The 72,089-nt window shown below is 44.0% G+C and overlaps 1 protein-coding gene across 2 annotated transcripts; it reads left to right on the top strand.

Annotated features, from left to right (window-relative positions):
- The first annotated feature begins 35,264 nt into the window (after positions 1-35,264).
- On the top strand, positions 35,265-58,297 carry Znf169 (zinc finger protein 169). 2 transcript variants are annotated; one of them, XM_057787613.1, is made up of 5 exons: positions 35,265-35,804; positions 39,446-39,531; positions 41,343-41,469; positions 41,868-41,963; positions 49,495-58,297. In XM_057787613.1, the coding sequence occupies exons 2-5, from the start codon at positions 39,499-39,501 to the stop codon at positions 51,450-51,452; spliced, it is 2,214 nt and encodes a 737-aa protein (XP_057643596.1). In that variant the 5' UTR covers positions 35,265-35,804; positions 39,446-39,498; the 3' UTR covers positions 51,453-58,297. The 2 variants fall into 2 exon arrangements, with proteins under 2 accessions (XP_057643596.1, XP_057643595.1); XM_057787612.1 differs by having other exon boundaries at positions 49,492-58,297.
- Positions 58,298-72,089: the final 13,792 nt, after the last annotated feature.

Here is a 72,089-nt window from a genome sequence, read left to right as displayed (position 1 = left end):
GGCTCTGTTTGGGAAGGTTCTGGAAACTTTAGGAAGTGGAGACTTGCTGGAAGTACGCCATTGGGGGAAGATTTTGAGATTTAAAGCTTGACACACACTCGTGTGTGTGTGTGTGTGTGTGTGCATGCCTATGATGTGTGAGTGTGTCTGCCTCTGTCTCTCATGATGAAGGAAGGCTTTACACTCACAGAGGAACAAACATAAGGAAGTATCATATTTCTCCTTAGAAACAATATAAACAAGAAGACAACAGAATAAAACTCATAAAAACACGAAGTGAAGAGGATCTCTACCTAGAATTCTATACTGCAATGAAGAGAACATTGAAAAAGGGAAGTGAAATAGACATTCCCAGATACACAAAGTAGAAAGAATCCATTGCTAGCGGAACAAGAATATCAAAAGTCATCCTTTGGCTGGAGGCGATCTGGATCTGCACAAAAGGTGAGGAGCACAAGCCTAGAAGGTAGGAGCAGAAGGATACAACTGTTTTCGTACGATTTAAATATTCAACGGATTGCTTAAAAATAACAGCACGTGGTAGAGTTTAGAAACTGTATGTATCCAAATGTATGATAATAGACAAGGACCCGGACGGGTGACATATCAATACACTACTCTAAGTCACACAGTTGACACGTCAGTACACTACTCTGTCACACGGGTGACACGTCAGTACACTACTCTGTCACACGGGTGACACGTCAGTACACTACTCTGTCACACGGGTGACACGTCAGTACACTACTCTAAGTCACACGGGTGACACGTCAGTACGCTACTCTGTCACACGGGTGACACGTCAGTACGCTACTCTGTCACACGGGTGACACGTCAGTACGCTACTCTGTCACACGGGTGACACGTCAGTACGCTACTCTAAGTCACACGGGTGACACGTCAGTACACTACTCTGTCACACGGGTGACACGTCAGTACACTACTCTGTCACACGGGTGACACGTCAGTACGCTACTCTAAGTCATAGGTTGTGTGGAAAGGTGTGGTGTCACCTGGTAGACTGGGGTGGATCAATGATGTATGTATATCTGGGCACAAGAAGACGAAAAAGAGTAGGATTTCCATTAATATAAATTCCTGAAACTGTGAAGTAACATCTAATTAGAGAAAGCACATGAGTGAATGCTGGGGGAGGGAAGGTTGGGAATGGGTAAAGGGGTGCTGGAGAGTCAGCTTAGCAATTAAGAGCTCTTGCTCTTGCGGAGGACCTGGTGTGGTAGTCTGAATGTAATTAGCCCCCGTAAGCTCATAGGGAGAGGCACTATCAGGAGGTGTGGATTTGTTGGAGTGGGTATGGCCTTTTCAGAGGAAGTGTGTCACTGTGGGGTGGCTTTGAGGTCTCTTTCACTTAAGCTTAGCCTGGTGTCACAAACCATTTCCTATCGCCTCTAAGATGTCAGACTCTCAGCTGGATGTCTTCTCCAGCACCATGTCTACCTGCACGCTGCTGCTGTGTCCCACCATGCTGATAACTGACCGAATCTCTGAACTGTAAGGGAGACATCCCAATTAAATGTTTTACTTTCTAAGAGTTGCTGCGGGCATGGAGTCTCTTCACAGCAACAGAAACCCTAACTATGACACCTGACTTAGTTCCCAGCACCCACACTGTGGCTCATAACTCCAGTTCCAGGAGATCTTACTCCTGTCTTCTGTTCTCCACGGGCCTCAGGCATGCATGTGGTACACATATGTACTTGTAGGCAAACACTCATACAATTTTTTAAAGGGCGTGGAGACATTTTTGGGAATGATAGATATGTGTATTGATAAGTTTGATTGTGGTGATGTTTTCAAAACATCAGATGAGGTTTGTTTTGTTTTGGTTTTTTAAGATAGGGTTTCTCTGTGTAACAGCCCTGACTGTCTTGGAACTCACTTTTGTAGATCAGGCTGGCCTCAAACTCACAGAGATCCGCCTGCCTCTGCCTCCCGAGTGCTGGGATTAAATGTGTGCACCACCACTGCCTGGCACAAATGAAATTTAAAATGACATGAGGTTTTACACATCAATTCTACTTCAAAGGGCAGCTTTAAGGACAGTTTAAAGGACGTGAAGAGTCAAGCTTACTGAACTTGAATAAGCACATATATATTATCAGTAAATGAAGTATAGCCAGCCTGCCTGCCTGCCTCCCTCCCTCCCCCTCCCTCTCCCTCCCTCCCTCCCTCCCTCCCTCCCTCCTTCCTTTCTTCCTTCCTTCCTTTCTTCCTTCCTTCCTTCCTTTGTAGGCCTAGCAGGTCATATATTTTATGACAGCAATGCAGTGTACCCATGAGCAAGACAGAATTCCTGCTCAAGACAATTTAAGCCCTTACTGTGTTCACCCTGAGTCCTGACATCAATGTAGATGCTGCCAAACCCACCTTTTTGCCCCATTGCTAGGGCTTCCCCTTGTCTCTGGCCTGACCACAGTGGTAGCTCCAATGGGGTCTACTCTGCTTCACTACAGAGCAGGAGCTGCCAGTTATCAAGTTAGACCTGATCTCCCCTTGCTCCCCACGCTGTGACAGAGTTTATACAGAACACCACAATATTCTTATTGTACTATTTTGAACTATGATTCAAATTCACATCAAATGAGATTGCCGTATGTTTGCAAGATAGTAGGGTGCATATACATTAACCTTCCTTTTTCTGCGCTTTGCTACCCATGGTTTCAACTGCAATCTGAAAATAGTGAAGGAAAAATTCCACTAACAGCTCCTAAGTTTTAAAGTAGGCATCATGCTGACACATTCCATACCACCCTGGACATGATTATCCCTTTGCCCGTGTGTACACTCTGTGTCCACGACCTACCTGTTAGCCCCTTTGGGGCATCTCAGCCATCACAGCAGACTGCTGTGGTACTGCAGTACTTCTGTCCGAGAAACCCTGATTTTACTCAGCGATGGCCCCACAAAAAGCTGCAAAGGACTTTCTTTAATTATCATTGCAAGCTAATTGCCCATTATTCCAAGAACAGTTAGGCATTTAGAGGGAGGCCCCCTCTCATAACTTGTGCTGTGATTGCCTTACTTTATTGTTGTTATTCTTAGTTTGCTTAATTTGCCATTGGTAAGTACACCTTACCAATAGTACACCTAGGGTTGGATACAATATCCGGTTTCAGGCTCTCCTGTGGGTGACAGAACATATATCCTTGCTGATAAATCGAAGAGCACATTGTTACAGAGGGCAAAGGGAGGAACTTGTTAAAGTGCTTACTGCACGCATGGCCCGGTGCCTGGGACTGCATATCCAGCATCTCACTTACTATTCTTCGGATCCAAGAATCCTTCTCCACAAGGCAAGAAACTGAAATGCAGGGCTCACTGCTGCTACAAGACAAGACCCCTGTGATTCTTCATGGCTTGCCATGACTGTACTTCCCCCTGCCTTTGCTGTCTATATCAGGGAAGGCCTGACCTTTCAACTTCAGGGATGAACTGCAGACCACGGGTCCAGTGAACAGGCAGGATGATGTTGACTATAGACAACCCAGAGTGGAAGATCTTGGTTTTGCTGTTATTTTCGGTTTGTTTTTAGACTATTACCTGGGGAGTATCCGAGGTCTCATCTTCTTCAAGATATTTGGGTAATTTCTTCTGTTATTCTTTCAATAAGGATCTGCATTTGGCTACAGCAGAAGTAGATGATGGTGTGTGTGTGTGTGTGTGTGTGTGTGTGGTGTTCTGACTTAATGTCTCCGGGTAGCAAGTGAAAGGAGGTTGGCTTGGGAGACCCAGACGCTCCCCACCCTGAGATCCACACAGGCAACTGGTCCCGGTTCTATGGGTGAACAGGAAGGGCAGGGGTCCACACTTATCCCAGGGGTACTACCAGCTTTGAGACGCATTCCTGGAAGCTCCATCCCAGGATGTCTGCATTGGCTTCTATTGCACCCCAACTGTAAAGGAAACAGGAAATGAATGTAATATTTTTAGCTACCCCAAAGAATCAGGGTTCCCTGGGTAGGACCGTTGACAAATAGATCCCGGGCAGATGGCCAGCAGTGCCTGTATGCCTTGGGCCTCCTGCTCTCTCCCGGGATATCTTTCCTAAGGAGAAACTCTCATTCCCTTCACCGGAAACAGGCTCGTCTGGAACTTTCTACAAGTCGACCACCGCCACACGTGCTGGACTGGAGACCCAGGCAGAATGGTTGCTTATGGCATCCATTGCAGGAGGACTGCCTCCGGAGAGGGGGAGCTGGAGCTCTCTGCCTTGGAGTGGCTCCAGCTGGCCTCCTCCAGGCTTCGCGCCAGCCCTACAGCACTTGAAGTGGCTGTGCTGAAACACTGGAACACAGAGCAGTTACTGCACAGGACACGGCTGACTTGAGGAGGCAATCGCGCCAAAGCCAAAGTGTCCATAGGAACAGACATCACTGACTAGGTCCAGTCAGAGTGTGTGTCGGACCCGGGGCCTGGCTCCGGGAGCCCTAGGCAGCAGCCTGGGGAGGGCAAGGGCGTGGGTGGACCGTGCAGCGCTGAAGGAAGTTCTGTGTCCCTCAGTGCCGGCTCCCTGCCAAAGTCCGAGGAAGCTGCCTGGTTTACCCGACCCACCTTCTGCCTCCTCTACTTCCTCTGCTAAGGTACCCTCTGAGCAGGAAAGTGGGTTTGGGGTCATGGAATCCATAGTGTAAAGTCCTGTTTGGGGCCCCAGAATGTCAACAACTTTGATTATTTTGGCTGCAATTAGAAAGTAGCTACATTTCAACTCCTGGGGGGCGGAGGGGGGGCGTTCTTTCCACGTCATGAGTTCTCTCTCCATAAGGGTCACCCAGATGGTAACTGATATCCAAGGCTTCCTCTTTTGTAGGGGAAACCTACTTAATTATGAAGAAGCTCCCTACTGCTTCTTCCTTCTTCTCTTTCTCCCTCCTCCGCTTCCTCCTCCTCCTCCTTCCTCTCTCTCTCTCTCTCTCTCTCTCTCTCTCTCTCTCTCTCTCTCTCTCTCTCTCTCTCTCTCTCTCTCTCCAAGACAGACTTTCAGGCTTTCTTTTCTTTGTGTACCCCTGGCTGACCTGGAACTAGGTCTGTAGACCAGGATGGACCTGAACCCACACACAGAGCTCCATCTGCCTCTGCTGAGATTAAAGGCACATGCCACCACACCCGGCATAGCTTTCTGTTTGTTAAGGAGACTTCAGCACCCTGAAAATGCTGGACCTGCTCGCATGGTCTGGTGGTGGTATAGATGAGTTCTTGGGCAACTCCACAGGATAGCAGGGGTGGGTGGGGCGTTCTTTTCACATTGTGAGTTCTCTCTCCATACGGGTCAGCTTACTGTACAAATTTTAACTCGATGGAGTGACAGACACAAAAATTACAATAGCCATGACTCCCCTAGAAAGGAAGCCTTTGGCTAGCGCTAGTGGCTTGCTCATTTCCCCATCACAATAATAACTTCAACATCGTTAGGTACAGTTTCATGAAAGACTTAGTTTATTTCTGGAACTAACTAGAAGAACTGAGCCTATTTCTATCTTTTAGGAGCAAACTCTGAGGTCAGTGAATTTAAATAACAGACCCAAGATCGCACAGTCATTTAAATGGTAAACTATATGCAAATTCACATCCGCCAGGCCTGGGCTTGAGTTTTAGGCTATCCCAGAATCTATCCCCTTAAAGAACACTGTCACGGTTCTTTAGAGGAGTTCATTCTTTAATTCCAGTCTGTCGATTTTTATTAAACACCTACCATGAAATTCAGTATTTGTGGAAGGCTTTGTGAACGCCGGTTATGTACAGGCATTGAATCACGTATCCCAGGATGGCCTTTAACTGAACAAGGACAGCTCGAATCCTGCCTCCACTTCCCAAGTGCTGGGATTAAAGATGTGCACCATCTAGTTCAGTTTATGGGGTGCAGATTTTACATATTGATCCACTTTCCTGCCTGCCAGGCAAGTACTCCACCAACTGAATTTTGGGAGCCCTATAATGCAAGAGTAAACCTGAGGTCTAAGGAAATCAGCAATATATCTAAAGCCACAGTTAGTAGACGGTGGAAATGTGGATTCTTAACCTTCTTATGGCCGGCCATCCTCCTCCTAACTCTCTTTCCATTGGGCATGGCTCACAGAAGTTCCAGGTAGTTCCTAGAGAGAGGGAAATGTGTTCCGACACTTATTGGGAAAACGGTGCTGTCGTCAATCCCAAAGACTGGAGGAGAAAGACTACTGACCCAGATCATCATAGCCAAATTAATTAAAGCAAGCTTTTTTATTCATGCACACCGACTGTCTCTCCCTAAAAGCAGGGTTCAAGAGGACAGCATTGGATGTGAGGAAGACAAGATTTTTATAGCTCAGGGGTAGGAGGATTTCCAGATGGGGGATTTGGTGGGCAAAAGAGGCAGGGTTACAGGAGCAGAACATAGCAAGGCGGTCATAACAAAGTAGTCACGACAGCCTTTTGAAGTAAATAATAACCGGATAACATCTCCTGTTAGCCAAGCCATGCGGTAACAGGGCCTTGCGAGCTGCCTAAGAAGATCCAGCTAGTTAGTCGGCATTCGCAGGGAAGCAGAACCATGATGCCCCCAACTGCTGACAGTTTAACTCACAGCACTGCTTTATTGGGTCCAAACTTTATCACAAGCCAGAGAGCATCGGCGTGTAAAGTGCATGTTCATTCTTGGCTCAAATGATTAGGAAGTCTAAGAAGTCCTACAATTTTCTTGAAAAAACAATTTTTTAAAAAAAAAAATTATTTGGTTAGTGTATGTGGAGGTGAGAGGACAACCCAGCAGGAATCGGCTCTCTTCCACCGCGCAGATTCTGGGGACGGAACTGAGTCATCAGCCTTGGAGCAAGTGCCTTGATCTGCTGAGCCATCTAGCTGGGCCAGTCCCACAGTTTTCCATGTGCAAGTTGGAAATGCTGGAAAGCTGCTGCTGGGCTAATCTGAGGGCCTGGGAGTCAGAAAGCAGAGAATTCAACCACCCCGTGTCCCCGGACTGCTTGGTTTATTCAAGCCCTGGATGGGTTAGACGAATTAGACTTGGCCAGCTCACATTGAGGAAGCCCATTTATTTGTTTTTCCTCAGTTTACCAATTTCAATGCTAATCTCATCTAGAAATGTCCTCACAAAAGTACCCAGAATATTATTTAAGAAGATATCTTGGTGCATGGTGTCTCCAACTGACACATTTAAATGAGCAATTATAGCCAGGAATAAGGAAGGACAGAGTCTAACCTATGAAGAGGCAAGCTGATCATCCTGAAGTCAGGTAATGAATGTAGGATCAAAGGGGAACAGAAGACACAAAGACAAAGGGAATTTTAACAACGGAAGGACTGAGGAAAGTGGCCACAGAAATGTCTAGAAGCATGTATGCTTTATTTTGATAGTTTTGGTTTCATAAGCTGATTTGTTTGTCTAGTTTGAGAAAGTTGGAGGGAAGTAGAGTGGGAACAGAGATGTCAAAGAATCCGGGACACAGGTCTGGCTACTCCAAAACCTCAGCTGCAGGAGTTTGTTCATCTTTGGTTTCAATATACACCTAATTCTTTCTGGACCCAGTGGTTGCTTCTCCATGGGCTATTCCTATTTATTTTATAGGTCCCGATTCCCATAGTCTGGAATGCCCCTCAGGAAATCGAGGGAAAGCCCTTCCTCCTAGGACAGAAACCAGAAACTTCACGCATTTTCACTCACATGGCTACATTTATGCAGTTTGAGTCTGTAATCACCTTCAAAGTAGGTTTCTGTTTACTACACAGACACAGAGAGAGAGAGGGGAGAGAGAGAGAGAGAGAGAGAGAGAGAGAGAGAGAGAGAGAGAGCGCCATATGTCTATGAAGGAAAGCCTACCGTGAGGAATCTAGTTTTGTCTAAAGATAAGTTTTTGCCATAGTTTTCTATATATTGTTTATAATGCTCTTTCTCACAGAACACCCCGAGAGTTGAAAGAAGCTCTTCCAAATCCTACCCATCCCACAAGCTCAAGTTCACTCCCTTCCTCTTGTTTCTTGTAGACCCAAACCCTCCATCTTAACTCCTTAGCCATTTACTTCGGAAGAACAGGACAGCTGACAGTCTTGAGTTCATAATATAAGCACAGCACTCAAGTCTACAGTGCGATGTCCCCTGGCTGTATTGTAGAGAAGCGCCACATTTTCTTTTCTTTTAAAACTGCACAAAGCTCCTAGAATCAACTAGTAAAAAACAGCTAAAGCACAGGTCTCGCGATTCTAAAGTCCTAGTCGGTAAAGTTTTAATAGGAATGGAGAAACACTTTTGCATTGATTTAAAAACAGGATAACTAAGGGCTGTTTTAAAAGTTTTCGTACAAGAAAAATCAATACATGGGATGGAAAAAAATAATAAAAGCGATAAAAGTTACACTCTAGGTGACATAACTCCTTATGTGACAGATGGGTGAGCCGAGGCACAGAGCAGCTTTAGCACCCGGCCTCCGGGCCGCTGAGAGGGAAGATTCTGGGGGACCCAACACGTGAAAACCGCCCTGGGCGCTCCAGCACCTCCCGCCTAGCTGCTGGGCGAGCGACCAGCGGCCATGTGATGTGGCTTGTCCGTCACCGCGGAGGGCGGGACCGAGAGGACGGTCCTCGCCATTCTCCCGGTTCTCCAGTAGGGAAAGAGGAGCCGTCACGGTGGGCGGGCTAGACCCGCCTTCTCCGCGGCGGCCGCCCAGTGCGGGGCGGGCTCAGCCACCACCCTCCAGTGGGGCGCGGGTGAGTCCCGACCGGCTGAGGCGAAAGGGCGAGGCGCACGTCAGTCAAGAGGCTCTGCCAATGGGCACACGCGCTGCTCGCGGCGCCCGCCCCCGCATCGGATTCCCGGCGCGCGCGTAGCCTTCCCTCCGGCCGCCGAGGCGGCGCCCGCTCGCGCTTCCATCCGGGTTCTCGCGCGCTGCTGTCCGGGCGCGGCGGTGGAGGGCCGCGGTGGGGAAAGGCCGGACCGTTCCCGCGGCGGCGGCAGGAGGCCTTCTCCGCGAGCCTGAGGTGGGTACCGCGGGCGAGAGGGCGAGCGTGGGGCCGTCGCCATTTTCCCGTCCTCCGACTCGCGGCCGCAGCGGGCGGGCGGGCGGACGGGCAGGAGGGAAGACTTGGGGGCTGGCACGCCGCACCCGGGGACCCGTGGGCTGCCCCGGCCGCCTCGGGCAGGCGGCTGTCCCCGGCGCTGGCGGCGCGCCGAGGCTGCGGAGCGCGGGGTGCGGGCGGGGGAGGGGTGCCGCGTGGCCGCTGGCCTGCCCCAGCCCCCTCCGCTTCCCGCCCAGCTCCTCGGCGACCGGGCGGGGGAGGGGGTCATTCTTCACATTCCTCACCTCGCCCCTCCCCCCGCCTCAATCAAACTTGCGGCGGGCGGAAGTCCCGCCCTCCGGCGCGCGCCGGTTGGCCGGGGCCGGCCTCCTGCTGTGGCGTGACTGGCTGCGGGCGGCGCCGTGCCCTGTGACGTCACTTCCGCCGTCAGGTTTGTGGGCCGGGGAGACCTTGGCTTTGGTGGTGGCGGTGGGGGGGTTGGGATGAAGGAAGGTAGGAAGTGCGGGGGGAGGGACGGGGCGGGAAGGCGCTGGCGGGGAGGGACGGAGAGCCAGCGCTGGCGGCTTGCCCCTGCTCTGCTCGCGCGCTCGCTCGCTCGGCCAACTGCGGCCTGCGGGGCCGGAGCAGCTGCTGGGGCTGGAGGTCCGCCGCGGCGGCCCGTCCTTGGCACGGGGGAGGGGAGCCGAGAGCGGGAGGAAACAGGATCCCCGGGAATGGGGTAGGAGATTTGCAGCTCGGTGGCACCGGAAACGAGTCTGGCCTTTTGGCCGAGTGGCTGCAAACTCTCGGGACCGGGTGCCTCTCGGAAGGCTGCGCGATAAACTTGCCGGCGCTCTTTCGTGGAGGCGGCGTGGTAACCTTTATGTCCTTGGCCAGCAGCGCCCTTCGGGGATCCAGCTTGTTAGGGTAGGGTCCGTGTCAGAGCTGGGCTGTGTATTGTGCTTCTGAAGTTTCTGTGTATCCTACCAAAGGGTGAGAGGGGGAAGGAAAACTTCAGAAACTGAGTTGAAAGTGGAAGGCGATAATGAGAGATTTCTTTAACTTTAGTGAAAAACGTCGCCGCCTTGGCACCCTGCTCTTGAAGTTAAAGAATATTCATTTTTGATTGCCTGACAATCTGTGATGAAAGTCGAGTGTCAAGTTAAAACAGTTTTATAAGAAAAAGCAGTTTAATCCAAAATTTTCTGCCTTCTGGCTTTTCTTTATATTCTGGTATCAGCCAAAGCAGTGACAGTTTGGAAAATTTGAATATTGTGAGTGTAACAATTAAAAATACAACTTGGAAATGTAAGAACTCTTTTAGAGGATAGAAGTCTTGCAAATTCGGTCAAGAATGAAAAATACATTTTAAAGTTCTGTAAATGGGGTATATCATTTTATTGTAGAAATTGATAAGCTTTGGTAGTCTTGTAACAGGCTGTGCCCTCCCTCAGTATAAATTGAAGTTTTGCAAAATTTGAGACTCAGTAATTTTGCAAGGTGGAAAAGTAGAGGAAAGCAAAACATGCAGTTATAAAGAACATGTCGAGTGGAGGCGGCACAGGCACACTCAGTTAATCCCAGCACTCGGGAGGCAGAGGAAAGCGGATCTCTGAATTTGAGGACAGCCAGGACTACACACAGAAACGCTGTCTTGGATCCCACGAAAAAGTGTAATTCACAGAGTGCACACAGTGTGAAGTATTAAGCAAATGGTCTTGGCTGGAGTTGTTACTCTATGGTAGAAAGCTTGTCTAGCATACCTGAATTAGTGGTTTGGGTTTCCAGTGCTAATAATAAATGCTCTTAATAGTTAAATGTATAGTTGGTCGTTGTGAATTGATTCCTTGAGGGTCCTGGGAGTGTCCCCAATAACCCTCCTTCACTGTCAAGGAAATTAAGGGGTGTAAACACAAATCCAGAGAGTGGAGACCCATCGCTCAGTGATGAAGACCTGACAGTGACCAAGTTTGAATCCCCAGGGACTCTCCCACGTGGTGGAAGGAGAGAACTGACTCAAACTAGTTATCCTTTGATCTACATTTGTACAGACACAACACAAAGTAATTGTGGGAAAAACTTCCCCACCCCCACTCCAGGCTTCTGTATAGCCCTGGCTGTCATGGAACTAGTTGTGTAGACCAGGGCGGCCTCTGCTTCCTGAGTGCTGGAATTGAAGGCGTGTGGCACCATACCACCCGGCTAAATTCTTTTTTTAAGAGAACACAAAGCTGGAAATGTAGCTCATTTGTTAGAGTGTTTGCCAGGTATGCCTGAAGCCTTGGGTTCCATCCCTGGAACTCTTGAGTTATGCGGGGTGGTACCTGCCTTGAATCCCAGCATTGGAAATTATAGCTACATAGAGGGTTCCAGCTCAGCCTGGGCTGTATAAGGCCCTGTTTCAAAATAAAGGGAGATGGGAAGACCATACCAGTTTTCCAAATTCTGTATTTAGTGTGTGGTGATCAGAATTGTCTTTTTTTAAGTGTAAAATATGAAATAATATGCTAATTCAGCTGTGTAATTTGTATATTTTTGCAAAGGACCATTTTTGTGAGTAACAAAAAAGTCAGTGTTTTCCTGAAGGGCACAGTTTCCCTATAGAATTGATCTCCAAGCAGTATTAGTGACAGCGCTCTATGGTCATATTCAGTAAAATTTGTACTTCTCACCTAAGTGTGCATGAGTTGGAAAGTGTGTTTACTACTCAAGGCTAGCATGTATTTCAATCATGTAATGACTTTTGATACCTTTAGAAACTTATTTACACTATGAACAATCTTTTTTCAGAATACTAAATGTCAAATTTTTTTTTGATTTTGGCCTCATGTTACTTCAGGACTAAAGTAATAAGGGACCTCCAGTCCTATAATGTGATTTTTGCTTCTATGGGTGTTCTATGCATTATGTAATCACTTAGTAGTGGACTTCATTAACTAAAGTTTTTTTGGTACTCAGTGAAATCTAGAGTATTTTTTTACATTTATAGCAGGAGTGTATTTTTAGGTACACTGTACCATTTTGAGCTGCTCAGGTTTCAGGTGTTTAGTATTGATAAATAGTTGTTTTTTAATAAAACAAATATGAGTTGTTTAGCTGCTTTTCAGAAGTCAGATTTTTCTGGCTGGATACAGCTGTGAAGATGCATGTTTTCGTCTGCAGATACAAGATAGAAAAGTAGCCGTTTGTTACTTTTTTTTCTTTTTTTGGTTTTTCGAGACAGGTTTTGGAGCCTGTCCTGGAACTAGCTCTTGTGGACCAGGCTCGTCTCGAACTCACAGAGATCCGCCTGCCTCTGCCTCCCGTTTGTTACTTTTGCTAGGAATGTTTTGAAACATTTTAGATAATTTGCCTTAAATTGGTAATATGGTGGATATGGTTGGGGAACATTTTAATTAGTTAACCTTTTCTATTTCACCTGGATATTTCATTAAAGTGATATACATTGAAGTCCGGTGAAGGAAGGACTGACATTACCTTATTTCTTTTTTATCTTTGTTCTTGAGACAGCTCTATGCATCCCTAGCTAGCCTGGAACTCTTGCCTCCGCTTCCCAAATGCTTGTATTAAAGGCGAATGCCACCAGGTCCAGACCCATATCTTGTTTTCTTTTGGCTTGTGTGAATGGCTAATGCCTAGAAAGGAACTTGGATTGAATGAATTGCCTGTTAAGAGTAATTTTAGCAAGTTGTGTAGTTTATACTGAATAATTGAATTTAGGTTAGAGGTTATGGTGGCCGTGCATGGGTTTTTGAATGTAGGGAGGGGAGGTAGAAGACCTAGAGTTGAGAATCTGTATAGAATGATAAATAAACTGAACAAGTCACCCAGGTTACGGTCACTTAACTGTTTGTACATGTGTGAGCTTTAGAGCAGTGTATTTAGGAATATGGAAATAGCATAGAACTTGCTTATAGTAGAGGATTTGACTTAATATTCCACATTATAGTAAAAATTTAAAAGGGAGCATTGAAAGTATTGAGGACTGACTTGGCATTGATTACCTTTTAAACAGTTTTCAGAATTTAGTTAGCTGTACTGATTTAATTTTTAAAAGAAGTGTCTTAAGTGTCCGTCGTATGTCTAAGAAAGGAAATGGTCCTTTGGGGAAATGTGACCTAGTAAATACTTTGCTATTAACATGAACTTCAGGGTTAGTGGAGTGTATTTCATAGGGTGATTGATAGAGATCTTGGAATTGGGTTAACTTTGACTAAAGAAACAGGAATCTAGAAAATGTAACCTTGTTGAGTGCTCAGATTACTTATTGCTAGAAATACTGAAAGTGCTTTATCAAAAGAAAACAAAAATACCATTGGAGAGTTTGTTAAGTAATGTTATAATATTGAGCAAGCACCAGCATTTCATTCATATTCAGTTGACTATTTGAGATAGAGAGAGGGAAGCTGTAAGTGGCTAGTGTTCTGACTGGGAATTGTGTACAAATAGGGGAGACTGGAGGAAACACTTCATTCTACTTGTAAGAAAGTTTACAAAGTAAACTTTATTTTGAGCTGCTTTGTAGACACAAAAATACTAAGAATCTAATTATTGCATACAAAGTTACTTTTCTGACTCATAGTGTCCAAGTGTTACATAGCTGTGAGTTGTCTTTATTTCTAAATGGAGTAAGATGGGTTTTCCAATTTGTTTCACTTTGTTTTAATTGAACATTGCTTCCCTTCAGCTTTTATTTTAGATTTTAGTTTCCATTGTTTGCCCTGATCACTTTCTAAATAGCAAACTGGCAACAGTTACTACCAAATCAATTGTAAAGCTAATTATATGCAGGAGTTTTGAGTGGTGGCTCACGCACCTTGTAGGCTCAGCACTGGATTTCTGGAGCAACAGGATTGTTGATGAATTTTGGGCCTAGGTTGGGCTGTAAAGTAAGACCTTGTCTCACACATAACAAAAAGGATACAAAAGTATTTCTTCCTGTTGGGTTGGGAAACAGAAGTAACTATAATGAATAGTGATTCTGTGTAGTAGATTCTGTGTCCCTTGTTTTCAATTTAAAATTACCTTCTAAAAATTAGGAAATTTTTAAAAAGTAACTTTTAGATTATGTGTTTTGAGTGTTTAACTCACATGTATTTCTGTGTGTCAGAGGTCAGAAGAGAACATTGAATCCCCTGGAACTGGAGTTATGAATGGTTGTGAGCCTCTGTGGATGCTGTGAATTAAACCTTAGCTGCTAAATCATCTCTCCATTTTGGGAATTGTGTTAATGGCTCTTATCCTGAATTACTAGATTGATTGTTGGTTTGAAAAAGCAGTATAAAGTAAGCATGCTGCACTCATCAAGGTTGGGAAATAGTGCGTTTTAGGGCTGTGAGTGTATTTTTCAGTGTTAAAGCATTAACTTGGCATGTAAGAAGTCCTGGGTTACCTTTTCAATATCACTGAAGCACAAGTGCGTGCACGCGCGCGCACACACAAACACACATACAGAGGGAGAGAGAACATTTATGATGTTTCAAGAATTTACATTTTTCTGTGCAGTGTTGGGAAGGATTGAAATTTGAGGTCTTGAATTTGCTAGACAAGCATTCTGCTACTGAACTCGAGCCCTAAACATGCTTTAAATGAGGTCCTGGGGTGGAGGCTGGTGTTGAACTTGGAACAGAGAACAGTATTGGATCTGGGGAAGGATTCTGTTTTTTATAGAGGTTTGGCTTTTTTTTTTTTGGTTATGTGTGTGTATGTATGTATGTATTTATTTGTGTGCATATGTTTAGAACAGATGCCCTCTTTTGGCCTCCAAGTCCTTGCAGCTGGAGTTAGAGGTGGTTGTGGGCCACACAACACAATAAAGGTGCTGAATCCTCTGAAAGAGTAACAAATAATCTTCACCACTAAGCTAGCTTAGTCCTGGGTTTGACTTTTCTAGAGACAGTGATTATAAATGCATATCTTGGCATTGAAAATTGAAATGAGCTCTGGTGGAGTGTTACTGACCCTGTGCTATTTCTTCCAATTTAGGGCAAGCTGTTAAATGTAGTACCAACTTATATTTAGAAATAATGAAAGTTTGGTATGTGGTAAATATTTCCTTCTCTTCATAGATTGTTTTGTTCATTGTGATCATATATTACAGCTAGGAAAACTGAGGGGCTAGAAAGGCTGGCTGAATTAAGTGTACAAGGTTTCATTTTCAAGTGAATGAATGATTAGGAGAATTTGAGACGAGTCCCTTCCACTTCAAATAACTAATGCTGATCTGATCATTGGTGTATAGAATTTTTTGTGTTTGCTTTTCTTGAATGTATGCTTAAGAAAGTTGCTGGGTCTTGATGGTAAACTGTTTTTACTCATTAAACAATTCTGACCAACTTGGCATTGTTTTTTGATACCAGAGTCAATACTCTTAATTCTCATCACCAGTTGTGGTTAGTACAACTGCTGTAAGACTGCCTATCTCACTTTTTAGTGTGTTTGGGTGCTGCCTGAATTTAAATTCAGTGGCTGTAAATTCACAGACTTGGCCACAACTCATTTCTTAAGCTCAGTAATTTGCTAGAATGCTTGTAAAACTCAATCAAAAAATAATTTTTTTAAAACTTTTTTTTTCCTTCAGTTTTTCAAGACAGGGTTTCTCTGTAGTCCAGGCTGGCTTTGAACTCACAGATATCTACCTGCCTCTGCCTCCTGAGTGCTGAGATTGGCGTGTGCCAACACCACCCAGACACTTTTACCGATTTATTTATTTATTATGTATACAGTGTTCTGTCTGCATGTATTCCTACAGGCCGAAAGAGGGCACCAAATCTCATTGTGGATGGCTGTGAGCCACCATGTGGTTGCTGGGAATTGAACTCAGGACCTCTGGAGGAGCAGTCGGTACTCTTACCACTGAGCCATCTCTCCAGCCCTAGATAAGATAATCTTATAAACAAACCATCAGTGGTTTGTTTTTATTTATTTATTTATTTATTTTTGGTTTTTCGAGACAGGGTTTCTCTGTGGTTTTGGAGCCTTTCCTGGAACTAGCTCTTGTAGACCAGGCTGGTCTCGAACTCACAGAGATCTACCTGCCTCTGCCTCCCAAGTGCTGGGATTAAAGGCGTGCGCCACCACCGCCTGGCCAGTGGTTTGTTTTTAAAGATACTTAATGGGATACTCAGAATGTTTCTGACAGGAGCTTTCGTCCTGGTGGTCAGAAGCCATTTTTGCATGCATCTTTTGGTATTAAATTTCAGTCATCATCTGGGAAATTGGGGGGAATTTAGGTGTAGTATTCCAGGATCTCTAACTTTATTGATTTATTAAACTTAAATGCAGCTTTGTCTTCATTATTCTCAGCAGAAGTCTTTGTGTGCAATCTTGCTAGCTCTTGTTAATAACTTTTAAAGAAAACTCACATGTTTATTGTGTGTGAGAGAGAGAGACTGAGAGATCCTGAGACTGGCTGACTTAGGGAAATCAGTTCTTTCAACTGTGTGGATCCTGAAGATTGGATTTAGTTCTTCAGGCCTGTGGATAGGCACCCTTACTCACTGAACATCTCTAATCCTCATTTCCTTTTCACTAGTAGTTTTAATGGATGTGAGGTGGTGTGTCGTGTTTTGGATAGGTGTTTTCCTAATGACTAATGAATGATACTGATCTTTTCATGCACTTATTGGATATTTGTTTATGAGCCATGTCTTTGCAATAATTACATTGTCTTTTTATTAAGTTACTTAATGCTGTTACTTTTGTAGGTTGTGGTAGATGGGAGTCCAGGGTAACATCTGCTTCTAAATAAGTAACTATCCCAGCAGTGGCTAAACAATTCTTACTCCATTGAATAGTCTACCTGGCTTTTTGAGATGGGATTTAATTTTGTAGCCTGGTTTGGCCTCAGATTTGTGGCAGTCCTGCCCCATCCTCCTTGGTACTCTCACTGTAGAACCTGTTGATCCTAGTATATGGCTTTGTTTCTGAACTCTAAACTTGTATGACATTGAATTATATGTTTTTGCTTATATTTGTAGTAAAATGGGTGTCTTCACTACTAGGTCCTTTACAAAATTTTCTGTAGTGGCATTTCAGTTGTATTTTAATATATAAAGCTTGCTTGAAGATCAGAGAGTAAAACAACCCCACTGGTTAACCTTACAGACCAGGCAGTGGTGGAGCACACTTTTAATCCCAGTAGCCATAGCCACACTAGTTGCCATAGAAACTGGGTGGTGCGTACCTTTAATCCCAGAACTAGAGAGGATTATAAAACAGGAGGAGACAGCCCTCATTCTCATTCTGAAATTCCTGGAGGCAAGATCGCCAATTTGAACTGAGGTTGAGGTAAAAGCCAATGGCTGACTGCTTTGCTTTTTCAGATCTTCAGATTGAACCCCAATTTCTGTCTCTTTGAGTTTTTATTAATCTTCAGTGTTTAATTTAGCGCCTACTGAAATTTTTATAGTAGCTACTTAAAATATTGATGCCTGCAATTGAAGATGACTAATATGATGTAAACTAATAGGGGTGTTGGGATTTTTATTGTAAACTGGTGCTGGTCATGTTGCTTGGATTTTATAAATCCCATCCGTATGAAACCTGTCTAGCTAAAGGAATGGTCCTAAGAGAAACACCGTTAGCTATTTCTGTTTTTCTGAGACCATTAAGTTTTTGCTAAGTGGAATAAGCAGGTTCTTTTAAAACAGATGTCATTCCTTTGTACATTGGTGCATCTAGTGAGTGTTTTAGATTATTTGCATGTCTAATGAGATCTTGGGAATGGGACCCAAGTCTGAACACAATTCATTTATGCTTCATAAACATCTTTATCTACTGCTTGAAGATAATTTGTCAGCTATAAACTTTCATTTGATGACCTCATCTTTTAGAGGTCATCTAAACTTTAGGCTTTTAGATTAGAGGCATTCAAGATCTTGTAACATACTGAATTAAGGGTTTATAGATGCCCAAGTATATTGTATAAAGTCATAATAAAACTGCAACATAGGTCATATGTGTAACTGTTCAATTAAACTTACATTTCTTTTTCTTTATTATGCAGGGAACCAGGAATACGAAAAAGAGCGGCTTCCTGTGGTGCTCAGCTGTGATTCCTGAACATCATTCACCCTAGATGTTCTCTTCACTGTGGGATGAGGTAGTAGGTTGTATAGTTTTAGGGTCACACCCACCACTGGGAGATAACTATACAATCTACTGTCTTTCCTAAGGTGATGGAAAAGTCTGCATTCGTGGGGGCTCAGAAGACTAAGAGCTAACTGAGGCATTTGTTATGATGTACATGTCTTTTAGCGATTAAAAAAACGAACAAGTAGGTAATGGGAATGAGGCAAGTTTTTACTTAGTGTATTTTCTGTGTCAGTAAGGATTTAAATTTTATTGATGTTGATAATTTAATGTTTAATCTTTCTTGAGATTGGTGTTTATTCCAGAAGAAAAAAATTGCTCTGTCAGAGTGAGGTAGTAGATTGTATAGTTGTGGGGTAGTGATTTTACCCTGTTCAGGAGATAACTATACAATCTATTGCCTTCCCTGAGGAGTAGACTTGCTGCATTGTTTTTATCTAGAGCGTGTTAAAAACTTAGGTGAATTTTGACTTTTTTGTTTTACAGTTAATTTCCTTAAAGTGCAATGAACATTGGTAACATTTTTAGTGTGCATGTTTCAGGAAATGTTGACAAATGTCTGAATGGGAAAAGTAAATATCTAGGACCAGACCCTGTGGGATAATGAAAAGATTCATGGCTCTCTACATTTCTGCTCAGGTAGAGATGTCTCGAGTAAATGGACATAACAGTTGGAAAGGGTACTTCTGGGCTAAATTGAAATCAGGTTGCTTTTCTTATTTCCATGCTTAGAATGCTGTAGGTATACTTGATTGGTATGTTGGTTTGGACAGACTTTACTGGCCAGCAAAAGGACAGAGGGGCTCTGACTTTTGTTCTGGCTCTGCTATGACCTTAGTTGCCCACAAAACAAGCCAATCACCCAAAACTCAGGTAGCAAAGACCCTAATTGTTACTTTTAAAGAACCTGACAGGAGTATTAGAAAAGGTTACTTGAATGTTAGCACCATTAATGGGCTCATGTTTCAACTTTTTCTAGAGATCAAAGTAGATCTTCTGGACATTTTAAATGCAATGGCAAAGTCTCCAATTTTAAAGTGTTTGCTGTTCAAAAACAATTTGGAGTGAAGGGGGAAAGTCCAGATGTGGAAGGCATGAGCTATTATAACGTCTAATTATAATTGCAGTGCTCTGTCATAGTCACTATGAACTGTACGTGAAACAAAACTGTCCTTTTGTTTGACCCAAACCATTACATTGGGCTCTTCCGATTTAGTGCTTAATGCCTCAGACTTTCTTGCAGACCAATCTGTGATGGGAGTATTTTTCCACTGAGGTTCCCTCTTCCTAGATACCTTGTATCAAGCTGACAGAAAACTAGAACAAAGGGGAATTCAGGGTATGCATATGGTGGTGTCTGATTATAATAGATGGAGTTGTGAAGGTTTATATTGTTACAGGAGAAACTTTTTATTTAATATCTGGCATAGACAAACACTTTGGAAAGTTGGTCTTTGTTCTAAATTTGACATATAAAACATTGAGGAGCATAGGGGACTTAATAATACCAAAGAAAAGCAGAAATGTGTAAGAAATTCTTTGCTCTTTAGTTGACAATATGTATAACCTGTTGAATGTGTTGCAAGTAGTTGAGGAATTTGATTTTCTGCTCCTTATCCTTTCAGCATGGATATCTACCAGTTCATAGTTTTGAAGCATCCTTTACTGAGCCCTGGGGACATCACTTTATATTTTGGTTATGAATTGCATGAGAACTAACATCCTTATTACTCCAAGTAGATGGAATTTGGAGAACTCGTCTACTTGTAAAACCACTGGTATATTTTGTAAAAAAGACGCTATGGAGAGTGTTGGTTTTTGCCAGTGGCAAAAGTCATGACCAAAATTTGCTTGTTATAACTCAGGCATCAAAAATTGAAATAATTCCTGGGGTTAGTGAGATGCTAACTATAAGTGAGAAGCATGTGGCCTGAATGGGACACCTTTATGCTCATTTGTTTCAATTGATAGATCACAGGAAATATTTATGTAGATTGTCTGGTAATTTCCTGTTTACCAAGAGGCCATTTTATGAGACTTGATATTTGAGTTTTGACAATTCTTTTAACTAAAAGTGACTCTAGTATGCATTCGCCCGAGTATTAGACTATTTTTTATCCTCATGTAATTGGATTAATTTTAATTTTGTAGTTTAGGTTTTTTTTTTTTTTTTAATCAAGATCAGGTGGCCAAGAACTTTTAAGAACATGAGTGAAAGAATTCTAAGTGGTTGGATTTGAAACAACTTAAAGACCTGATTTAACATGTTTGAAGCATCTGCCGTGTAGAAGACCAGCAAGAATAAAATGGGTTCCTAGGAAGAGGTAGTAGGTTGCATAGTTTTAGGGCAGGGATTTTGCCCACAAGGAGGTAACTATACGACCTGCTGCCTTTCTTAGGGCCTTATTATATCACCGTACCGTTTCCTTCTTACCTTGGTTTGGTGTAAGCAAGAGTTCTTCCTGCAGGTCTTCTCATAAGTGGAAACACTGCAGGTATCCTGGTGTTCGCATTGATGATCAGTAAACAGCAGCACGGCTCCAGTGTGTGTTACAGTCTTCTAACGGGAACTTGAGATTTCCAAAGTAAACCTTAGTTGTTGATGTATCTTACTTACATGTTCGTCACTGGGAAGTTTTAGAAAGCAGAGTTGTATAATTATAGTCATCCTTTGCTTAATCTTCTTTGACATAGAGAGGGACAGCTTTTCTCATTATATTTGAAAGAAAGCACTTAACAAACCTTTTTGGATATTTGGCTTTAATACTGTGAATATGTAAAATTTATGTGTTTCCTGTATAGTGGGGGAAATATCGAATTGATTGGCTCATTCATTATACAGCATGTAACTTGACAGTATGAATGAAAGTAGTTGTTAGGATAATTGACTAACATTGTCAATAAAAAATGATATACTTTAAAACTTGTGCTTTTCTATTTTGTGCTGTGTCCACCTCACCCAATAATACTGTGTATGCTGGCCTTCAACCTGAGCTCCATCTGTCCTGCTTCTCAAATGTTACTGACTTTTCATTAGTAGTTACTACCCTTATTCACAGATGTATTACTAAAACTAATTTGTTTGTACTTTGTAAACTTTCTATTAAATGTGATTACATTTGCTTACACCTTTGAGTCTTTGAGTTTGCACAAGCAAATACTACCTTGCAAATACAGTTCCCTCTTCATTTCCCCAGGCTGATTCAACATTTACCAAATGAGGAAAGGTGCCAAATCTGAGATCCCAGGGTAACTTTACTAATAGTAATGTGTTCTGTGGGTCAGGAGTTTGAGCAGTGTCCTAGTTTGCTTTCTGTTTCTGTAATAGAGACCATGACCGTCTTTGAGAAGGAAAGTGGGTTTATTTCAGTTTAGAAATCTCATGTTATGCCAGGCGTTAGAGGCGCACACCTTTAATCCCAGCACTCCCGGGAGCAGAGTTCAAGGCCAGCCTCCTCTACACGAGTTAGTTCTAGGGCAGGCTCCAAAAGCTACAGAGAAACCCTTGTCTCGAAAAACCAAAAAAAAAAAAAAAAAAAAAAATCTGTTACTCCACCACTGGGTAAAATCAGCAGGACCTGGAACAGAGGCCATGGAAGAATGCTGCTTTGCTTGCTTGCACACTTTGTGTTGCTAGCCTGCTCTCTTAACCCAGGACCACCTGCCTAGGGGTGGTACCACCTAAAATGGTCTAGACTGGGCTCTCAATTTAGTGCTTGATGCCTCAGGCTTTCTTGCAGACCAATCTGTGGTGGGAGTATTCCCACTGAGGTTCCTCTTGTGTGACAGTGGTTTTGTATTGTTTTAATAAAATGCTGATTGGCTAGTAGCCAGGCAGAAAGTAGAGGGGCAATGAGAACAGGAGAATTCTGGGAAGAGGAAAGAGTTTATAGTCATAACCCAGACACAGAGGAAACAAGATAAGAATGCCTCACTGAGAAAAGGTACCAAGCCACATTGCTAACATGGACAAGACTTGTGGGCTAATTTAAGAACAAGCATCTTAAGCTAATAGGCCAACTGATTTATAGCTTATGTAGGCCTCTGTGTTTCTTTGGGACTGAAAGGCTGTGGGATCTGGCAGGACAGAAACTATTACAACAGGTTCCCTCTTCCTAGACAACATATCACGTTGACAGAAACTAAAACAAAAGGGAAACATATAGTGGTGTCTGTCAGGCTTGGCTTTACCAATAGCCATCTTGATGGCCAAGATTATTTTTTTGTAGGTGGTATCTGTGTTTCTTTTACTTTATAATTTGTTATGCGCCTATCATTTCAGTATAAGTTATAATTTTAAAAGTTTTGTAAGCTTCATGTTATCCATAAGGAAAAAACCAACAAAAAACAGGCGTGGTGGCGCACGCCTTTAATCCCAGCACTCGGGAGGCAGAGGTAGGCGGATCTCTGTGAGTTCGAGACCAGCCTGGTCTACAAGAGCTAATTCCAGGCCAGGCTCCAAAACCACAGAGAAACCCTGTCTCGAAAAACTTAAAACACCAAGCAAGGAATCTGAAATATCCTGCTTAATAAATTTGCCTCAGCACAAGGAAGGCTATGTAAAGAAGAGGACGGGAGAAGGAGACTACAAGTAGAAAAACAGCAACAGTAGGTCTGCTCTGGTAATAAATGTAGATTGATGAAGTTCTCCAGTTAAGACAGAGTAAGAAACTGCCAGGTGGTGATGGCAGCTGATGCTTTTAGTCCCAGCACTTGAGGCAGAGGCAGGCGGAACTTTTGAATTTGAGGCCAGCCTAGTCTATAGAGCAAGTGCCAGGACAGGCTCCTAAACTATGGAAAAACCCTGTCTCAAAAACGATTTAAAAAAAAAATTGCACCTTCAAGGATAGAAACTGAAATGGGAGGGGTGGAAAAGTATCTCATGAATGGAATCTGAACGAGCAAGAATAGACCTGCTTGATTCAGAATGGAAAAGTCACGAGTAAGAGAAAGCTGTAAATGCTAAAAGGAATAATTCAGTAAGAGGAAAAAACCTTGAATGTGTCTCAGAATATAAAAGAATTCAGCATCAGAACATCCAGATGCATAAATATTAATAGATAAACTAAAATAATAGGGGAGCTTTTAATAATCCAGCATTCTAAACCAAACAACACATTTATAAAATGTTCCAACAACTGCTGAGTGCATGTTCTCAGAAAATGGAACATTCTCCAGAGTAGATAACATGGTAGTTCACAAAACAGATTGCCAGCAAATTTTCTTTAAAAATTGAAAATGGGCTGGGCGGTGGTGGCGCACGCCTTTAATCCCAAGAGGCAGAGGTAGGCGGATCTCTGAGTTCAGAGGCCATCCTGACCTACAAGTGCTAGTTCAGGACAGGCACCAAAGCTACGCGGGGAAACCCTGTCTCGGGAAAAAAAAAAAAGGTTGAAAATCATGTCTTTGTCAACCGTGATGAAATAAAACTAGAAAAATGTTACAAACTATACAAGCACGTATGGAAACTAGATTAAGGAAAACAAAATTTAAAATTTCATGAAACAAATACTAAAACAGTATATACTAACAGGAGAGTTTATTGTAACCTGTATCTATGTCATGAAAACAGAAAAATCTCAAATTATTATACCTAAAAGAACAAAAAGTGGACATTCCAGTCTCTAAATTGGTAAAAGGAAAGAAAGATTAGAGTGGAAATAAATGAAGGCCGAGCTTTAACAAAAAAAATTAACAAGCTGGGGGTAGGGAAGGGGACACAACAGTACTCAGGAAATGAAGGAGATGTTATAATTCATATTGCAGAGATAATTGTGAATAGCTATACATAATTGATAACTTAGAAGAAAAGTTCAGCATTTCTGAGATTGATGTAGAAAGCCTAAAAAGATCAATGAAACTGAATCGGTAATAAGCCCCCTTCCAAAAAAAACAAAAAACCCTTTACTGCTTAAATTTTCTACGCATTTGAAGGAGGACTAATGTGAGCTCATTTTTTCAAAAGCATGTGAAGAGCGGAAAAAAGGCAGTCTTTCAAACTCATGCTCCAGGGTCAATATTACCAATATAGTAAAACTATACAGAAACACTCAATGATCAGTGTGCATATGAACATGGATGCAGAACTCAGTAAAAGTAGAAAACCAAATCCAAAAGCAAATTAAAACGATTTTCTGCTATCATCAAGTGGAATTCATTCCAGGGTTTCAAAGATGGTTTAACATAACGCAAATGAGTAAGTATGACATAGTACATTAGTGAAAGACAAATGCATGGTTATTTGGTACATGTAGAAATGGCATAATTGGTTTCTAGCCATAAATAAAGGACATTGAGCCTATAATTCGTGATCCTAGAGAAGTTAAGTAAGAAGGTGAACCCAAAGAAAAACATAGTCATCCTCCTGGATATTAACCTTCATCAGGCGATGAAAAGAGACAGAGACCCTCATTGGAGCACCGGACTGAAATCCCAAGGTCCAAATCAGGAGCAGAAGGAGAGAGAACACGAGCAAGGAACTCAGGACCGCGAGGGGTGCACCCACATACTGAGATAATGGGGATGATCTATCGGGAACTCACCAAGGCCAGCTGGACTGGGTCTAAAAAAGCATGGAATAAAACCGGACTCGCTGAACATATCGGACAATGAGGACTGCTGAGAAGTCCAAAACAATGGCACTGGGTTTTGATCCTACTGCACGTACTGGCTTTGTGGGAGCCTAGGCAGTTTGGATGCTCACCTTACTAGACCTGGAAGGAGGTGGGAGGTCCTTGGACTTCCCACAGGGCAGGGAACCCTGATTACTCTTCGGGCTGATGAGGGAGGGGGACTTGATTGGGGGAGGGGGAGGGAAATGGGAGGCGGTGGCGGGGAGGAGGCAGAAATCTTTAATAAATAAATAAATAAGAAATAATAATAATAAAAAAAAGAAATGGCACTTGAGCCTGGTGGTGGTGGTGCATGCCTTTAATCCCAGCACTCAGGAGGCAGAGTCTTGAGCTAGCCCACCCATTATCGTTTATGCCCTATCCCTGGTGGCAATAAGCTTGCCTAAAAGTCATAGAGTAGATAACCATTGGTTCGAATTTCCCATGGCTTTGGAGACATAATAAAGATACTTCCCTTTTACTCCCATAAAGCCCCAACGTGGAGGGCAGTGTGATAGAGTAAGAAACCCGAGGTCCAGGTTTCTTCTTCTTATAGCCCACGTTTCATCCACGGGTGGTTCCGTCCCTTCCTGTTTCTTCATCATCATGGTAATCATCATCATTTTTGAGACAGGGTCTCACTATGTAACTCTGGCTATAGAGGGCTATTAAGTACTTGAACCCACTCTGTAGACCAGGCTGGCCCCAAACTCCCAGAGATTGGCCTGACACCCCTTCCCCCCCCCCACCCCCACCCCCGGCGCTGGGATTAAAGGTGTGCGCCAGTTCTTCCGGCCCTGTTTCGTCATTGTAACTGCACTGACCGAAGAAACAAAGCCCTGCATAGTACAGTAGCTGGCACGGTTAGCTCCTGATCGACGTGGCCTCCTGCATCCAGCAGAAAGAAGGAACAGCCAGGATGGCCAGAGATTTCCTACTTGCTTTCTGGGCTGTGGTGTAACCTCTTCCTTGGGCTGGCTCTGCTGTGGTGATCAGTAGCTCTGTTATAGGCACAAGCCTGCCATTTTGGACAGAGACTCCTTGTCGATACCACTGTGAGGGCTTACGGGGGGTCTCGTGAAACAGCTTCCACTAGAAATATAATAATGTGAGCCACATGTGTAAGTTTAAACTTTCTGGCAATTGCATTTTACTTCTGTAAAAAGTACAATAAAAGCAGGTGAAAATAATTTTAATTGTATATATAAAACATTAATTTCCACATGCATTCAATACTAAGCATTAATTAGATATATTAAGCTCCTTTTAAACACATAGTTTTCAAAATTTATGTGTGTTTTATGTGTAAAACAACCCCAATTAGAAATAGCCCCATTTCAAGTGCTCAGTGGCCCTTTATATGGCTAATGGCTTCCTTATTGAATAGATGGAGTCTTGGATTTGACTTCCTGAGAACAGAGCCATGGTGCCCTCTGGTGGCAATTTAGCCAAAAAGCTCTCCGGCGCCACTGTCGCATGGTCCTTGGCCTGCTGGGAAACTTCCTTCCTTCGCTTGTGTTCTTTGAAACTAGACTTGAGAAGAGACGTGCCCATTCTTAGAAGCAAGAATGACTGCAGGGTTGCCAGACTTGCAGGTGAGAAGGCTGTGGGAATGAGGAGATGCAGAGGGAGGACAAAAGACCGGTTTGGAGCCATCCCCTCAGGGAATCCCATCTCCAGGGAGGTCCTGACCATGACCATCACCTACAATAGTTTTTGTTTTTACTGATGAACACCTTTGTTTAACAAGAGTCTCTCTCCCAGCCTCAGCCCCTAACTGCTTAGCTTCCTGTGAGTGAGGAATCTAAAGCAGAGCTGTGATAAGCCAGTGAATGTTGTCTTTACGTGTGGAAGTCTATTGGTAGAATAGTAGTGTGTGTGTGTGTGTGTGTGTGTGTGTGTGTGTGTGTGTGTGTGTGAAGATGTGTCACTGTGGTTCATGTAATAAGAAGCAGAATGGTCAATAGCTAGGCAGGAGGTAGAGGCGGAACTTTTGGACAGAGAGAACTCTGGGAAGAAGAAAGGCAGAGTTGCCAGCCATGGGCTAACCAGGGTAGGCATAATGGAAGTGAGGTAACGAGCATGTGGAAGAACATAGATTAAAAAGTATGGGTTAATTTAAGTTATAAGAGGCAGTTAGAAACAAGCCTAAGCTAAGGCTGAGCTTTCATAATAGTAAGTCTCTGTGCCTTTACCAGGGAGCCATTGAGCCTAACAAAAAGCCTGATTACATTCAACTTGTGACCTTCCTACCCCTGCCTTTCAAGTCCTGAGGTCACAGGCCCACACCACTATGCATGGCTTTGTCAGTACCTTTTGGGGAGCACATGTTTCTGGCCTTGGAGGAATGCTCACCCAATTTCCCTCTGTGGCCAGGGCTGCTCCTATTCTTAGCTTTACCCAGCAAGAGCAAGAAAATCTTGTTTTCTAAGTTTGTTAGGAAAGTCCCACACTAGTTCCAGGCTGTTGCCTGAGGCTGTATCTTTCATTAACTAGTTCAAAGACTGTTCCAGTTCTTTCTTTTATTGAGATAGTATTATTTTTTGGTTTTGTCTTTAAATCTATAACTTAAAACTAATAAAGTTGAGGCCAGTGAGACGGCTCGTTGGGTTAAGGCATTGCTGAATTAGATTTGTGGGGCTCAGCTGTAATGGAAGGAGAGAAGTAATGCTTGCAAGTTGTCCTCTGACTGCAAGCAAGCATGTACACACACACACACACACACACACACACACACACGACATAAACATAAGGAGTATATACACGCAAGAAACCATGCTGGCCCTCTGTGACTGTTAGTATTAGCCATAAACTTGACAGAATCCACAATGTCCTGGAAAATGGGCCTCTGGGGAGTTTTGTGGGGAACTGGCATTTCTCTCTCTCTTTCTTGCCCTGCCCTCCCTCCCCTCCTCCCCTTTGCCTTTTGTTGTTGTTGTTTTGTTTTTGTTTTTTTGAGACAGGTTCTCATGTTGCAGCCCTGGGTGGCATGGCGTTTACTTAGTGTACGAGACTGGCCTCTGACTCCCAGAGATCTTCTGCCTCTGCTCCTGAGTGCTGGGGTTAAAGGCATGCACCACCAAGCTTGGTTTTGTGAGGGATTATCTTCATTTCATTTATGCGAATGGGACCATCTCCTGGACAGGAGATTCTGGGTTGTACTAAATGGAGAAATGGAGTTAGCCCTAGTTTTGTAGCCATCTTTCTCCAGTTCTAATTGTATACAACCAGCTGCTAGAAGCTCCTGTCCCCTGACATCCTTCCATGATAGTCATACCTGAAACTCTGAGCTGAAGAAATCTTTTCTCCTTACTTGCTATTGTTTGAGTAGTTTATCACAGGAGGGAGAAAGAAATGAAGACAGAATCTCGGGACAGTAGAGGATTAGCGTAGCTCTGCAGCGGGTTGTAGGATGGTATTGGGAAGGATTTCAGATTATAAACTATGAATGTGTGATGGTTTGACTGTAATTGGCCCCCATGGGCTCATCGAGAGTGGCACTATTAGGAGGTGTGACTTTGTTGGAGTAGGTGTGGCCTTGCTGGAGAACTGTGTCACTCTGGGGGCAGGCTTTGAGGTTTCCCAAGCTCAGGATACCATACCTCAGTGTGTCAGTCAACTTCCTGTTGCCTTCTGGTCAAGATGTAGTCAGCAGCATCATGTCTGCCTGCACACCGCCATGCTCCCCATCGTGATGATAATAGACTGAACCTCTGAAATGGCAAGCAGCTACCCCAATTAAATGTTCTCTTTATAAGAGTTGCCTTGGTCATAGTTTCTCTTCACAGCAATAAAAACCCTAACAAAGAGAAGGTGTAACAAAATGTGACCTTATTTTTGGGACATATAAGTTTTTGTGGCACTCATGTGTTTGTAGTCTTAGAACTGTTAAGTAAAACATTTTAGAAAGCCATTTGACTGAACTGAATGCACATGTTCAGTTTCAGTAGCCAAACCAAAATGTGCCTACTTATGCCAAAGTTCCAGTTCACTAGTCCAATACCAAGTTGTTTGTTTGACTTTTGGAAAAATCAAGAGAGACTTTATTGTGTGAATCTTTCTGGAATAAGCATTCCAACAGCAATAAATGGAAGAGAGGGGATATCACGTGGATGGAACCCAGGATGCTCTTGAATGGCGCTGGTTCTGGGTTCAGTTCACATTTTCATTTTAAACTCCAACCCCACAAGATGGGGCGACGAAGCAACAGAGACTTTATAGACACCACATAGCAGGCAGCTTTCTGTTTTTGAAGCCATATGTTAAAGTTGACAGGAGTAAGCTTCTGTGCTAAGTTGTTAAGGACAAGCGACCCCTTGTGTTTCAGCTATTTCCTCTATGTCATTCGGTTCCAGGTGAGGTCATGTTTGGAAATGAACGGGGCAAGCAGCGCTTTGGGGGAATCTACTAATTGGTCTTTTCTACCTTCTCCCGTGTTCACATGGCAGCACCTTTCCATCAGGCTGTTTCTGTCAGCCTCGAGGAGGTCCCCACTGCTCTAAGTCTCAGCAGCAGTTACTGATGTCAGTCAACCACTTACTGTGTCACTCTGTCTCCTTGTTTCTGCTAAAGCTGCCTCATAGACAGCGGACAGTTCTGTTAGCCCATCTATTTTTAGAGGAAATGCCACCTGATTCACGAATTGCAAATAAAGGCAAATTGGATTATTTGACTGCACTTAGTTTGAAAATTTGTCTTTTGAAAGGATATATGGTTTAGCTGAACAAATTTGTGTTACATGTGTTGCTGCTGCTGTTGGTTTTGTTTGGGAACTTAGAGACATAATGGTGCATAATTTTAGTCTGATGCAGTTTGTCTGTTTTATAAATCAGATTATATTTTACAAATGGTGGTTTCCTTCTCCTTTCACCTTTTATCTTTTATGCCACTCTTGAAAATTTGGTACAGAAAATACAGTTTATTGTGATAAATTAATGTATCATAGCAAGAGTCCTAAGAGGCTGAGGCAGGAAGATCAGAGATTTAAGGCCAGCCTGTGTTACATAGTATAAACCTGTCTCAAAAACCAAATGAACAGTAATAAATGGGTTAGCACGAGACAGGAAGGGCCATAAAGGGCTACAACAGGGACTGGGGGTGTTTGCTGCAGCGCTGACTTTTCATCCGGGCTTAATGAAAATCTGAAAGCAGGACGAAAGCTTGGCATCTCTGCCTTCATTTCCCATCTCTCTCTTTAGTCATAAAGTTTGGATCAGATTCCTGCTCAGCTGTGCATGCAGACATACTAATTATTTCAGGAATGTTCAACTAAGGCTGAGTGTCCTCCTTCTTCAAGGGATAGAAGACCAAGATAAAAGTAAGGTTCTTTTCCCAGATTGCCAGCTGCTAGCCCTCATGACACCCTGCTCCCAGCCCTTGGAGTGGTGCAGAGGGACGCCTTCACTCAGTGCCCTACCCTTGAAGGAACAGTGGAAGCTTGCAGGCAGATCACCTCCTGACAAACATGTGTTGCAGTGGGCATGTGCAGGTCAGAGGACATCTCTGGGGAGTTAGTTCTTTCTATTTTTACCTGGATCTGGGAGATTGAACTTCGGCCACCAACACCTGGGGAGAACCAGGGCTTTATAACTGTACAAAAACATAAATTCTAAAAAAAAAAAAAAAAAACAAAAAAAAAACATAAATTCTAAATTTCCAAAAGGCAAAGGATGCTCCAAGGATGATGGCCAGCTTGAAAATGGTACCTCTCAGCTGGTCGGTGGTGGCACACGTCTTTAATACGAGCACTTGGGAGGCAGAGGCAGGCGGATCTCTGTGAGCTCAAGGCCAGCCTGGTTTACAGAGAGAGTGCCTTGACAGACTCCAAAGCTACAAAGAGAAAAACCCTGTCTTGGAAAACCAAAAAAATTAAATAAATAAGTAAGTAAGTAAATAAATAAATAAATAAAATGATACCTCTTGCCAAATCAAGGACAATTTGAATATCAAATAGATAATAATAAGTGATGGTTCACGTCTATAATCCCAGCACTTGGGAGATGGAGGCAGGAGGATCAGCATGGGTTCAAAGCCAGCCTGAGGTATAGAAAGCTTCAGGATGACCTGGCTAGAGAATGAGACCCTATCTCAGAAATCAAGTAAATTTGGGCTTCTTCCCCGTGATGGAAAAGTAGAGAGGTCTCTGAGGTATTTATCATGGTTGGTACCAGAACGAGCTGGTAAAACCATACTGTTGAAGACACCAAATGCCTTGGTTACAGGACATAGAAAAATCAGGCAGGAACTGGGATGGAAGCTTGCTCCCTCCTGGTCAGTTCACAATGTGCCAGAGGGTGCTGTGCGGGCTTCCGGGGGAGAACTGTCATCCAAACCCTTGTTCCGCTGTGGGACCTGCATAATAGCATTACTGATCAGCCAGACATGAAGTGCCCATTGAAGTGATAGAGGCAAGTCAGTAATTGGGGAACTAAATGTCTTCTGATTGAATCTGAGGCCCACCCCATAAGAAGAAGTTGAAGTCTAGTGCTGTACACCTCGCCAAAAGCCCATGTCTAAAGAGGTCATTGAAATAACTCCCTGCATTCTACCAGACCACTATGGATTAAAGCTAGATGTCATCAACAACAGAAATAACATAAAGCTTATATACTCATGGAAACTGAACATCTCTCTTGTCCCGGGTTTTGTGTGTGCTCCCTGGTTTTCTGCCTCCCCTGCCACGCTCTCAGCCACCCGAGAGTGCTGCATTTAATAAAACATAGGCATGTTAATTCGGTTTAATCTGTTTTGATCGGATTTCTGTGCGCTGGTGGAGAGGATTTTTCTTAATAGTCAGCACATGGTTCAAGAATGGAGTCATGTGAGAATTCTGAATGCTTGTGAGGAATTGTAAAAACAAACAAACAAACAAACAAAAACAAGAGTCTTGTGACCTCAGTTTCTTTGAAACATGGAATTGTTCTTGGACTGTGCTTTTGTGCTTCTCCCAGTGTAGCAGATAGGAGTGAGTTTACCTCACTCAGTGTTGCTTACTGCTGTATTCAATTAAATGTTTATATGTCTCTATGGGATAACATGTTGGGCCACATGTGGCTTATCCTTGTGATTATATATGGCTTGAACTCATTGTTAAGTTTTTCTGGCCCAGTAAGCCTTTCTGCTGAGGCAATAATCCAAATCAGACAAAATCAAACCAAATTAGAAGAAGCCCAGATTTAATGAATGCCAGTGCTCCTAGGTGCCCCCTGGGAAAACATGGAGAGGGGAACCGAGAAACAGGAGACCATGTGTTCATTCTCTGGGGGGCAGTTTAAATAGCCTGTGGGAGTGGTCTTGACCCTCCCTGGGGAAAAGTCACTGTTTGGCTGGCTTTCTTTGAGGTGGAGTTTGGACTGAGGCAACTCCCAGGGGAGGAGGCTTGAAATGGAGAGTGGCTGAGGTGAGGCTTCCAACTAAACATTCCAGACTCCTTGTATATATGGATGCCAGGGGGCTGGGGTGAAGCCTCCAACAAAACATTCCAGACTCCTTGTATATATAGATGCCAGGGGGCTGGGGTAAAGCCACCAACCAAACATTTCAGACTCTTTGGATAAAGGGGTGCCAGGCAGCTGAGGTGACGCATCCAACCAAATACTCACGAGAACTTTTCTCAGGTGATCTTTCCTAACTCTCAGTATGAATTCTGATGCTCTGAATAAAGCTGGCTATTGCACGAGACTGTAGGCTGCCTCATCTGTGGGCTCCATTCTCCCAGGTCCCACTGCCTTTAGAGCATCGTGCATTTACTTTTCTTCTGTCCCAGTAGGCACACTCTTGTGAGAAATAGCTTTTCAAACTGAAGGGCATTATAGCAATTTCAAGATGGAAATTTCTTGTGTCTTAAGAGGCTGATAACTAGATTGCCTTGGACAACAGTTTCTGGGAGTGTCCTGGATCAGTGGGTAGACACCTGGGCTCCCCTACTTCTGAGCTCCATTCTGGGCTCACTCCCCTCATCTCTCTTCCTCTTTTTACAAGTGTGTGTGTGGTGTGTGCACATACGTGCTTGTGCATGTGCATGTGTGTGCAGGTCAGAGGCTGATATTAGGTGTCTTCTGTCGATCTCCACCATATAAACTACATGGTAGCACATACCTTTAATCCCAGATCTTGGGAGGCGGGGGTAGATGGATCTCTGTGAGTTCGAGACCACATAGTGGGTCTACATAGTGAGTTTGAGGACAGCCAGTGATATATGGACCCTGTCTCAAAAGACAAAATAAAACAACAACAAAAATTAAAGCAGGGGCCGGGCGGTGGTGGCGCACGCCTTTAATCCCAGCACTCGGGAGGCAGAGGCAGGCGGATCTCTGTGAGTTCGAGACCAGCCTGGTCTACAAGAGCTAGCTCCAGGACAGGCTCCAAAACCACAGAGAAACCCTGTCTCGAAAAAAACCAAAAAAAAAAAAAAAAAAAAAAAAAAAATTAAAGCAGGGTGTTCAGCATGCAAATCCAAATCTTCATGGTTGAGAGCCATGCACATTATCCACTGAGTCCATCTCCTCAGCCACGCCTGCCAAGATGTTATTTATTTTTATTTAATATATACCAGTGTTTTTGCCTAAATTTACATGTATCATGTGCATGCAGTGTCTGTAGAGGCCAGAGTAGGACATTTGGTCCCTTGGAACTGGAATTATAGACATCTGCCATGTAGTTGCTGAAAATTGAACCTGGGTTCTCTGTAAGAGTAGCAAGGGCCCTTAAGTGTTATGCTATTTCTCCAACTCCTCCCTCTATTTCTTAGTATTATTTTTATTGATTTTATTTTTTCCTATCATAGCAATATATTCTTATTTTACTTGCGACATCTTTTAATTGAAAATTTGACATTCCAAGTTTTGCCTTATTGAGCGTGGCATAGTTATGTATTTTGAGCATTCTTGAGCACCTAAAAATAAAACGAAGCAGGCAGTGGTGGTGCATGGGATTAATCCCAGCACTTGGGAGGCAGAGGCAGGCAGATCTCTGTGAGTTCAAGGCCAGCCTGGTCTCCAGAATGAGTTCCAGGACAGACTCCGTAGCTACTGGAAACTCTGTCTCGAAAAACCAAAATAAATAAATAAATAAATAAATAAATAAATAAAACAAAAATATAAAAAAATGAAGTTACTTGTAAACAATTTGGTCTTTTTTTTTTTTTAAGATTTATTTATTTATTTTTTATGTATACAGTGTTCTGCCTGTGTGCATACCTGCACCCCAGAAGAGGGCACCAGATCTCATTACAGATGGTTGTGAGCCACCATGTGGTTGCTGGGAATTGAACTCAGGACCTCCGGAAGAACAGTCAATGTTCTTAACCGCTGAGCCATCTCTCCAGCCCCCCAATTTGGTCTTTTCTAGGCGTACTTTTGAGCTTCTTAACTGAAACAAGAAAGGCTTTGAGGTCAACATTTGTCTCACTATTGAGGTGAAACCCTTTCCAGATATTATGTAAAGTTATGAAGGTTTCACTGTTTCATAGGAATAGGTATTGTTCCTCACTCCTGCAGCCCCTCGAACATCTTCCAGTGGTTCTCTCCGACGGTGCAGCTTTGTGTCGGGTGCCGTTGGTGTTTAGTGGGTGCATGAGGAAGAGGAACCGTTGCGCATCTCTGGGTCTGTTTCTTTGTACTGTCGTCGCTTGAACTCGAGCTGCTTTGGTTCCCCAGGACTCTAACTTCGTCTCATTGACCTGCAGGTCCTGCTTGGCTTTGCCTTGTCTGTTCTTGGACCAGGGAGTTTTCTCCACAAGGGAAGAAACTGCTCACTTCGTAATCCAGATCACTGATTTTGTTTCCATGTACAACATCTCACACTTATTGTTTAATAAACTTCATCGTTTTTAAAGATTGATTAATGTGGAAGACTGAATCCGGTCCCAGTTACTTCTGCTCTGTGTTAGTTCACTGTAAGAGGTAAAGAGGAAATAAAATGTCAAATTTCTAGAAATGCAATTCAAAATCCAAGTTCAAGTTAAATTCCTAGTCTTTTTTGTAAAGATTTTATTGTCTTTCTGTTACAACCAATAAGTGATTTTTGTATTAGTGAAATAATTTAAAGCAGTACAGCTTTAAATGTCTTCAAACTTTGTTTGACCTTGTTTTGTAATCATTTAAAAATTCAGAGTTATTTTCAAGAAACAACCTCGCCAGCATTTTTGGCATTTAAAAAAGTGAATCATACACAGTGCAGTGTAAAACACAAGATGTCATTTAAAACGGACATGTTAAAAAAAAACAAAAAAACAAAAACAAAACCAGTGAAGTGGCAGGATGAAGGCGTCTGGGTAACACATCTTTCTAAAAGAATTGATTAATGCCTCCTTAAGTACCCGAAGGTTCCTTCGGTTTGGCTTTTCTGATTTTTCATTTTCTCCAAGAGCGTACCCTGCAAGGGAGAGAGTTCTGCACCCTGAAGCTCCAGGTGCAGCCTCGCCGTCAGCTTGAGGCGTCCTGCTGCACGCAGCATTCTGGGTATTGTAGTTCCTCCATCTCTAGAGCTGCGTGGGTCGTGTAGTGCGCGCGCGTCATCCCGGCCGGTGTACTTCCGCATCCTGCGGTCGTCACCTGTGCCTGTGGACTGTCCTCCAGCGGTTCTGGTGAGCGAGCAGGACGACCCTGTCTTCTGCAAATCCTTGCAGGAGGAGAAGAGTCCAGAGAGCTGGCGTGGGACACCCACAAGGTTCAGGCTTCAGCGTCTGTTGCGTCCTCAATGCGTGGAGTCTTCGGGAGTGGAATCAGCTGCTCTGCCCATCTCGGAGGAGGGTCTCGGTGAAGACCCTCGGGTGGGGAGGGGGCCACGTGGGAATGGGATTTGGGGTTCAGTACTTTGTCCAAGACAAGCTGCAGGTTAGTCTGGCCCACGATCTGCTTCCCAGGCTGCACTGTAGGTGTGTCCCCTGTGTTTGGGCACTGTCTGGGAGACTGGATCTGGGGCATCCAGACATCGTCCCTCCACTCCCACCCGCCAGTGAGACTGAGAAGTGAGGGGTAGGAGCCATTCTCCACAGGAACAAACATACGAACTGGTGAGGACGGGACTCTTGGGGACTCTTAGTCTTGAGGAGCTGCGCCAAACAACATCTGGAAATTCAGCTCGCTCACTGTGACCCAGGTTAGTGCCCGAGGACTGCCTTTGGGGAAAGCATAAAAAATTGCCTGATTGAAGGGAACGATAAAGACCTGGAGACGGGGCCAGTACTGAAGCATGGATCCCTGGTGTGTGCCAAGGCTTGTGTGTTTGTGTGTGGGGGAGGGCGGGGGTTGACCCCTGTACATGCGGGCTTCTGACTTTGTGCTGCTCCCACGAGTTTGGGACCTTCCAAGAGCCTGGAGTGCAGCAAAGGGATAGGACTTTCCCCATGACCCAGGACTTGTTGGCCGACTCCTCGATCCTGGAGATGTGCCCAGGTCTTTTTTTTTTTTTCTTTTTTTTCTTTTTAGATCTTTGAGCTATCCATACAATTCATTTTGATCATATTCAACAGCCAAAATTCTTCCCAGACCCATCTGCTCTCTCTACCCACCCACCCATCTTTGTGTTCTTTTTTCTTTCTTTCTGTTTTAAAACCCATTAAGACTAATTTGTGCGGTCCAACTACTCCCATATATTCCAGTGGATTGTGTATTGGCTATATATACTCTTAGAGAAAACCGTCTCTTCCTCTCCCAGCAGCTAACCATTGCCAGTAGTTCCATACTAAGGGTGGGTGCCGACCTCTCATCTCCATGCCGAGATCTGGTCTAACTTGGGCTTGCACAGGGTTTGTGCATGGTGTGGTACCTGCTGTGAGTTCTTATGTATAGCTGCCCTGTTGTGGCCAGAAGACATTGTTTCCGGGGAGTCACCCACCATCTCTGGCTTTTACGCTCTTTCTGCTACCTCTTCCTCAATGATTCCTGAGCCTAGGCTGGGGATTTGTAATATATGTGTGTTCTTGTTAGGGCTGAACAGTCTGCATTTTCTTATTCTTGGCCAGTTGTGGGCCTTTCTGTTAATCATTATCTATTGCAAATAGAAGTGTCTCAAATGAGGGTGGAGAGAAGGTATTAATCTATGGATAAACCAATAAGTCATCAGGAGTTGGATTAATACTATGTCCATTTAGCAAAGTAATGGTATTAGATAAGCCTCTAGGAACTATTGTATGTCTGATAGGCTATTGTCCTGATAACCGGTATAGGTTTCAGCCTGTGGAGCAGCACTTAAATCCAAGTAGAAAGTGGTTGGTTGCTCCCATGATGGTTTTGCCACTGCACCAGCGGACCTATCTGTGTATCTTGGCAGGCCAGTCATTATTGTAGTTTGCAGGGCTCATAGCTAGGTGCGATTGATGATGGCAGCCTGCGTAGCACCTTTCAGCAGTTGAAAATTAGCCAAAAGAGGTGAAGTTTCCAGGTCAACACTAGCTTGATTTCTTCATGTTTTATGACTCAAATATGTGGTGTCTTACCATCAAGTTTTGGAGGTTAACCAAGAATAGTGGTAATTCCTGTAATGTTTTTTTAGGGGGGTACCTTTGGGGCCTCTCTGACTAACAACTCCAAAAGAGGTAGTCCATTCCTAGCAATGGGCATTTTATTTATTAGTCTCTGGTATCTACTGAAATTGATATAGAAATGATATAGATATTCATTTCTAACACACACTATATATTTCTATCAAAAAAAATACTTAGTGTTATGTATCCCTCTCCCCCAGGATTTATCATTTTTCACTTTACAGTATGAAAACATTGTGGTCATTCCCAGAAGTATAATAGCTTTAAAGTTTCATGGATTCATAACCTAGATATATCACTTGTAAATGAGCGAATTATCCTGCACCCAGATCTCTCCTCAAAGTGTGGATTTCTTTGGAACTGGCTCCTTTCTGGAACCCTATGCCAGAGCCTGTTTGTGAGTCCAGTTGCTCCTGCACCCCTCTGGGCAAGTACCAGTTCTGGTTTGTCCTTCCGAATCACTGAACAAGGCTGTTGTAGAGCGCTACCCCCTGAATATAACAGTCACCATCGTCAGTTTGGGCTACATGGAACAGAGTAATTTGACTCAGTTTATGGGGATGGATTTCTAAGTTTGCTTGCCCCATCTCCAGTGCAACGCAGTCCTGATGACTGCTTTGTAAGTTGTGAATGCTGGCCGTGTTTGGTCTCGTTCTTCTGAATCAGATTAACTCTTTAGTGTCTTTCGTCTTTTCCTGTGAATTTTAGACTTTAAAAAATTTATAAATTAATTTCCCAGGATTTTGATGAGGATGTCTTTGTATCTGTGACCCAGGTTGGGGTGAATTGACGCCTTAAAAATGCCGATTTTTTCTACTTTAATTTATTCTTCATTTATTTTGATCTTTCATTTCTTTCAACAAAGTTTTGTAGTTTCCCTCATAGCCATCTCAAAATTAAAAATTATGCTTAATATTACTTTGTAAATGTTGTTCTGTTTTAATCACAAATTCCAGTGGTTCATTGCTAGTGTATAGGAAAGTAATATTTATTTTATTACTAACTTTGTGTCTATTAGTTAAAATAACTTGCTTTAGGAGTTTTTATTGATTTTGTGGGTTATTTCTCTACAAACACTCATGCCATCTTTAGATGAGGTCAGAGTTTGTTTTTCACTGACTGCTTAAAATAATTCTCTTATTAGGTTCACATGTTACACTTGATTGACTTTTTTTTGTTTGTTTGTTTTTTGTTTTGAGACGATTTCTCTGTAGCTTTGAAGCCTATCTGGGAACTAGCTCTTGTAGACCAGGCTGGCCTTGAACTCACAGAGATCCACCTGCCTCTGCCTCCTGAGTGCTGGGATTAAAGGCATGTGCCACCACCGCTCGGCCTTGTCATGTCTTTTAAGTATTTTTTTATTCCATAAGAGCGTCCCTCCCTGATATTTTAATACTTTTATTTGTTGAAGACATCGTATTTATCAGTAATTATAAATATCAATTCAGTAATTATATCAATTCAGTAATTATAAATATCAATATCAATTCAGAACGTTTGTTCTTTTCCTCTGAATCCCGAATGTCCTGATCTCACTTAATGATATTTGTAGTTTTCTAATGTGTCTCACGCTCCATTTATACTTAACGCTCGCTTGTTGTCTCTTTTTCTCATTCATGCATGTAAGCCAGGATCCAGCCCAGGTCACATAGCTCATGTGAGGAGCAATTGTCTCCTATCTTTAATTGGGGAAAGAGCACCTTCTATTTCTTCCTTACACAGTCTGCTTGTGAAGTCGACTTTCAATGTAGCGGGCAAAGGCCGATGGTGAACTCTATACATTTCAAATCTTGGGATCCTCATCTTTGATTTGTGAGTGGGTGTAACCAGGGTCACGTGAGAAAAGATCAGGTCTGCTCAGCTCCTCCTGCTCTTCCCCAGACGTACATTTTCTAATTCTGCTTTGGACTTCCTGGATGCTGTTCTTTAGCCTCCGGCAGGGACAGATGATGGACGGGATGCTTCTGTTTTCAGTGCGCTGGGGAACTTCATTTCTCAGAGGGAGTGCTCGCAGATAGACACTCTGAGTTTACCCAGGAACATGGAGGCCCCATTATTCGGCCAGAGATGGGGTTTGACCTCATGACTGAATCAGACTTGTGGATTCTCTTCACTGGTTAAGAATGGGCTACAGAGATGTCTCTGTCAGCCTGGCGACCTCACTTCTACAGTGTCCCTGTCTTCTATTGAACCTGGAGACTGGGATATGAAGGGCTGTCTTCCTAAGTGCCTCTCTTTTTTTCTTCTTCCTCAGATTGGACTCTGTGAGCAGACTCTTGTCCCGAGAGTGTTTTTCAAGAGTGCGCGATGGCCCCAGGGCTCCTCACAACCAGAGACAAGGTAAGCTCCACCGCTTCTCATGTCTCTCTGCCATTTTCCTCTCTGCAGTCTCCCTTGTGGGTGTTTGGCAGTGCCTGCCCCACCTGGGAGCTCTAGCCCATCTTACCTGGAGCTTTCTATAAAATGTCTTTGTTCATTCATGCCCCAAGCATTCACTAAGTAGCTGACGGTGATTGTCACATGGCTAACGTAAAAACACAGGATCTGTAGGCTTATGTACCCAGTGATTCCCGAGGCCTGAAAGCTGTATATGAAGGCAGTGCGCGCACAGAAGTCAGCCTTGGGTGTCGTTCTTCAGGAGCCCTCTGTTTCGTTCTCTCGCTGGAATCCGGGGCTCACCGAATAGGGTGATGTGCTCCAGGGACCCCCATCTCCTCTGCCCAGCGCTGAGCTTCCAGCACCTGGCTTTTTGCATGGATGCTGGGAGTCAAGCTCAGGAGCCTGTGGTTTCAAGGCCAGCCCTTTGCCACAGCTGCCCTCCCAGGCTCCTGACTGGCTTTTGAAGGGGTTTGCAAACTGGAGAGTTGGCGGAGACATTCTTATAGGAGCATCTCAGGAAGCCTCGCCCTTCTCAGACCTCGGGACTGCAGGCTGTTCACTGTGTTGGAAGCTTATAGTCGCAGTAGCCTTTGGATGCGTTGGTTTCTCCGCATACAGGTGAAGATTCTATACCTGCTGTCTATGTGGATAACTCAGGAATAACTTTGGTTTTGTGGCCACCATGCTTTGTGTTTGAGTTTTTTTATATACACGCTCTTTAACTTACGATGGGACGATGTCCTGAGGAGCCCATTATAACAATGTACTGAGAGCAGAAAGTGGGTTTAATACGCCTGCTCTACCAAGCCTAAGAGCTTAGCCTCAGTACCCTCATGGTCACGTGGCTCACGAGGAGCTGCTCTTCATTACTGTTGGCTAGCACTGTCAAGTGTAATACCATATATGTGTGCTCAGGAAGAAATCAGAATCCAGAGAATTGTTTTTACTGCATGTAGCTTTTATACCACTGTAAAATTAAGAGTATAGGTTGGACTGTTTTAGGTAGAGGAACCACCCATACTTAAAAACTGGGAGATGATGCTTAAAAGCCTGAATTGGGCTGGGGTGAAGGGTCAGCTGATAAAATTCTTGTCTTATAAGTGTGAAGACCTGAGTTTGATTCCCCAGAACCTATAAAGAAAAAAAAAAGAGTCAGGGAATGCTGGAAAAGTGACTCAGAAAGGAAGAGCCTTAGCTGCGGCTGGTGGTGGTGGCGCACACCTTTAATCCCAGCACTTGGGAGGCAGAGGCAGGCTGATCTCTGTGAGTTCGAGGCCAGCCTTGTCTACAAGAGCTAGTTCCAGGACAGGCTCCAAAGTGTCAGAGAAACCTTGTCTCAAAAAACCAAAACACATATCTAATCCCAGCTACTCAGGAAGCTGAGGTAGGAGAGTGGGAAGTTGAGCTAGCAAGGACAGCGTAGCAAGAACCACTTCAAATGCAAGAAAACGAAAAAGTTGATGGATTCAGGCTTCTTGATTTAATGCCTTGCTATATAGCTGTAATAATTAACACTGTGGTTTTTTTTGAAGGTCTTGTATAAGCCTAGATCAATAGAGCAAAATAGGAAACCCTGCATTTCTAGGTTTCCGTGTACGGACCACTGGCATTCAATATGGAGGGAGTTGTCTCCAATATGCAAGAACAAAGCCCGTGCACTTCCTGTTGTTGCACCAGGTCGCCGTAGTGTTACCGCCTTGGTTCTGCATAGTGACTTAAACTGCTTTTAGCCAGGCGGTTCTTTTATGAGCAGGAATGTGTTTTTGTTATAGGCATTAATGGCCTTCCATGATGTGGCTGTGGCTTTCAACCAGACGGAGTGGGAACTGTTGAGTCCTGCACAGAGGATCCTGTACAAGGAAGTGATGCTGGAGAATTATAGCCACCTGGTCTCCCTGGGTAAGGCCGTCGTGATTTAGGTCTCAGAGTTTACCTGTGGGCATCTTAAACATCTGTGTGGCAGCCAATGTGTTCTCTTCTTCAGACTGTCCATATTTTGTAGTGAAGTTGTGTGTGTGTCTGCAATGAGTGACAATGTATTTCTAGGGCTGTTTCTAAGCTACCCCTTCACATATGGGAGGACTTTGTTTATTCGAGCCTTGGGCATGACCTGCTTTTGACCTAGGGGACCCTGCCCTTGCTCATTCTTTCTCATTTTTCCCATCTGGGTGATATTCTTTCCCCATTTCTGCACTTCCCTTCTGGTGTATGCCATTTTCTGCATTGGCCTGGAGTTCTGTTGTAGCTTCTTAAGTTACTAGCCTGAAGGGGTCCTTGGTTTTGTTTCTTGTGACTAGGAATTGCATTTTCCAAACCCAAACTCATCACACAGCTGGAACAAGGGGCGGAACCCTGGAGAGATGGCAGTGAATGCCTTATGGACCTTTGTCTGGGTAAGTGAAAGACGGGACCAGTGATGAGGATGAGGGATACTGGGCACCAGGGCAGTGAAAGACGGGACCAGTGATGAGGATGAGGGATACTGGGCACCAGGGCAGTGAAAGACGGGGCAGGAGATGAGGATACGGGGCACTGAGGAGCTCAGCAGGCCAGGAAGGCATGCTAGGGGGAGCTCTCCTCTCAGGGCTCTAGGTAAGGCTATGTAGCATTCCCTCCCTCCCTCCCTCCCTCCCTCCCTCCCTCCCTCCCTCCCTCCCTCCCTCCCTCCCTCCCTCCCTCCCTCTCTCCCTCCCTCTCTGTCCTGCTCGCCAGGACAGGGCTCCCCTGGAGGTGTACCTCACTGGGCACCTGACTTTTCTGCTTGGCACCAGCAGCACATTTAGGGTTTCTTCTTGTGCTCTTGCCAGCCTCACTCTTGATCTTCAAGACAGTGCCTGCCCTTCCAGACTAATGAGGCTGCTCCTGCTGAATGCTCTTCAGTTTCTGTTCTTGCCTTGGCAGCTGCTATATATCACACCCATCCTGTAGATTACCATAACTTTGTTTTCTTTGTGATGGTTTAATTAAGATTACAGTAAAATGTGAAGAACTGTAGCAATCTGGCTGCCCTGTGGTCTAGGAGCTCATTGTCCACCAGGGGGCAGGCTCGTTCCTTCTCAGGCTGGCCTAGTCCATTGTCCACCAGGGGGCAGGCTCGTTCCTTCTCAGGCTGGCCTAGTCCATTGTCCACCAGGGGGCAGGCTCGTTCCTTCTCAGGCTGGTCTACTCTGCCTCCTTCTCGGTTCCTACCCCTGGGTCCTTCAGAATACCACATTGCTTTGCACGTTTGTAAAGTTCTTCACTCATAGTGTGCACCCCCAATTCCTGACAATTAAATACTGTCACTCTGTACTTTTATAACACTTGTGGAAGTGTGCAGGAATTATAGCTAGGACTGAAGTAGCTGGTTCACACACATTTGTAACTTGGAATTGATTAGATAAGCCAGATTGTGTCTGAAGCCGGTAAGAGCATGTACTCCAGCAGCAGTGTGAGAATCCTTTTGACATATCCTTACCAACATTTGGTATTGTCTGACTTCACTTCCCCATCTTTCTGGACTCTCTTAGGGTTTTAGGTGGCTAATATGAGCATCCTCTCATGCTATCTGTGCCCTTTTCTGGGAAAGATTTGACTACTTTAGACATTTGCCCACTTTTCAGTTAAATTTTTTTCTCTTTTGTTATTGATTACAATTGTAGAATTTCTCCAAAACATTTAGATATTTAATCCAACCCAATGAATAGTCGTATAATTTCATAGGAATATTAGAATGTACAGGCAAATTTTTGCCCGCCTTATCTTTTTTCATGAATTTATTTTTACTTTACTGGCATTTAAAAATGATTCTGAGTCAGGGTCTCACTGTGTAGCCCTGGCTGGCCCAGAACTCCTCATGTAGACCAGGCTAACTTCGTGCTCACAGAGATCTGCCTGTCTCTGTCTCCTGAGTCCTGAGATTGAAGGTGTGCACTACCATGTTCTTGTTTTTTACTTTTTTCTTCTAAATAAACCATATGGGGGACGTGATGCTTTATATCAAACTCTGACTTTGTAAAAAAGAACTTTATCATCTGAGGTATATTAACATATACTATAAAATACTATTAAGATATGAATATTAAGAAATAGGGTGTGTTTTAAGGTAAACTATTAGAAGTGAAAATCCATGTGCTGTGTTAGAACTGACACAGGGAGCACAGCCCTCCTTCCCAGACTTCCCGTACACCTTACCACAACTTCTGCTTTCCAGGCTCCTTGTCCTCCTTTTCCTTTCTTTCAAAAATGCAGACTGTTTTCTTACTTCTTTGAAAATTTCATGCACACATACAATGGATTTTGATCATATTCTCCCCATTCCTCTCTCCTCACTCCTTCCAGATCTCCCCAACTCAGGACATTTCCCAACTTCACGCCCTCCTTTCCTTCCCTTTTAAATATAGCTCAGCAAGTCCTGTTTGTGTTGCCCGTGTATTCATGGGTACGAGACCACCCACTAGAGTGTGGTAGACCTACCAGGACTACAGCCTTAAAGGAAGCTGACTCTCCCTCCCCCAGAAGCCAGCAACTGCCAATACCATCTCCTCCTTTCTAATCTGTTCCTGATTATAGATTTGTTTGAATTTTCTAGAACTTATGTTAATTAATTCATACAAGATATAATTGTTTTCTACACTTAGCATAATTACTTCCAATTTTATATATATGGTGTATGTCAATAACTTATTTTTATTGATGAGTAGAATTACTTTATATCGCTATATCATAACTTACTTAACTACTGACTTGTATTTTAGTGTTTAGCATAAATAGGGTGCATATTTCTTAAAATGACATTAAATAGTACCTAGAATAGAATAAAAATAATAAGAATTAAATAGTACCTAGTATAGAATAAAAAATATCACCCATCATAGGAAGAGCCAGCAAATTACATCTTGAAGATGACAATGAGCTGATGACTTGGGGGTCATCAGATTAGATTTCAGGGCCTGTAGATGCAGCACTGTGAACTCAGCACTGGACTGAGGAAGGAGGATGGCAAGTTCAAGGTCAACCCGAACAACTGTGAGACCTTAAAAATAAAATATAAAGAGAGCCGGGGGCATAGTTCATGAATAGAGCACTCGCCTAGCACGCACAAGGTCTTAGGTTTGATCCCTAATGGCGTAGGAGGTCCTTCTGTTTATGTGTTGCTTTCATTGGTTAATGAATGAAGAAACTGCCTTGGCCTAGTTGATAGGGCAGAGCTTAGGTAGGCAGGGAAGACAGAACTGAATGCTGGGAGGAAGAGAGGCGGAAGAAGAGAGAGACACCGTGGAGCCACCAGAGACAGGCAGATGTGCTGAATCTTTCCTGGTAAGCCACTGCACATGGCGATACACAGATTAATAGAAATGGGTTAAATCAAGATGTGAGAGTTAGCCAATAAGAGGCTAGAACTAATGGGCCAAGTAGTGATTTAATTAGTACAATTTCTGTGTGGTTATTTCGGGGCTAAGCTAGCTGGGCAGCTGGGACAAACAAGCGGGCCCTCCTCCAACACCTTAGTACTGAATAAAAAAGCATCCCAAGGATTTTCAACCTGTTACACATGCTCTTGAAATAAAAACATAAAATGAATTATTTTATATAAAAAATAAATTTGTGTTACTGAAATATACAAGAGAAAATGTGGACTCATTGGATGGGCCTAGCTGTAGAGTTGGAGCAAGAAATGGAATCTGTGAACTTGTTTTATGTGTTGAGACAGGGTCTCACTCTGTAGCCCTGTCTAGCTTTGATCTCATAGGGATCCAGTTGCCTCTGCCTCCTGAATGGTGGGATTAAATACGCTCACTATGACATCCAAGTGAAATCAGTGAACTTGATTCCAGAACAATAAAATATCATATATCTGAACAAAGAAAGAAAATAAACTGAAAAAAGAATGATTTCAGAGACTTTTGGTATAAAATCCAAGAAAACAGTATTTATGTCATCAGAATCCAAAAAGGATAATGAAAAATTTTTGAAAAAAATCATGGTTGAAAACTTCTTAAACTTTGTAAAAGATATAAACATATAGATACAAGAAGCCATAGAAACATTAAATAAACATATATACATAAACACTAATTCACATGATAATTACAATTCTGGAAACTTAAAAAAAAGGTAAAAATCTGGAAGGCAGCCAGTGAAGAGAAAAATGTCTTTCCTACAGAGGGTTTTTCATGTAAACTAATTAGGCCAATGAGGACATGGCAAGAATTTTCTTCAAGTTCGGAAAGGATTATAAATTCTATACCTAGCAAAACTACTCTTGAGGAGTGAAAGGAAATCGGTACATTGATACTAATGGAAATAAAGAACCTGGGACACATACCATGTCGATCTATAGGTAAGGAAATTCTTCAAAGAAAAGAAAATGGTAAAAGAAGATCCTTCTCTCATCCATAAGACCAAAACCCAACCAAACAAAACCCAAAATAACAGCAGCAAAAAACAATTAAAAATAAGAGAATTCCTAGAGCGGGGGGTTAGAAAAAAGAAAAAAGTACTAAAGAGAAAAAAGGGCACCACAGCTTTACATATAAAATTTTAGAAGCTTTACTTACAAAATTTTTGCAGTCATATTGATGATTAACTCATAAGTTTTTACCTTTAAAAAAAAAGGTATGACAAACAAGAGCGTGGGAGCTAAGGAGGCCTAAATGAAGGTGATCTTTCTGTACTTCAAGTGGTGAATGTTGACAGGAATGCTGTGATCTTTCCCCCATGTGGACATTTCTTTGTGCCTTATGTATTAGGGTTAGGATATTTCTATTCTACCCCAAGGTAGAATGGCGTGATTGACAAGTAAATCACAAACCAGAAAGACAAATACCATTAATGCTTAAGGCTCATAAAGAATCCTCTTGGGCTTGTTCTGATCTCAGGCTCACAGGGGCAATGGCCAGGCCCCCCACCAACTTGAGGCAGGGGTTCCATTCCGAGAATTCTGCCAAGCCCCATCCCATGCCATCCTCCAGGAGTAGAATGCCCTCCCAGAACCGCTGTTGTACCCTTGAAACCAAGAGTGGAGGTCCGACTACCCACTTAGCTGTGGGCTTCACATCTGTGATAGAAGTGGCAGTGATTTGATTTGGGGTCACTCTCCCCTTTCTGAAGCACAGTGCATGTTTACATCAGAATAGCTCTGCTAAAAATTAAATACTAAAGAACCAGGTTAGTAAATGAGCTGAACAGACAGTTCTCAAAAAGAAGAAATGCAAGTGGACACTGAATGTGTGAAGCAGTGTCCAACACCAGGGAGCTGGAAAATAAAGCTGCTTTGAGATTCTGTCTCACTCCCATCAGAATGGGTATCGTCAGTAAAAACACCCCCTCCCCAGCAAATTCAAGTGAGGAGGTGGGCAAAAAGAATTCTACACACTGCCAGTGAGAACATAAACACAGGAGCTTCTGTGGAGATCAGTATGCCATTCCTCAAGAAGCTAAAAATAGAACCATTGTATGACTCGGCTCTGTTACTCTCAGGTATATATATACTGAGAGAGTTTGCAGGCAAGTGAACACAGCTGGGAATCACAGTCAACAGAAGACGCCAGAGTTTACAGACAAATAGTGCGTGCCTCCTCCTCATAGATGGAACCTAAAGTTCTCTCTCTCTCTCTCTCTCTCTCTCTCTCTCTCTCTCTCTCTCTCTCTCTCTCTCCATCACAAAACTTTACAGGGTATCAGTCATAAAGGTGGGGAGGACACTTGAGCGAAGTAGAAACTAGAGAAGGTAATGGAACATACGTAATAAGAAAGAAGTTGGAAGAAATAAACAGCTAGAGGGATAGAGGGAAGTTTGTGGGGAGGAAATGAGAGGGTGTAATGACATACGTAGGAAGATGCCGTGACGAAAAACCCTAACCTAAGAAGTCTGTAAACTACAGAAGTAAGTTCTTTACCCAGAGCTGTAGGTTCCAGGAAGCACGACAGCTTTCCTTCTCTTTATCCTGCTCCCTGCTCTCTTTTGGCTCCACTGTAATCCCATGTCTGTTCAGACTTCTGCAATTATGCGTGGTTATATGGTGCATAAAAGGCTGTTTAGCGACGCTCTTAGTGTTCTCTTAGACAATTTTTCTCACCTGCCCAGTATGCATAAACAGAATTTTCCTTTTTTCTTAACAATTCTACTGACTTCTTCCTGCATTTTCCATTAAGTGGTAAGGACAATCCAAGCTACAGCTTCAATACTTGGATCAGGAATCTTCTCTGCTAACCATTTTACTGCACCTAAGCGCCACTCTTTCCCCAAACACTGGAGTACAGTTAGAAACTTGTTTTCCGTATTTCCTCCCAGTGACTCCCTTTAGTGGCATTTTAGGCCTTTTTAGCGAGTACATGACAACTTTCCTAGCCTGTCACCCAGTTCTGAAGCAACTGTTATGTTTTACAGTCTGGAAGGTCAGGAGGAACAGTGGTAGTGATTGTCAAGAAGAGCCTGTTTGACTAGCAGGGACACCGAGAGAGCTAGCTCACTGAATGGTTTTCTTAGGAGAAATACCAGTGGGACGTACGTGGACTTAGGCGCTAGGAAGGGAGCTTCATGATACCCTTCTCCTTTGGCCATTTATTTATCCTCTAATAAATCTATTTATTTATTTGTTTTACATCCCGGCCACAGTTTCTCCTCCCCCTCTCCCCTCACTCCCTCTCTGTTTCTGTTTAGGAAAGGGCAGGTCTCCCATGAGCATCAACAAAACATGACTTATCAAGTTGCAGTAAGACTAAGCACCTCCTCATGTATTAAGGCTGGACAGTATGAGGAGTAGGGTCCCGAAAGTCTGCAAAAGAGTCGGAGACAGCCTCTATTCCCACTGTTAGGAGTCCCACAAGAGGACCAAGCTACACAACTATAACATCTGTGCGTAGAGCCCAGATCAGTCCCATGCAGGCTCCCTGGTTGTCAGTTGGGTCTCTCTGAACCCCTATGAGCCCTGGTTACTTGATTCTGTGGGTTTCCTTGTGGTGTCCTTGACCCCTCTGGATGTCAAACTGTTATTTTAGATCAGATTAAATGAATCACTGATGTGGATCAGGGCTCCAGAAACATCTCTGGTAAAAGGTTCTGCAATATGTATTGTAGACTCTGTGGATGTGCTCCTTGTAATGACTGCTCTTTGGTACTGAACTGTGAAAGGAGATGTAAGTGGTTCATTAATAATTGGCGGTGGTCCAACAGCAGTCTAGAAGACAGTCGGCAGACCTACTGCCGATGGTTCATGAAATGTGTCACACTTTGTGTTGGTCAGAAAGAATCAGGTAGGTCTAGAAAGGCTGGTTGTGATGAGTCCTCAGTCAGAACTCATAGGATTTTATAATCAGCTCCAATAGACAAGACCCAATCGTGGTGGCACAGGTGTGCTGACTTGTTATCTCCTAAGCAAGCACTGTTATTAGAGGAAAGCATTTCTTTTTTATGACTTGAAGAAAATCCAAGAAAGTCTTGGATTATTAGGTCACCCGGAGCCATATTTCTTTAAGGGGTAGCAGGTCTAGGCCATGGCGCCGCACTTCACTGCTGAAACACACCCTGTTTGCTGAAAAGAAAACCCAGTTTGTTCCCTGTTTGCTTATGGGGCGAGGGAGCATTCAGTTTAGTATCACACAGAGGTCCCTAAGATTATGTCAATCTGCCTCTCTCATTTGGGGAAACCTTTAGGTAGATGACTTCAAATTTGTCACTTTCTTTCAGAAGAATGAAGAAACAGCTCATTGAGTAAAAACAAGTATTTGTGGATGTTCATGCCCCTATTAGCGACTCTAATTGCAGTAGTTTACAGAGTTGACAACGCCCATGAAGCTTTTCAGGGTTTTAGTTTCCTTACGTACAGAGCTGTGTGAAGGCTGTGTGTGAAGGGAGTGTGTGAGCCTCTGAGGAATTACAGTTGGGGAAATGTTACTACCCACCGGCATCTCGGAATCTGACCAATGCTTTCTCTCTAGCAGAACCCAGGACAGAATTAGAGCCCGGTCTCTCCTGCCCGATATCTTTTGCTAGTCCCGACGTCCTCAGAGTGTGTGTGCTGAGTGAACACACCCCTCAGACTTTCCCAAGCCCGCCCGCAGGCAGCAACCTCCAGCCCGAAGCTCCAGGCTGTTGTAGCAGTGAAAGAGATGAAGAGGGGGCCAGCAGCGATGCTCTGCTGCAGAGGGCGAGTCCAGCCGGGATCCTGCAGACGCTGTTTAGCCCGTGTCAAGGTCAGACGGTGTACTGGGTGGAAGAAGGCAGCAGGAAACCAACAGACCTTGACGCGGCCCCAGGAGGCAGCCCCGAGAAGGCAGGCACAGTATTGAAGGGGTCCGATGGGTCGGAATCTGGAGCAGTTCTACAGGGAGCATTTCCTCCAGAGCTTCCTGATGCCACCAGCCTTTTCAGCCCTCAGAAGCATCATGACTATCCTGACTGCGAAGCAGGCTTTTGCCAGAGGTCAGACCTCATGAAGCCTCAGGGGATGCAGGGAGGCGAGAAGCCTTACACGTGCGCTGAGTGCGGGCACCAGTTTACTCTGAAGGCTTCCCTCACAGTCCATCAGAGGAAACACTCGGGAGAGAAGCCGTATGTGTGTGGGGAGTGTGGGCGAGGTTTCATGTATTTATCCTCTCTCAACAACCACAAGAAGATCATTCACTCCGGAGAGAGACCCCTTGTATGTCCGGAGTGTGGGCGAGGCTTCCGCCAGAAGGTGGACCTCCTCCTTCATCAGAGGACTCACCTGGACAAAAAGCCCTTCGTGTGCTCGGAGTGCGGGAGAGGCTTTTGCCGAAAGGCCTCGCTGCTGCAACACAGGTGGAGCTCCCACTCTGACGACAACCCCTTCATCTGCTCCGTGTGTGGGCGTGGCTTCCGACTGCTCTCCAGGCTGCTCACGCACCAGATCACACACTCTGGGGAGAAGCCCTATGTTTGTGCTGAGTGCGGGCAACGCTTTGGCCAAAAGGGCACGCTCATCCGACACCAGAAGACACACACTGGGGAGAAACCTCACGTGTGTCGCCAGTGTGGCTGGAGTTTCACCCAGAAGGTCAACCTCATCAGGCACCAGAGGATCCACACCGAGGAGAAGCCTTACCTGTGCCCCGAGTGTGGGCGAGCCTTTGAATTCAAGTCCCTGCTCACCCGACACCAGAAGACACACATGGGGGAGAAGCCGTATGTGTGCCCCCACTGTGGCAGGGGTTTCAGCCAGAAGTTCAACCTCATCGGGCACCAGAGAATTCACACAGGGGAGCTCCCTTTTCTGTGCCCTGAGTGTGGGCGTGGTTTTGTAAAGGAGGCCACGCTGATCAGACACCAGAGGACCCACGCAGGGTGGCAGAAGCCTTACCAGTGCCCCGAGTGTGGGCGAGCCTTTGAATTCAAATCACTGCTCACCAGACACCAGAAGATACACACAGGGGAGAAGCCGTATGTGTGCCCCCAGTGCGGCAGGGGTTTCAGCCAGAAGTTCAACCTCATCGGGCACCAGAGGACACACACAGGGGAGAAGCCCTACGTGTGTGCGCAGTGTGGCCGGAGCTTCCGGCAGAAGTTCAACCTCATCAGGCACCAGAGGATCCATACGGGAGAGAAACCTTACCTGTGCGCCGAGTGTGGGCATGAGTTTAGAAAGAAGGTCTCTCTCATCAGACACCAGAGGACCCACGGAGAGGAGAAGCCCTACCGGTGCTCCGAGTGTGAACGGGCATTTGAGTTTAAGTCGCTCCTCATCAGGCACCAGAAGACGCACACGGGGGAGAAGCCCTATGTGTGTGCCCAGTGTGGCAAGGCTTTTAGCCAGAAGTTCAACCTCATTGGGCACCAGAGAAGCCATACTGGAGAGAAGCCTTACCTGTGCCCCCAGTGCGGGCGCGCCTTTGCCTTTAAGTATCTTCTCACCCGACACCAGAGGAGACATTCTAAGTAGGAGCTTTACGTGAACAGCGTGTGTGTTTGGGGGGACTGGATGGAATGCCAGACCTCTCTGACTGGAGGACTCAGTCCAGTCCATAGAGAAGCCATTTGGGTGTGGCTTTGGCTTTAACTCTGCCCTCATTGTAGACCCACTCTGGGAAGAAGCCCTACACGTGCAGGGATTGCGGTGGGGTGGGGGTGCTGCAGGCTCAGGCTTCAGCCAGATGTTGCACCCCCGCAGACATAAGGGGGACCACGTGGCTGGCTATCAACTCCTAGCTTCCTTTCCTCAAGAGCATGAAGCTGGCAGAAATCACTAGTGAAGGTTCCATTTTTTTTTTTCCTGAAATGGAATGAGGGAAAGAAAGCCCTTGCTTGTTCGTGAAATCACTGGTTTATGATTTACTTTCCTCAGTAAGTTAATTTTCTGGGCTCCCTAACAAAATACCCCAGACGGTGTGATTTAGGCAAAAGAGAGGTACATTGCCATGTATGCGGAGCCTGGGAGCCCTCTCAGACTGGCTTCAGGTGTGGCTCCGGCCTCACCTCTCTTTAGCCGATGAATGAACGGCAGGTTGTGTTGTGCTCCCATGGTCAGTCTCCTTTGAATATGCTTTCCTGGTGTCTGTTCCTCCCAGACAGGGCCACACCAGAGGACCTTGTTCAACTTTGGTTGCTTCTTTAAATGTCCTACATCAAGGTACATCCCATCAGAGGTCAGGCATCAATCAGTATTCACACTGGGGGAGTGTGACTCAGCTGACAGCTAGCTCTCCCTGCAGCACCAGAGTTGGTGTTTGCACATACAAAATACAAACCATATTCACAGCATCCCCAGACCTCAAAGCCTTAGCTCACTGAAAATCTCTAATATAAATAGCTCAGTCAAGTCTGGGTGAGGCTTTAAGTCCAGTTCACCTGCAAACCATATTTCTGTCTGCAGTTCTATGAAATCCAACATAGAATGTGCTTCCAAATTCCAATGGCCAGACAGATACAAGTTAGCTATTCTTTATTTTATTGTTTTTATTGAGCTATACATTTTTCTTATTCCAAAGGGGAAACGTAAAGACCTGAGGAGCGATGGTCCCAGTGTCAGCTACAAGCCCAGCAGGGCAAAGTCTATGGGACCTCGAGTCTCAAGAATAACATTTGACTCAGTGTTCTGTCCCCTGGCGCACAGGGATGACAAGTAATATTGTTTCCCTAGGCCTGAGCCATGGAGTGTGAGCTGTGGACACTGAGGAGACATGTTTGACCTCACTCCAGACCTGTTCTTTCTGACCTCCGGTCAGAGTATCAGCCCTGATTTATGAATTCTACTTGAAACCACATTTGTCCCCATTTTTCTCTTCTTTTCTTTTCCCTTTCTCTTCCTTTTTCTGTGTATGTATTTATGTACCAGGCTGGCCTTGAACTAACAGAGATCCACCTGCCTCTACCTCCCCAGTGCTGGGATTAAGGGTGTGAGACACCACACCAAGCTCTTCCCTTTTCTTCCAGATGAGCACAAGCTCACAGCTTGGAGCTCCACTATTGTTTTCTTTAGAATCTCAGAAGCCCTAAAGTCTGTCTTCATTTTGCCCCAACCTCTTTCCTTGTCCACAAAGGGTAGAAAGCCCTGGGTGAGGTGGCTAATTATCTGTGGTTCACATTCAACACTAATCTCTTTAGAAAATGCTTTTCAGCCATCTACTGTTCCCTCCAAAACACACTTTCATGGCTTAAAAAAAAACCCCTATATGTAGAAGGGGAAATTTTTCCAAAATTTAAAGTTCTAAATATGTTTTGCTCAACAATATCCTCAGTTTGTCTCTGTCTTCATGCTTTGCTGGATGCAGCAAGGGCAAATAAGTCGATAGTTTGATCATCTGTGTAGAAATCTCACCTGAGTTTTTTTGTACTTGCATTACTCAAAATACCTCCACATGGGGCCAACAAAATGGCCCACCAGGTAAAGACATGTGCCACAGAAGCCCGAGGACCCAGTTTGATCCCTGGAATCCTCATAGAAGGAGAGAACCAACTCCACAAAATGACCTCTGACCTCCACTCGTTCTGTGGCAATGTGCACCCTCAGTAATAGTGATAATAAACAGTCCGTTCTACAGAACAGTAGGATTCACTTCCGCCAAGTTCCTTGCCACTGTATAGCAAGGATACTAGTTTTTAATTCTCAAAAAATTAATTTAATTAGCTGTGCCTCATTCCTGAGACCTCATCAGGATCACCTTACACCTGCACCTCAAACGGGCCTGGCCGCCACATGCTACATAGTTCCAAGATGCTAACACATTTTTTGGTTTTTATGACAACACCCCACTCTTGGGTCTAAAGTCTGTATTAGCTAAGGTTACCATAGTACTCCCTTGTTCCTTCTCTTCCCTTTCCTCCTTCTTCCCCCAAACCCCAAACCCCAAACCTTCCTACCCTTATTCTTTTGAAACAGCGTCTCACGTAGCCCAGGAAGGCCTTGAACTCACTACGTAGCCAAGACTGGCCTTGAACCTGATCCTTTTACCTGTACTCCCCAAGGCTGGGTTAAAGTACGGGCCACTATGCTCAGCCTTCCCTGTCTTATAAGGACACTTCATATTGGATTAGGGTGACACCTTAAACATTTGGGGACCTCTTTAAATGGCCTTTCTGCAAACACAGCTGCATCTCCAGAGCTTTAGTACACAGATTGGGCTTGCAGCAGGACACAGTTCAATATAACAGTATCCCCTCTACTTCTGTAAAAGCTAACTAGCCATCAACTCCTGCCATAAGAGGTGTTCTTTTAAAAAATTTTTTATTCATTTTACATACCAACCACACAGTTCCCCTTCTCACCCTTCCTCCCACTCCCCCCCCCCCACCTCCTATCCACTTCTCTGAAATGCTAAGGCCTCCCATGGGTAGTCAACAAAGCAGGTCATATCATATTAAGGCAGGACCAAGCTCCTCCCCTGCGTCAAGGCTGAATGGCCTCCAAAAAGCCGGCTCATGCACCAGGGATAGATCCTGGCCCCACTGCTAGGGGCCCCTCAAACAGACCAAGCTACACAGCTCTCATCCACATGCGGAGGCCCTAGTCTGGTCCCATGCGGGCTCCCCAGCTGTCAGGCTAGAGATCATGAGTTCCCTTGAACTTGGGTGAGCTGTCTCTGGGTTTCCCCTCATGGCCTTGACCCCGCCCCCTTGCTCACATAATCCCTCCTCCTCTTTGACTGGATTCCTGATGCTTGGATGTGGATTCCCCATCTGCTTCATCAGTTACTAGATGAAGGTGCTATGATGACAGGGTATTCACGGACCTGATTACAGGGGAAGGCTAGTTCCGGCCCTCTCCACTCCTGCACCAAGTCCTAGCTAGGGTCATCCTTGTGGATTCCTGGGAATTTCCCGAGCACCAGGTTTTTCCTTAACCCTGTAATGGCTCCCTCTATCAAGATACCTCTTTCATTGCTCTCCCACTTGGTCCTTCCCCCAACTCATGTTTTCACCCCCCAACCCTTCCTCTTACTCCCACCCCACCACCCCCAGTTTACCCAGGAGATCTCATCTATTTCCCCTTTCCAAGGTGAACCATGCGTCCCATGAGAGGTGTTTTTGATCACTCGTTTTTCTTCACAGTGGTGAAGACAACAGAAACCACGAGTAAATGATCAGCTTTCCTGATGGGGAGGGAGGAGAGAGGAGGGAGGAGCCCATGAGGTAGCTGGCTGCTTTTTACACCGCAGTCCTCTGTGCTTTATAACCTTTTCTTTAAATAAACTGGTTCTCTCCTATGCCGAGCAGCAGGTGTCGGCCGTGTTGTGATCTACCGCGGAGGATTCTGGGGCATTGACTCTCTTGGGAGCAACGGAGATTTTCGCTGCACAATTATTCTGGATTCTGTCTGTTAGTGAGTAGTATTGTTGTCTCAAGCCTCACTGTTGAGAAGGTTCTCCAGTGTCCGTGAGGAGAGGGTTTCTCACCACACGCGCAGCCCCCCATACACAGACTGAAGGGCATTTGTGTTTATTCTGTCTCTGCATCTCAAAGGCCCATCTTGTTGGGCTGTGCCCACGTGTCTGTGATCAAGCCCAGGGTGTCAGTCACGCCCGTCAGTCACAAACTTCCTTAGTCCTCCAGCCAGGAGTTATGGAGTTGAGGCTGCCCACCTTCTTCAGTCTATTTTCTCTAAATTTCAGAGCCCAAATACCTGTAATCCTGACACTACTCTAGGATTGGCCCCAGCCGGGCCCCTGTGATGTTGTATATTTGCCATAGGGTCAGTCTCCCTGGGCCTTCGATCCTTTACTGGCTCTGGTGAGGTTACCCCAGAAACAAAAAGGATTTCAGTTTGGGGGATCACAGTCTTGGGAGGATGGGTGAAGGACTGGTCAGTGGGTATTACTGGCCCCACCATGCACCTGGAGATGTCCACACTTCAGTGATATCCTGGTTAGCCTGAGCAGGGATGGCTAGGAATACCTGGGGACCAGGTCACCCTAACACATTTACCCCAAAGCCCCTTTTCCTCAGTTTCTCCAGTGACCTGATCTGAAAGCGATGTGTATGTACATGTATGTGTTGTGATGTGGAGTCATCTCACGTGAAAAGTTACAAAAATTTCATTTGAGAAATGGACACTAGCATATGTATCAACCATTTACCTCGGTAGTTCTCTTTAAAACATTTATAAATTCATAGAATGTGTTTTGACCAAACCTACCCCCATTCCTTTCCCCCTAGCTCCTCCCATATTCAGCAAGCTTTTCTTTCCCAACTTTACGTGCCTTCTGTCTTTCTAAAAGAAAGTTTAATAACCACCATCCTAGTTAGTTTTGTATTGCTATGATAAAACATCACGACCAAAGGGAACTTAAGGAAGAGAGTTTATTTTGAGTTATGGCTCCAAAGGGATTATGAGCATTGACACCACTCTTGTTTAATATAGTGTGTGAAATTAGAGTTGGAGCAGGAGAGAGAAATACAATGTGTGCAAACAGGAAAGGGAAAAGTCAAATTATTCTTGTTTGTAGATGCTATGATTCTATTCTTCTACCAGAAGTGTCTGAGATCTAATAAACACTTGCAACAAAATAGCAGGATACAAAGTCAATACAGAAGAAATCAGTAGCTTCTTATACACAAACAACAAACTCATTGGAAGAGAAGTCAGGAAAACAATCGTATTTGCAATAGCTTTATCAAAGGAAATGCCAAAGAGTAAAACAGAATAATAACGATTTTTACAATGGAAACTATAAAGCACCGAATAAAGAAATCAGGAAACTAGAAGAAAGCAAAAACCAAAACAAAATCAAAAACAAAATGAGAACCCTCCCATATTCTTAGTTTAGCAGAAAGATATTATTAAAATGGTCATAATGCCAAAATGATAGCAGATTTGAAGCAGTTCCCACCAAAATCCAAAGGACATCCAAAGAAATAGAAAAATCCTAAAATTTATATGGAAACACAAGAGACTGAATATCCAAAGCAAGGCGGAGCACAGAGATCAATGCTGCCAGTGTCGTAACACCTGACTTGGGACTGTACTGCAAAGTCCTCTGAACAGAAACGGCACGCACTGGGTCCAAAGGCATGAAGGCCAATCAGGGAGAACGGGAGATTCAGGTATAAGCCTCAGCATCTTCAGCTGTCTGGTTACTGACAGAAAGGCGCAAAGGATACACTGGGAAACAAGACAACCTTTTAAACAAGCTATGCTGCAGAAACTGGAGACCTCTTGAGGTTTCTCCTGTGGAAACGCCAACCCAGAGTGATCAAAGACTTTGATGTAAGATTCGAAATGGAAACTTACTGGGGGAAATACTTAACAAACCAACAAACTCCTCTGCAGCGATTAGTTTGCTGCTGTCATCCTGGACTCGTGTTCAGTATTCCTCCCAAATTACAAACACAAGTGGAAAGAACTGAAACCAAAATTATATAATGGGCAACTGCTCCATCACCAAAGTGTGTAAAATGACAAGGGCGCGATTTTAGAACACTGGTTCTCTAAAAGTGCCCCTAAAGCACTAAGCCGATTAACAGAACTCTAACGAATGAGTCGGGGGGTTTTAAAGGAAAACACAAATAAATTGGACAATGGTACCAAGATGCAATGCTTTTTTTCTCCCGGCATCTGACTTATAAAGGACAAATCACACTATTTGAAAATACACCCCAATTTTAATTTTAAATGTGGCATAATTTAATAAAAGCTGGCTAAACTAATTAAAAATACTTTTAAATTGTCGAGTTCCCTGACAATCCATATTTAGATAAATGGACCAGGGTATCATAGCCTGCTTTCTCATGGCCCTTGCTGGACTTATGTCGACAAAGAGTTTCATATGGCCACCTCGGACTTTCAGCTCCTGCTTTTGGGGGTACATTCTCAGGCCTTTAATAGGGGAACTTCAGAATGTAACTGCTGCTGCATCGTAATGGCAGTTAAAGAACACAGATCCTCAGTAGAACACACTTTTCTATTAGTCCTCCAGGGACTGTGGGATGGCTAAAGAAGTTCCATTTTATGCTAGACATGCATGTTGATACCCTCTGGACATTTGTCACAGTCTCCAGTCCCTGGAAGATAAGTTCCCAATAACCCTTAGTCGGTGGCACCTCTCTACCAAATGTACAGCCCTGACTGTCTACTTGTTATGCTATGACTAACTGCCTTTTGATTTCTGTAACCTGTTTACACAGGCATTCAATGACTATTTTGAGGTTGCCTTGACTACCTAATCTTGGCAGAGCAGAGCAGCTCTTGGCTTGCTTGTGCAGATACACAAGGTCTTCTTGTGGTTTTGCCTTAAAAAATTCTTCCCTTATCCCACTGTGCTTGGAAATCTCTAATTTGACTTAGAGATTGTTGTCTACCAGCGTCTTTAATAAACTTAACTAATTATAAACAGGATTGAGTCTACGGTCTTTTCCTAGGGGTCACAAACTCCATAACGAAGACTTTCAGATTATTTGATTCTAATAATTACATCACGTGGTAGAACTGATTATTCTTATCTCTACAACTGGATTATGTGGAATCTCTTGTTCAATTGATCATGATTTTGGAATTTCAACTGTGGATGAAAATGTTTTAATTTTTATTACCCCCTTCACAATATGCAAGGTGTGTAGACAAAATATTTTTCAGCTAGTAAAATTTAAAGAAAAAATACTGCAATTATTCATGACCTAAAATGGGCAAAAACAAAAACTAGCTCCCTTTGAGAAGAAAAATTTTAGACCTATGGAAAGGACAATACTACTCATATAGAAAAAAGATGTATTTACTTAGAAGCATCCAGAATGTCACCAAACAGCTGCACTTTTTCCAATTACAGAGTGGTATTCAGTTAACAGAACAATACTCATTTTCCTATAAGCTACAACAAAACAATTCAAGATGAAAACCAAAAAAACCCCAAAATACTTCTGAGGCATTTTGACAGAAAATTGCCCTCATAGGGAGTGGTACTTTTAGGAGGCGTGGCCTTGTTGGAGGAAGTGTGTCACTGGGAAGGTGAGCTTTGAGGTCTTATATATGCCCAAGCCATGCCCAGTGAGGTCTTATATAATGCCCAAGCCACGCCCAGTGAGGTCTTATATATGCTCAAGCCATGCCCAGTGAGGTCTTATATATACCTAAGCCACGCCCAGTGAGGTCTTATATATGCTCAAGCCATGCCCAGTGAGGTCTTATATATGCCCAAGCCACGCCCAGTGAGGTCTTATATATGCTCAAGCCATGCCCAGTGAGGTCTTATATATGCTCAAGCCATGCCCAATGTCTCAGACCACTTCCTGTTGCTTGTGCATCAAGATGTAAAACTCTCAGCTCCTTCTCTAGTCCCATGTCTGCCTGGGTGTGTTGCATGTCTCACCATGATGATAATGGACTAAACCTCTAAATTGAAAGCCACTCCACTGAATGTTTTCCTTCATAAGAGCTGCCGTGGTCATGGTGTCTCTTCACGGCAATAGAAACCTTAACTAAGATGACTGTCCCCATATAAACTATTTGTACTGTGCACCAATAAGAACCTGTTTTAAATTTCCATGCCAGTTTCTAACCCTAGACTGTGTCAGGCAGAGTTAATGGTTATTAAAAATACCACCAGGAGAGGGATATCTACAGACACATTTGGTAGTATATTAACCAAGTATAGTTGGTATAGTTAATATACTACCAAATGTGTCTGTTAGTATAGTTAATAGTAGTATATTAACTATATGTATGATAGCTAAATTAGGAATTAGCTTAAGTGTGCATCAAAAATGCATGGATAAAAAATATGGTATACTACTAACTACATACTGGAGTTTTATTTGGTCATAAGGAAGAATAAAATAATGTTGTTTGCAAGAAAACTGAAAGGGCTGGAGATCATCATAGTAAGTGAAACAATCCAGTTGCACTAAGAGGTTTTGCATGTGTTCTTTCATACACGGGAAAGGGAAATTAAAAGCAGACATATAAAGTCGACATATATAAAGAGCAGGGCTTGATGAATGATACAGAGAGTGAATATGATCAAAATACATTATTTACACAGGTCAAAGTGTAGTCCATTGTATTGTACCATTAGTGATTGATGTGGGATTTCCCTCTGTATGCTGTGGTTACCATTGGTTAATAAAGAAACTGCTTTGGACCTATAGCAAGGCAGAACTTAGCTAGGTGGGGAAAACTAAATTGAATGCTGGGAGGAAGAAGGCAGAATTAGAGAGAAGTCATGTAGCCCTGCCAGAGACAGACACTGGGAACTTTACCCAGTAAGCCACAGCCATGTGGCAATACATAGATTAATAGAAATGGGTTAAATTAAGATGTAAGAGTTAGCCAATAAGAAGCTAGAGCTAATGGGCCAAGCAGGGTTTTAAATAATATAGTTTCTGTGTGACTATTTCAGTTCTGGGTGGCCAGGACGAACAAGCAGCCTATTACAAGTGTTTGCAAGTAAAAGCATAAAATAAGAAGTGCTAGAAGAAAATATGTTTGAAATAATTTTCAACCTAGTAATGCAAAAGGCTGGCTACAGCTTAAAATTCAGAGCTAATAAATAATTAACAAATGTTATGTACAAATATAAAAAACTTTCTATGATGAAAGAATACATCAACATTATTAAAAGAAAAATGACTACAAAAAGCATATGAGCATATAAATAAAAATATTTCACAGATCAATGATTAATAACCACTATAAAATATTTAAAATGAAAAACTTCACAGTATTCTGTTTGTAGACGGTGGGGAAACAAACATTTTTCTTCCTTGTTGGTGGAGATGATAATGGCATATGCCAAAGAGAGAAGCTGGGGCTATTTGATAAGGTTTCATCTGCATAAACTTGCAATATGCTGTTGATGCAGCAAGCATGGCTCCAAGTGTTCATCCTAGAGCCACTTGCAATGTATGGATACCCATATCATACAGGTGTTGTGGGAGCTGTGGGCTGTGTTCCTGCCGCCCCAGCTCCTGGTCGCCTGGCTAGCTTATGCCCTGAAATAACAACATACAAATTGTATTCTTTTAAACACTGCTTGGCCCATTATATCTAGCCTCTTCTCGGCTAACTCTCGCACCTGGACTAGCCCATTTCTAATAATGTATGTAGCACCCCAAGGTGCGCTTACCGGGAAGATTCTAGCCTACATCCATCCTGGGTCGGAGCTTCATCGCATCTACCCCAGAGAGCAGAGCTATCGAGTCTGAGCTCACTTCCTCTTCCTCCCAGCATTCTGTTCTGTTTATTCCATCCACCTATGTTCTAACCTATGAGGGCCAAGCAGTTTCTTTATTTTTTAACCAATGACCTTCTTTCATCATACAGGCTTATCACAGCATTATTTCTGTGCAAATATTTGGAGCTGCTTAAATCCTGAATCATGGGACATCGAGTAAACTACTATACATACACAATGAAGTAAAATGCAGTTATGAAAAAAATGAGAAAGATAAGATACCAATGGACTGGCATGGGAGCTGGTTAGGGAATGTTGGGGCATAGGACAAGGTATAGAAACAAAAGTTTGTTACCTTTTGTTGAAGGAAGAAAGGGAAATAATTAACACATGTGACTATACCCTCAGCCCTGCTGTGTATGTGTGTGTGTGTGTGTGTCCGTGCACAAACAAATCCTATTTGAAAACTGCTTCATATGTATCATAGAGCTATAAAACAAGTCCATCTCTCTGTCTGGGGAGTTGGGCTTCTCACTTTGGAGAGAAAGTGCCACAAATGTAAAGTGGAGAAATAAGGATGGACTATATAAACATGTGAGTTCATCTATGTTTATGTGCATAAGCATACAAGTTAACATTTACATATCTGTATATATGTGTCTTAGTTAGGGTTTCTATTGCTGTGAAGAGACACCATGACCACAGCAACTCTTATAAAGGAAATGTTTAATTGGGGCTGAGTTATAGCTCAGAGATTTAATTCATTATGGTCATGGTGTCGAAAGCATGGCAGCATGCGGGCACACATGGTTCTGGAGAAGTAGCTGAGAGTTATACATCCAAATCAGCAGGCAGCAGGAAGAGAGAATGACTCTGGGTCTGGCTTGAGCTTCTGAAACCTCAGAGCCTACCCCTAGTGACATACTTCCTCCAACACAGCTGTGCCTCCAGCAAGGCCACATCTTATAATAGTACCACTCCCTACGGGCCTATGGGGGTCATTTTCCCTCAAACTACCACATTCTACTACCACATCAGAATGCAAAATGCCTTTTGTCCAGCTTCAGAGGTCCCCATAGTCTCTCAGAGAACCAATACTGTTTATGAGTCCAAAGTTCAGAGTCATTTCTCAGACTCATGTAATCTCTTAACTGTAATCCCCTGCAAAGTAAAAATGAAAAAGCAGATCACATGCTTCCAACATACAATGACACATGATGCACATTACCGGTTCAAAAAGGAGGAAAGGGAGCAGAGTGAGGAAATATTAACTCACAACTTATTCTTGACTGTGAACCAGGCCCTAACTTGAAACTTTTAAGAAAGGTTTTAAAATTTATTTTTTTGAGAATTTCTTACAAAACTTTTTGAGAATTTTGCTTATATCCATCCCTCCTGCTTCCCCCTCAGACTCCTCTCATACTCCTACTGTTATATTTTCCTTCCAACTTGATGCGTCCACTCTTTCTTTCTCCCTCCCCCCTTTGTTTCCCCTACAACAATTGAGCCCAATTGGCACTTTTAGTATTCAGGTGGGCAGGGGGCCATTCCTTATTCTTCATATGAGTGAGCTGTGTGTTACTGTTTTTCGGTGCCATACCTATTTCAATTAATACAATGATTTCACTGTAAATCTACAATAATAAATATTTGAGGGGCAATAACTTGACAACTGTTATACCCAGATCTGCAGAGTTCCCCAGAAAACATCAAGGAGACCAAGTTCTGCATGTAAAGATAAAAAGCCTTTTTTCTTACACAAGTTAGTGAACTCAGAATCTCCGTGTGCCCAACATATTGGTTTGATCAGAGAGCACTGAGCACAGTGGGGGTGGAGTTTTTATAATAGTAGAGGGATTTTTAAGGTTCAGGACTCCTGATTGGCTGACATTTGCCTAGGGGTGTCCTGGTGAAAAGTGATCTGTGTGTGCTGGCAGGCGATCCTATATACAATGGTTGGAGTGTTAGGAATTTCCTGTGGATGGTCTGTTTCTTGGGGGAGCATGGGTGGTCTCTGTTTGTGGTCTTTAATTGGGAGTCAAGTAAGTTTATGATCGGGGTGGTTAAGAAAGAGCAACTGAGTTTGTATTGTGAGGAAGAATGGTTATGGGTTTTTTTCTTACTGTTGCTGTTTAGAAAGTAACCAATGAATCCAGGCATGATGGTGCATGTTTGTCATCTCAGCACTTGCTGGCCCAAGTACTTGTTTTTCTTGATAACCATTCCCACACAGAATGTGTGTCTGTACAAGCAATAGCTTCATTTCTCGTACCTGTGACCAAATATTTGATCCTAAGTAACTTTTAAGGAAGGAAGGATCTATTTTGTTCATGGTCTGTGGGCACAGTTTGTCACGGTGAGGAAGGAACGTCCCTAGAAGCAGTCGGGGCTGTGGCAGCAGCAGTGTGAAGCAGTTCACTCACACCTGGGAAGGTAAGGGAGCAGAGATGGGACCCGAAGAGAGGACCCCGAGCAACTCCTTTCCTCCTGACTCACCGCTGTATCTCCCAAAGGCTCCACTACCAAACAGCACCACCAGCTGGTGAGTAAGATCTCAAACATAAAGGCCTGTGGGGGCATTTCATTTTGCCTTGATGCTTTTTACCTTTCTTTAATTCTGTATGTCCTGCTTTCCTGCGTCTCTCTGACTGACCCCTGGCTTCTCCCTGGTATCTCTTCTTTTTCCTTTCCTGAGCCTAAATTCCTCCTCCTCCTTACTGTCCCTGCCTGGAAATCCTGTCTATACCTCCTTCCTCCCTATAGGCCATTCATCTCTTTTATTAGACCAATCAGGTTCCCTAGGCAGGCAAGGTAAAACAGCAACACATGTTTACATAGTTAAACAAATGCAACACATCTTTTCATAGTTAAACAAATACTCCATAACAGCATAGCTCTGCTTGGTGGTTCTGGTTCAGGGTTTCTCATGAGGCTGTAACCAAGGTGTCAGCCAGGGCTGTAGTGAGCTGACTATAGACTACATGAAGGATTTGTATCTCAGCTCACCCCTAAGGCTTGTTGCCATATGAACGTCTTCAGACCCAGCAGCTGGCTCCTGTGGGTAGCTTGGGAGTAAAATGGCAGTGTCTTCTATAATTCCATCTCAGAAATGATATATTTTTGACACATTCTATTGAGAGTACCGAGCCACTCTGTCACCCCTGATCTGGATTAGGCACACGCTCAAGTTTTCTTGTCTTGAGCATCCTTGTCTCCATTCTTCCTATGACAAGTACTTTACTATGAACTTAACATTATGCTGATATTTCTGCCCCAGCATCTTCAGTCTAGGGGCCCGATATGCTCTTCACGGACTAGTGCTAGTACATTTTTTTGTGGGTGTCTTAGTCACTGTTCTATTGCTGAGAAGAGACACCAAGATCCAGGTAACTCTTATAAAAGAAAGCATTTAATTGGGACTGACTTATAGTTCAGAGGTTTAATCTATCATCATCTTGGCAGGAAACATGGTGACACACAGGCAGACAGGTGCTGGAGAAGAAGCTGAGAGTTCTACATCTGAATCAGCAGGCAGCAGGGAGAGAGACACTGTCCCTGGCTTGAGCATCTGAAGCCTCAAAGTCCCCTCCCCGCAGTGACACACTTCCTCCAACAAGGCCACACTTTCCCCAACAAGGCCCTACATTGCCCCCATAGGCTACTCCCTATGGGCCTATGGGGGCAATTTTTATTCAAACCACCGTATTTCACTCTTTGGCCCCCATAGGCATATAGCATTTATTCTGATTTCAAAAGTCCTCATAGTCTATCACAGTCTTAACACTGTTTAAAAGTTTTAAGTCCAAAGTCCTTCTGAGACTCATTCAGTCTCTTAACTGTAATCCCCTGTAAGATCAAAATAAAAAAGATCATATATGCCCAACATACAGTGTCATAGAATATACATTTCTGCTCTAAAAGGGAGGAAAGGAGACATAGGAGAATAATGAGGAAATACTGGACTAAAGCAAGACTGAAAACCAGCTAGGCAGCTTCAAATCCTGCATCTCCCATGTTGTCTTGTGTCAAAGCGCTCTTCAGATCTCCAGCTCCTTTCAGTTTTGTTGACTGCAACACACTTTACTCCTGTCCTGGCTCCACCTCCTGTCAGAAGCTTTCCTTAGCAGGTCCCAAGACTCAGGCATCTTTAACATCTTGGGGTATCCAAGGCAATCTAAGCTTTGCCTTCACAGCTTAACACAATGGCTATGCAGGGACATGCCTGACACATGCCTGGCCTCAGCAACTTTCCCTAGCCATGGAGGGAGATCCCATAACCCCTTTCTTCTATCTTTGATTCTAAAGCCAGAACCAAGTTTTACTGCTTGCTGGGGCTGGAACATGGCTCCCTCATTCAAGTACATTGTCAGCAGCTTTCTGTTTTCCATGGTTTCCTTCACTACCTCAGTTTGGTTGTCTTGAAACTAGCTCTGTAGACCAGGCTGGCCTCAAACTCAGAGATCCATCAGCCTCTGCCTTCTCAATGTTGGGATTAAAGATGTGCACCACCATGCCCTGCCCTAATCATTTTTAAAATTTGTTGTACTTTTCTTTAGTTCCCTTTCACAGGTTGGAAGCTTAGCTGGGTGGGGTCTTGTTCTGAGGTCACCACTCTCTTTATTCCACTTAGCATCAGGCTTTTCTTTAAACTGTTTATGCTTCCTGGTGCCTCTTTCCCTCAAACTATACATTTTGAATTTTCTTGCTTAACTTGCTCCTTTTCATTATAGGTCTGCATAAGTATGACTACTAATAACCAAGCAACACAACTAGGCTGTCTGGAAATTTTTGCCAAAGCTATTAATCCGGAACTCTTCAATTTAGCCTCAGGCAGATATTTTGGACAAGAGCAGAAGTCAGTCATATTTTTCATCAAAATATCACAAGAATGATCTTTAAGCCACATATTAATATTTCCCTCTGAAATCTCTTGCACCAGGCCCCCAGGGTTCAAATCACCCTTAGCACCACTGTCTTCTATGCTCCTACTAGTATGACCTATTAAGCCCTGCTTAAAGCATTCAACTGCTTTTCTAATCCAGAGTCCCGGAGTCCATGTTCCTCCAAACAAAAGCATGGTCTGGCCTATCGCAGCAATACCCCAGTCCCACGTCCTAACTTCTGACTTAGGTAGGGTTTCTATTGCTGTGAAGATACATCATAACCATAGCATCTCTTATAAAAGACAGCATTTAATCGGGGTGGCTTGCTTACATTTTAGAAGTTTAGTCCATTATCATCATATCAGGAAGTGTGGCTGCATGCAGTCAGACATGGTGCCAGAGAGAAAACTGAGACTTCTACATCCAGATAGGCAGGCAGGAGAGAGAGAGAGAGAGAGAGAGAGAGAGAGAGAGAGAGAGAGAGGGAGAGAGAGAGACAGGGAGAGAGAGAGACAGGGAGAGAGAGAGACAGGGAGAGAGAGAGACTGGGCTTGGCTTGAGTATCTGAAACCTCAGAGCTCTGCAGTAGCACACTTCTTCCAACAAGGTCACAACTACTCCAACAAGGCTATACATCCTAAAAAGTGCTATTCCTTATGAACTTATGGGGGCCATTTTCATTCAAACCACATTGGTCGACGATCTTTGTTGAATGACTCATTAAACTGAATGTACGATGAATGCAGCTAAGAGTTCTTGGATCCCGAAGACTGACGACATTAGGACCCTTCCTCACCTCGGTTTCCCCACCCTTCTCGTCTCCATTCTCATCACCGTCACAGTCTCCATTGTCGTGGCTCTGCTTGTCCTCCCAGTGGGCCGCAGCGATCCAGAGCTCTGCTGAGTGCGCTCTTCCAGGCCCAGAGCGTGCCAGCCAGCACTGCAATTGAGTTTTGTTTTCATTATGCAGGCTTCCTGTGAAGTTCCAAATTAATTTGAATCCTCTCCTCACTTTTAGGGCCTCTCTACAAAGGGCTGTGTTTTTGCCTTCCTTGGTACTGGGGGGGCCTCTCCCACTTCCCTAGAATGGCTTTCCTCTTGGCAAGGACTGCATGCCCCTCATCTCTCTGCCAGGGTAGTGAGTTTCCAGACCTCCAAGCTGTGGATGGCTGTCCACCTGGGCTCTGGGGAAGCATGCCCAGGTCACCTGCACTGTTCCAACACCCACCTGTGTCCAATGGACCCCTAGCTTTTAATATTCACACCACAATATGCATTATTATCTGTATTCTTGTTTGCTTGCATTTCTGTTAATGATAGACAACATGGAAACAGCTTTCCTAGAGAGCACTAAACATTTAACTGTCTTCCTGAGACAATGAAGCTGAGACTGGTTATGTCATTGAGAAAAATGCATAACCTGACCTATGAATGCTTGAATCCCTTAAATAAAAGGACACAGTATTTCTGTGTAACATACACATCTATCTTCTTGTATACTTTTCTTTTTGCAGGATTTTTTCAATTTTATTTTATGTGCATTACTGTTTGACCATGGTTTTGGGTCCCCTGGAACTGGAGTTATAGACAGTTATGAGCTGCCATATGTGTGCTGGGAACTGAAGCCGGGTCCTCTGGAAGAGAAGTCAGTGCTCTTAACCACTGAGCCATCTCTCTAGCCTCCTTCTTGTATACTTTAAATCACCTACAGCAGCTGCTGCTCTGGATTGCCTAGGTGGTGACGTCAAATCTGTGTGCATCCATCACTGATTTACACACTTTCTGATTGACTGAATCCTCAGACGTGGAACCCACACATGCAGAAGGCCATGTACTCTGCGTTCTTTTCTGGCACACATTTCTGTTTTCTGGCCTAGAGTCTTTGAACAGCATGCATGAACCCGCTCAGGAAAGTGGTGACAGAGAAAAGAAGGCTCCTGTGGTGACATGTGACATCACTGCGTTAGTGCCTGCTGCACTTTGACCTCACCAAGGCTCTGCAGCAAGTGTGATAATGGACCTCATGGTGTCTGAGGAGAGGTTCAGGTTCACACTCAGGCTGCTCCTTTGCCTTCTGTGAGTGAGGCTGGTCCAAGGCCGCCTGCCCAGCGTCTTCCTGCCCTCACTCAGCGTGAACGCCTTCCTTGACTGAAGAGTTTTCCCACCGGGAGTGAAGAGTTTATGGATCTTTAAGGTGAGAGCAATTAAAGGAGATACGGTACTGTCCGCATCCTCCTGCCGGGCCAGGTGTGTGGGACCTGGAGCCACAAGCTTTCCGGCTGACAGTGGTGGGAACATTTCCATGGTAACACGGAAAGTTGTGATGGCATGACCCAGGCAGGCCTCAGGGAGTTGTTTTGAAGCCATGGCCTCCCCCAAGTTTCTTCCTCCTTCCCCCCCTCCTCAGAAGCCATGCTATTTCATTTCCCCATATCTTGGATTTTTCCTTCATTTTTAAAAATATTTTTAGTAGGTGCTGGATAGACTGATCCTACTAACTCCATGAGTTACTAAGAACCTCAGTTTCCCTAATTCACGACCAGAAAGCCTTTTTATTTGCTATTTTAAAGAATAGGAAGAGATTTGGTAGTCTCTCTGGTAGGAGTCATAGCCAGGTTCCCACCGAGATATCCACACATAAGGGTCCTATATCTATCCCAGGCTCAGGCCTCCCGTGTGGCAGCTGAGCCATCAGGCTGGCTGCGAAATGCCTCATTTTATTTCCTTCCTAACATCAGGCTGCAAATGAAAATACCTTTTCAACCCTGGTATTATTACCCCTATGGATGGTACCTTTAATGCGCGCTATTCATTGTTATAATGGCCGCACCTGTGTAGCAAGCACGCATCAGAACTGCAGCAGCTGTGGACTCTAATTGCAAAACATTATTTTCTGTTTCTCCCTGAAAGCTTTTGTGTGTGTGTGTGCATGCACACACACATGTGTTGTTTCAGTGTCCATGTGTTTGCTTCATCTGCAATGACTCTGTCCCAAAGCGCCTCCCTCCACCTAACCTCTTTTTAGACAAGGACTAAACATAAATACGTTTATTTCTCAATGTCAGCACCCATCCCTCCCACCGCACACGGTCAGTAATGATGCTTCAGAGAGCTACTTGGGGGCACGTGGTCTTCGAAAGGGTTTCTGTGATCACCGCTGTTGGGAGCAGCATTTCCTTACAGGCTGGCACCCAGGCACTGCCATGATTAATGCATTTATCCCTGGATACTCAGCCCTGGGGCGTCCGCGGGACAGTGAATCAATTTAGCATTTGCAGATCCAGATACTCACTGGCACCAAAGATGTTTTTGCACGAGGGACTCCCTAGCTCAAAACAAGATTTCGAAGGGAAAAAGATGCTTCCCCTGTTTCTCTCTTCTCATTTTCTTTGTATTCTCTGAAGCCACACCAGTCCTCGGTGCAACACCGAGCCCGCTGGAAAACTGCTAATCTGTCAGCGTTACCGACTGGACAGAGTGTTAGCTGCTAGCAGGCAGTGTTAGCGCTTGGCGGGGTGGGGGGCAGCTCCTGTGTCCTCATCTGCCTCCGTCCCATCCATCACGCCGCCACTTCTCTGGGGACATTTGGTGACACACATCATGGCACACTGACATTGAAGTAGGTACTAACGACCTGGGGGAGAGCAACAAGAAATGTGTCAGCTGATTAAAGAAACTGAGCTACTTGGTTTGCCGGACTTGGCGAGCAGCGGGTGCATGCGGAGGAAACCGAGGTAGTGTTCTAGCGCAGATGTCAGTGGCTCACGGGTTTTGACTGCGTGACAGGACCGTTCATCCCAAGTACTGGGGACCAGGAGCTAGCTCTGCCAGCAGCTTGGGGGACTTGTTGCAAGGCAGGGCTTTTCTCACAGTTTCTACCCAGAGTGAATGTAGACACGGACTATGAACCTCAGTTAATCCACACCCTTAGTGTGAAAATGTTTCTCAGAAAAATGCCACTCGAAATCCTGGGAAGCCTAGATTTTAATGCAGAAGCTCCCCCAGTGAAACAGCGGTGAGGAGGTAAGTGATGCAGGTTTCCTGTCTTGTCCTCATCTAGCAGGGCAATCTACTTTGCAGGTCTGCAGACCTCCCCACCCTGGACTCCTAAACACAGGAGCAGGCGGCCCAGAGATGCTGCATTTTGTTGCGAGGGTGTGACCCGGCCAAGGGTTTGGCCCTCTCTTTGCTATAGTTTTACTAATGTCTGTTTTACTTGCTTGATTTGCTATCAAATACGAATAAAATAAAATAGATGGTAAGGATAACTGACTAATAGGAAGAGGGAAACAGAGCAAAGCATTTTACAAAGGCTAAGGAAGAATACAGACTTCTCTTTCTCTCCCTCAGGGCTTCACACACCCTGAGCTATAGAGCCACAGCCCCTTCAGGTGTCTCGTTTTTAAGCCCTAGGTTTTAAACCAGTTGTGGTGGTGTGTCAACACTCGGGAGGCAGAGGCAGAGGGATCGTCATTCCAAGGTCACCTTGGGCTTCACCACAAGACTCTCTCAAAACACTACCAGTAAAAATTATAAGGGCTGATAACTTTTTATACTATTAAAATAGATTGAAAAATCCAGGATTTGCCAGGCAGACTTGAATTTCTTTATAAGGGGAGATCAACAACAACAAGGACAACAGAACTGGAAGGGACAGAAGCAAGCTGGGAGTCTGCCAAGATTCTATATCAGGCCCTGTAAGAGAGAGTGGCTGAGATTTTTTTTTTGGAAACTGAGCAAACCTGTTCAGTGTCTTGTTTTTTCCTGGAGAATTTATTGTTGAAATGGGCTTTCAGTTCAATGCTGCATAAGTTTTGTGATTTTTTTATAGTGACTTTGTGTGTGTGTATCAATGCCGCGTGGGAATAGTGACAGAAACAAGAAGGCCAAGGCAGCTTTCTTTAGATTGCCTGTACATGAGGCCACAAACAAGCGGGGAATCAAGAGCCTGGTGGTTGTTCCTCATGCTACTGCCCAGGAGGTGGCAATATTTCCTCAAGAATTTTCAAAGAAGCCTTGCTTGAGAAAAAAAAAAAACAAAAAAAAAACAAAAAAAACCCACCACAATTTATCTGATGACATTGTGTTTTGTTCTCCTTTCAAAGGTAAAATCCTAGGAAGTGTGGTCCCCACAGTCATGCTTTCCCTCAGTTTTTGACCAATGAATGTACATTACGCTTTTTTCCTTATGAGAGAAAATTTAAATTGTGAAAGATTTTCAGCCTGAAATGAGAGTGAACAAATGAAGTACACAGATTTAATATGAAGACAAAATTTTAATCTGTGCACCTCCTTAAATCCCTTTAACCCCAGATTATCTAACTACTCCCCGAGGAAGAGGTCTGGGTGAAGTTGTGTCCTTAGCTGTTAAATTTGATGCCACTCACAACCATGACCAGGTTTTACCTTATGAAAGTTCCTTAAAATATGCTTTAAATGATCTTTTTTCTATATTTGATGGCGTTCTTGCCGTGTGTGTGTCTGTGCGCGTGCGCGCCTAGCATATGCTGATTTAGTGGGTGCTGGTGTGCTGTGGATACTGACTGGTTTTGTGTCAACTTACATGAGCCAGAGTCATCAGAGAGGAGGGAGCCTCAGCTGAGAAACCGCCTCCATAAGATCCAGCTATAAGGCATTTTCTTAATTAGTGGTCAGTGGGGGAGGACACAACCCTTCGTGGGTGGCGCCATCCCTGGGTTGGTGGTCCTGGGATCTATAAGAAAGTAGGCTGAGCAAGCCATGGGGAACAAGCCACTAAGCAGCACCCTTCCGTGGCCTCTGCATCAGCTCCTGCCTTCAGGTTCCTTCCCTGAATGAGTTCCTGCCCTCACTGCTTTTGATGATATGGAGCTGTGAATGGAGACCCATCTGACTACTCCCCACCTGGCTTTTGGTCGTGGTGTTTCATCACAGCCATAGTAACCTGACTGAGATACTGTATGCTTGCAAATGTGTATGTGCCACAGAGGCCAGAGGTCCCCATCACGTTCCACCTCGTTTATCTAATTATTTAATTAATTATTTATTAAGACAAAGCTTCTCTGTGTAGCCCTGACTGTCTTAGAACTCATTCTGGCTGGCCTCAAACTCTGAGAT

The sequence above is a fragment of the Chionomys nivalis genome, chromosome 13, assembly GCF_950005125.1.
Source record: "Chionomys nivalis chromosome 13, mChiNiv1.1, whole genome shotgun sequence".
In the NCBI taxonomy this organism is placed as follows: domain Eukaryota; kingdom Metazoa; phylum Chordata; class Mammalia; order Rodentia; family Cricetidae; genus Chionomys; species Chionomys nivalis.
The sequence above is the reverse complement of the archived record's forward strand: the minus strand, read 5'-3'. Positions and strand labels throughout refer to the sequence as shown.

Excerpts from the sequence above, each read along its gene's own strand:
- Znf169 (XM_057787612.1), top strand. The coding sequence starts at position 39,499 with ATGGCCCCAGGGCTCCTCACAACCAGAGACAAG. Across the intron at positions 39,532-41,342 it reads TCCTCACAACCAGAGACAAG|GCATTAATGGCCTTCCATGA; the intron begins GTAAGCTCCACC and ends TTTTTGTTATAG. Across the intron at positions 41,470-41,867 it reads TAGCCACCTGGTCTCCCTGG|GAATTGCATTTTCCAAACCC; the intron begins GTAAGGCCGTCG and ends TCTTGTGACTAG.